Source organism: Engraulis encrasicolus, chromosome 16 (assembly GCF_034702125.1).
Source record: "Engraulis encrasicolus isolate BLACKSEA-1 chromosome 16, IST_EnEncr_1.0, whole genome shotgun sequence".
NCBI lineage: Eukaryota > Metazoa > Chordata > Actinopteri > Clupeiformes > Engraulidae > Engraulis > Engraulis encrasicolus.
The window spans coordinates 12139400-12203593 of NC_085872.1; the positions used below are offsets into that span (position 1 = coordinate 12139400).

The 64194-nt window shown below is 41.2% G+C and overlaps 3 protein-coding genes across 3 annotated transcripts in view; all 3 read left to right on the forward strand.

The window, feature by feature from the left end:
- The window catches only part of LOC134465151 (zona pellucida sperm-binding protein 4-like), a 5901-nt gene extending 868 nt beyond the window's left edge, over window positions 1-5033 (forward strand). The window contains exons 3-8 of the mRNA XM_063218648.1: window positions 34-131; window positions 209-369; window positions 490-682; window positions 979-1117; window positions 1207-1276; window positions 4703-5033. Coding sequence (XP_063074718.1) covers window positions 34-131; window positions 209-369; window positions 490-682; window positions 979-1117; window positions 1207-1276; window positions 4703-4896 — 855 coding nt within the window. The 3' untranslated portion in view covers window positions 4897-5033. The remainder of the gene's footprint in view (window positions 1-33; window positions 132-208; window positions 370-489; window positions 683-978; window positions 1118-1206; window positions 1277-4702) is intronic.
- Window positions 5034-33484: 28451 nt separating this feature from the next.
- Window positions 33485-38334, forward strand: LOC134466295 (zona pellucida sperm-binding protein 3-like). Its single transcript, XM_063220194.1, has 8 exons — window positions 33485-33930; window positions 34032-34150; window positions 34446-34549; window positions 36423-36606; window positions 37097-37208; window positions 37706-37794; window positions 37878-37984; window positions 38213-38334. The coding sequence occupies exons 1-8, from the start codon at window positions 33508-33510 to the stop codon at window positions 38278-38280; spliced, it is 1206 nt and encodes a 401-aa protein (XP_063076264.1). The 5' UTR covers window positions 33485-33507; the 3' UTR covers window positions 38281-38334.
- Window positions 38335-43487: 5153 nt separating this feature from the next.
- Window positions 43488-60350, forward strand: usp38 (ubiquitin specific peptidase 38). Its single transcript, XM_063218614.1, has 12 exons — window positions 43488-43630; window positions 46478-46699; window positions 46976-47471; window positions 48974-49109; window positions 50883-51012; window positions 51395-51496; window positions 52169-52327; window positions 52816-53009; window positions 53730-53823; window positions 54108-54214; window positions 55495-57025; window positions 57250-60350. Exons 2-12 carry the CDS (start codon window positions 46511-46513, stop codon window positions 57424-57426), a joined length of 3315 nt encoding a protein of 1104 aa, XP_063074684.1. The 5' UTR covers window positions 43488-43630; window positions 46478-46510; the 3' UTR covers window positions 57427-60350.
- The last annotated feature ends 3844 nt before the right edge of the window (window positions 60351-64194 follow it).

The window sequence follows — 64194 nt, forward strand, 5'->3', positions numbered from 1 at the left end:
ATTAATTCATTTTAAAAAATGATGTGCTTGCAGACAGGGGGCGGTTATTTGATCTATGAAAACAGGATGTCCTCTGGCTATTTAATAGACGAAGGACCCTTAGGCAGCATCACCAGAGACACTCGTTTTGAGTAAGTGTGCAAGACATACATATTTGTAAACTATTGTATCATTTCCCCCCCTAATGTCTGTAATCATGATCTTACAGGGTTGAAATCCAGTGTCGGTACAGTGGCGAAGAGGTGCAGGCAGTGGTTGTCAGATTGCTATCTCAGCCACCACCTGAGTCTCCAATTGTACCTGGACCTTTTGAGGTGGAAATGAGGATTGCAAGTGGCGAATGTACCACAAAGGGATGTAATAATCCAGGTGCAATTAATCCCGCATTTCTCATCAATATTATGTTGTTTAAGTGTTATAGAACCAGTTGACCTAAATAGCTCAATAGGTTCTAAAATACTTAAGCAACACATATTTCGTTCCCTACAGATGACGTGGCATACACATCATACTACGAGAGTGGTGACTACCCAGTCTATAGAGAGCTGAAGGAGAACGTCTACGTTGAAGTGCGCTTCCTGAATAGGAATGATCCAAACATTGTTCTGTCTTTGGGTCGCTGCTGGGCAACAACCACTCCTGATCCCGAAAGCGTGCCGCAGTGGGACATTCTGGTGAATGGGTAAGGATGCTTTGGGATAAGTTGAGCAGTGTTGCCAGATGTGTTTTATCCCATCCCGCCCAAAAGGTGCTCAAAAACTGCCAAGAGGCGTTACATTCCGCCCAATTTCAACAAATTGCATCGATTTCTATGGGTGTTTTTACCCGCAGACGGCCATCCCAAGCAGCCCAATTGGGCTTGTGGACGCCCAATCTGGCAACACTGCCGTTGAGATCCACCTGGTCCTCAGGAGCAGGCACGTAACCAAATGCTAAAGTCAACTGATCATCCTGTAACTCTCGCTCTCTCACCTGCAGCTGTCCATACACAGGAGATAGTCATTTGACCACCTTGATTCCATCCACAAATGTTGACTTCCCTAGCCACTACAGACGCTTCATGCTGAAAATGTTCACCTTTTTGGACCCACAATCATTCGTTCCAATGCAAGAAACGGTAACGTATGATTTCAGTGAGGAGGCATATTCATTCTAAAGGATATTTAAAAATGTGTGTCTTCATTCTGTATCTTTTGCCATTCCCAGGTGTTCCTCCACTGTGAGGTTTCTGTGTGCCAAGCTGGAAATGATTGTGAGCCAACATGCTCAGCTAATGGTAAGTATTTCTTTATGTAACCCGACCAAGTGCCACTAGGGGTACTTCACAGGACAAGGTATTTAATGATATGAATAAATAAAGGGAGGACGCTGATGCAAAAAATACATATTGTTTTATTAAATTGCTGTTGGGTCACCTCATGTGAAATCAGATGTGGGACCCAACCAACCCGGATTTTCATACAACTGGGTGTGCCTGTTTAGTGGCAATGGTAGAACCTCAGAGCTGAATTTGCATGAATATGGCATTAATATTAAGGGAGAAACGGACTGAGAAAGATTTAATTAAGAGGGTAGGACACTATCCATTCATCCTTTATTATGTTTGAAAGCTCTTTTCTGGCTCAACAAATAGTACAAACACCATGTAACAGAATTATTCGAGTATGAATTATGAGATATTAAAATATTAGAAGTTGAATGTCAAAAAAAGCTATATTTCAAAACAGTTGCAGCGCTGTTTGGACTGGAGGGATACTGAGACAAATGATGGCCATGCTCCTGGAAGAGTTCTTGGTAAAGGCTGCGGATGGAGTTCAACCTGAACAGTCTTCTTCTGTCACTTGGTAATAGGGTCAAGGGAGTCTTTCACTACGAGTACTTCAATCTTCGGTAGCACTCTACCCTCCTTTTCTTGAACGACTACAATTGAGGAAGCATAGGGGCTGCAACTGGGTATAGTTACACCCTCGTCCAGCAACTCTTGAATGTGAGCTTTAACGACAGCAAATGGTCATCCCCAGCAGACCTGGGACAGACCTCTTCTGTTGCTTGGTAATAGGGTCGAGGGAGTCTTTCACTACAAGTACTCCAGTCTTCGGTAGCACTCTACCCGGGACCTCCAGGTCCAGCTCCAGGTAGCCCAGGTATGGAATGGCCAGTCCATTAACCGCTTTGAGCAATCACATGGTCACATCACTTCTTTCCTTCGTGGCTGTAGGCATGGATGGAAAGACCTCTTTGTTACTGTAGTCGCCATCGAGCCACTATCACTGTGTAGTCCTTCCCCCAAAACGTGGTCTATGATGGGGCATTTTCCAATAAGCTGTGAAGTCGATGGAGCTGACTGTTCCACTGAGCCCAGCAAAAGCCCTCCCGCCCGGTGCTTGGCTCCCAGCGCTGGTGGGAACTAGTTTGCCTGTGGCCTGACACTACTGGCTACATCCCCATCCTGCCCCCCACTGGTCGATGCACTATGAGGCACTGGCCCTGGCTCAACTGCTGGAAGGCGCAACGGCATAGTTAGGCTATGTGCCCTGCGTTGTTACAACGCAGACGGATGGATGCTCCATCTGCCGTATAACGAGGTTGGGTCGCTGGCTGAATGGATGCTGAGCGGGACTAAGCTCAGTACGCGGTCCCCACTGACTCATCAAGCTGCCTCTGATGATTATGTAAGCCTTCTTTGAGTTCAGTGAGCTCGTATGTGGGTCCAACAGTGATGGCGTTAGTGTCTGCCTTATTGAAGTAACATGAGTATGTACAAGTTTCCTGCTGCCGGCGGTGATAAAACTGGTGGTAGAGCAAGTTAAAGGAGAAGTCCAGTTTTTTTAACATTAAGGCCATTTTCTGGGTGGTCTGCAATGTTTTAGAGTCCCCCTCACCGTTTATTTCATGTTTGCTGCAGTCTCTGTTATTTGGCTGATTTGGATTTGATCTCAACCAGCTTTAGAATGGCCGTCTATGAGCACCTGCAACTCTGTTCTTAAAATCACCTTAAACATTTGTTTTCGAAAGTCTACAGCTCACAAAGTGGTTAAGGGTGTTCACTAGCAGTCCCAAACAAGTTTCAAGGCGAAATATGGCTTCTGTCATTTTTTATTTGCCATTTTGTGAAAGAAAGTGAAAGTGAAAGTGAAACTTAATTTACAAATTGCTACATAAAACACACATAAAACACGACAGATGCCATATTTCGCTACAAAAATTCTTAAGGAACACCAGTGAATACTGCTGAACACTTGGTGAGTTGCATATTCTTGAAAACAAATGTTAAAGGTGATTTTAAGAACGGAGTTGCAGGTGCCCATAGACGGCCATTCTAAAGCTGGTTGAGATGAAATCCAAATCAGCCAAATAACAGAGACTGCAGCAAACATGAAATAAACGGCGAGGGGGACTCTAAAACATTCCAGACCACTCAGAAAATGGCCTTAATGTTCAAAAAAACTGGACTTCTCCTTTAAGAGATTTTGAATGACAGACATTGTCTTTTAAAATAGCAAATATTTTATGAGGGTCCTTTCTATCAGCTGATGGACTGAATTTTACTGCCCTCTTAGCTTCCCCACCCAACAAATCATACACAAACAAAGCACAAACTTTGTACATACACAAACAAAGCCTTTTCTAACGCAGGACCTGGAGAGACATACTTCTTCAATTCAGTCCTCTACTGAAATGATGTCCACTGATCTCTTGCCCGAAAACCTGGGACACTTGCGCTTCCGTGGCACACACACTAATCTGACCTGATGCAGTGGTTACAGACTCCCCTCCGTCCCGAGAGGATTGGCTACCTCGAAGTCGCTCATTGTCAGCCTGCAGCTGTTTCACCAAGTCTGTGAGGGCCTTCAACTGAGCCTCCTGCCTTTCAGGTTCTGACATGCTGGAGAGAGACCTGGAGTGCTTGAGTAGCCTACCATGGATGAAGTGCTTGAGTATGAGAGTTGGGGTGCTCGAGAGCGATGAGTAGTAAGGGCACCCTAAATGCAACCACTGTTTTTTTCCTACTCTACTATGGCTCATTCTAACCACCTTCAGAAGATAAGAGAAATATAAGGAAATACTGAGAAGAGAGAAAAAACTAAGAACAGAACCTCCAACCCTGCTCGCAGCACCAAAATGTAACCCCACCAAGGGCCACTAGGAGAACTTCACAGGTCAAGGTATTCAATGATATGAATGAATAAAAGGAAGCGGCTGATGTGCATTAAATTGCAGTTCAAGGAAGAGAAGGAAAATGGAGAGTTACTGTATTTACTGACACTTGACCGGAAAAAATAAAAGAAAACAACGTTTTTAAAAAAGGTAAAGCGGTGTTCTCTTCCATTTCACTGTAACCCCAAACTGTGGGACAGACAGCGTCAGAAACATCAGCGCATTTGTGCGATAAACTAATAAATAGTAAATAATAGCAGCAAAGATACTGCAGTCTACTTACTTAATAGTCTGTAACCACGTGGATGGAATGAGGTTGCCTCACTGCCAGCAGCTAAACTGTATAAGTGCTTCTCTCACAGTGTTTGCCGTGTGAGTGTGGTTTGAAAGAGCAAAGTATGTGATGGAGCTACTGAGTAACGTCATGTCAAGTGACAACTGCCAACCTATCAAGACCTACTTAACTTTTAGCACACTCATCACTCTTACAAATAGTGTATGGTCATAATAAGTACAACTCTAACCGATGTGTTTTGTTTTACAGCAGGGCCTCCTGCTGGCGGTAACACTGGCGGTGACTCGAGCCCAAGCTGGGGTGGAAGTGACTCGAGCCCAAGCTGGGGTGGAAGTGGGTCGAGCCCTAGCTGGGGGGGAAGTGGGCAGCAGAATCAGCAGAATCAGCAGAATCAAAGGCAAGGGACTACCGTTACATCTCAAGGGATTCACTACCGTCCATAAATCTCAGAACACAGTCAACTTCCTGAGCTCAAAGGCATCCATCAGAGAGCTGGCGACTGTGGTTTATTGAATTCCACTGTTTGGAAAGTGATCATAAAAATCTTGAATTCAATAAAAGCTTCACATTATGCAAAAAAATATCTCTTTTGGCTCTGTCACATAAATGTAAGGTGCATCAATGTTCCAGCAATAAAATAATAACACACTTACAGTCTTTGCCTATTGCTTGCACACAATTTGCAAAAATGGGCTCATAGAGTCAAAACTTTACACACAATTCCTTAAAACAAAACACTTTGAGATACACTATTCACCTAAATGTTCAAATGCAAATGCTGCCATCAAAACTACATTGCTATAAAAACCTAACAGTCTTTTGTCAAAACCTCACATTCTAGTCAAAAAAGGTTTTTTGTCAAAACCTCACAATTATAGTCAACATAGCAAACTTTATGGTCTGCTTGGTTGTATGTTGACGGTGATGCGACCATTTAACCAAGTATGATCACCAAATGCAGAAAAGATGGAGAGAAAAGACTGTAACCTTCTTTAAGTATGGACTCTGCCATTTGTTGGGGGGTATGGGGGTATTTCTCCATGAAATACTATACAGTATGTCACATAAGTGAGTACACCCCTCAAATTATATCTTTTCATTGGACAACATTAAAGAAATTTCACTTTGACACAGATTAGACCTGTTAACAACATATGACCTGTTAACAACATAGGCCTATATAACCGCTTAAATTTGTTGTTCACTCACAAAAAAACAGCCGTGTTGGCCCGAAACGTCTCGAAATGAAAAGCGAGGTCATCGTTGTGCGATTCAACCTTTTTTTACATTGAACTTTTACATTTTGAGTCCGCACCTGGCTGAAATAGATGGGTGTGTGAGATTTTAATGAAATTGAATGAAATGGAAAGTATCATGATCTGCTTCAGTAGTCACAGTGCATGTTGACATGCATGTTTCTTTAGGTGTAATTCAGATTTCCAATGTTGACGGCATTCATATTCCCAAACCATGTCAGCCCCACTACCATGCTTGACTAGCCAGATGATATATACAGCTCTGGCAAAAATTGAGAGACCACCTCGAAATTATCAGTTTTTTGAGTTTGCTATGGATAGGTACAGTGCCCTCCACAATTATTGGCACCCCTGGTTGAGAGGTGTTAAAAGCCTTAAAATAAATTCAGTGTTTATTGCAGAAGAATACTGTCACACTGAAAATTGTAGGAAAATGTAGCCTTCAACTCAAATGAATTGTAAGAAAATAAAAAAATCCCTGACTAAAAAATAATTATTTTTCATTAAATCACCTGTTCCACAATTATTGGCACCCTTAACAATTCCCAGGAAATAAATATAATTGAAGCATTTCTGTCATTTCTACAGTAGTTTACAAAGTTTACCAGAGTATGTAGGAACATTTAATTAGTAATTCATCACTTCCTGTTTCCCTGGGGTATAAACATGACGTGACACCGAGGCCATTTCTCTTATCCACTCTTAAACATGGGAAAGACAAAGGAACACAGCATACAAGTGAGGCAGATGTGCGTCGACCTTCACAGGTCAGGCAGAGGCTACAAGAAGATTGCCACTCAACTGCAGCTGCCCATATCCACTGTGAGAGGAATAATTAAGAAGTTCAAAACAACTGGAACAGTGGTAAACAAGCCTGGACGAGGACCCATGTTTATTTTGCCACCACGCACATTGAGGAGGATGGTAAGAGAAATCAAAAGATCTCCAAAGCTCACTGTTACAGAATTACAACAAATGGTAGCATCCTGGGGTCACAAAGTCTCCAAATCAACCATCAGGCGCTGTCTACACGCCAACAAGCTGTTTGGGAGGCATGCACGGAGACAACCTTTCCTCACTCACAATCATAAACGCAAGCGTCTGGAGTTCGCCAAGCGGTATTGGGGCTTCAACTGGGACCGTGTGCTTTGGTCAGATGAGACCAAGATTGAGCTTTTTGGCAACAAACACTCTAAGTGGGTCTGGCGTACCACGAAAGATGCGCATGCTGAAAAGCACCTCATACCCACTGTGAAGTATGGGGGTGGGTCAGTGATGCTGTGGGGCTGTTTCGCTTCCAAAGGCCCTGGGAACCTTGTTAGGGTGCATGGCATCATGAATGCTTTGAAATACCAGGACATTTAAAATCAAAATCTGTTGCCCTCTGCCCGAAAGCTGAAGCTGGGTCGTCACTGGGTCTTTCAGCAAGACAATGACCCTAAACATATGGCCAAATCTACACAGAAATGGTTCACCAGACACAAAATAAAGCTCCTCCCATGGCTCCTCCCAAGCTCCTCCCATCTCAGTCCCCTGACCTCAACCCCATTGAGAACCTGTGGGGTGAGCTGAAGAGGAGAGTACAGAGGAGAGGACCCAGGTCTCTGGATGATTTAGAGAGATTCTGCAAAGAGGAATGGCTGAAGATCCCTCTTTCTGTCTTTTCCCATCTTGTGAAACATTATAGGAGAAGATTAGGTGCTGTTTTGTTGGCAAAAGGGGGTTGTACAAAATATTAACACCAGGGGTGCTAATAATTGTGACACACATTATTTGATGTCAAATAATTATTTCTTTATGTGGGATTTTTTCCCCACTGAATAAATGCACTTGTATTGAAGGTTGGATTTTTCTCTTTTTTTCCATTAAGGTCCCATATTATTTAGAAAAAAAAAATAATAATTGGAAGCTAAAAAACACATCTTAACCAGGGGTGCCAATAATTATGGAGGGCACTGTATGTGTTTGAGTAAAACAAACATTGCTATTTCATTCTTTAAACTACCGACAACATTTCCTCCGAATTTCGATAGAAAATGTTGTCATTTAGATCATTTATTTGCAGAAAATCTCAAATGGTCAAAATAACACAAAATATGAATGTTTCCACATCTCAAAAAAGGCAAAGAAAACAAGATGATATGAACTTAAAAACAACATAGTAATGAATTGACTTAGGAAGTGTTCAGAAATCAATATTTGGTGGAATAAGCCCCATTTAGTCACAGTTTTGGTATGTGTCCATTAGTCCTTCACATTGTTCTTGGATGACTGTATTCCAGGCCTGGTGTAAGAATTCAAGTTGCTGAGCTAATGTTGATGGCTTGTGACCATCCAGCTTCCCCTTGATCACATTCCAGAGGTTTTCAAGGGGGTTCGGGCCTGGAGTTTGGGCTGGCCATGACAGGGTATTGATTTGGTGGTCCTCCATCCACAGCTTGATTGGCAAGCTGAGAGTCTGGAGTGTTGTTCTACTTTACAAAAACTATCCTCAGCTTCCAGGGGCATTGTCAGAATAGAAGGAATCATGTTTTGGCCCAAGGTAACTTTGTGTGGTGAATCAGAGACACGCCGTTTGCAAAGATGAAAATGACCGATTTCAGCCTTGCTGAAACACCCTCAGATTATCTCCTGTCCCTGGCCAAATTTCACATCTAATCCAGCACCTGGTCATCTAATGGTTAGCTAGAGACCTGGAGAGGTCTACGAACCACAGTATCTTGCACCTGCTGTGAAATTTGGCCAAGGATTGTGGACAAAAGGGGTCAGTTGTCCCGGGCCCAGGGAAAGGGGGGAGGCAGAATTTAGTCAACATTACATTGTTTGTACTCAAAGATCTCCTATGCACAGCCAGTTTCCAGGTGCTGGTGAAGAGCAGTCATCAGTAATCCAAGGAAAAAAGGGAAGAATCACTGCACACTGGTGGACTTAATATTGCTGCTTTTTTATTTTGTGCGTTTCGCGTAACGCGTTTCGCTTGCGCTTCTTCAGGTTCACTTTACATTGTTTGTATTGGTTGGGGGGCCCTTTCAAATGACTTTGTCCCGGCTCTGGTAAAAGCTGTCATCGGCCCCGACCATACTCCATATTCTACTTATTTGTACTGCTGTGCTATTTGTTGTTTGGTTTGAGAGTAGGATAGCAGCATTTTTGTAAAGATGTAAATTTAGCATACAAGCAATCAAAATACAAATGTGAATAAAGCTGCAATTTTGTAACTGGCATAATGGTGCTTAATTTTGAAAGCACGTGTTTCATGGGCTGTGACTAAATATTTGCATACATCCACTGTATGTTGTATTTTGAACAGATGTGTTTTCAAAACGGCACTCTGAGATTTTCCTTTTGAACAAAGTATCTACTAGACTAATGTTTGAGCTTCCCTAGCCCCAGGCCAGACTCTTGACATGATGTATAGGCTATTTATGTAGGCCTATGTGTATGTGTACTTTACAACAAAGAAACCTAACCCTTCTTTACATCTGCACTTGTTGTTCTGAATATTTCCTGTGCGCTTTGTATCTGCTGATGATGCTGGCTATGATTATGTCCTCGTTTGTTAGGCGCTTTGGTTATAAAGCGTTTGCCAAATGCAATGTAATGTAATGTGTCTTGTGTATAAAATGGTCTGTAGACAGCTGGAGTATGTGTGTTGATAAAGTAGCAAGTGTTTTGCAAAATTAGTATGAAAGTGGCAAGCTGTTCTTTTGTTTAAGGTACAGCAACACTGTGTTTAAGTTATTGTTCCAAAAACTTAACGATATGCTACTTTGGTTTAAGCATCGGCCTATAGTGTTAAAGCAGCAGGCAAAAACTGTAATAAGATTAGGGCAGTCATGGGTGAGCGGTTAGGGCGTCAGACTTGCATCCCCGAGGTTGCTGGTTCGACTCCCGACCCGCCAGGTTGGTGGGGGGAGTAATCAACCAGTGCTCTCCCCCATCGTCCTCCATGACTGAGGTACCCTGAGCATGGTACCGTCCCACCGCACTGCTCCCCATGGGGCGCCACTGAGGGCTGCCCCCTTGCACGGGTGAGGCATAAATGCAATTTCGTTGAGTGCAGTGTGCAGTGTTCACTTGTGTGTTGTGGAGTGCTGTGTCACAATGACAATGGGAGTTGGAGTTTCCCAATGGGCTTTCACTTTCACTTTAAGATACTGGGCAAGTGAATAAACTCTGAGGAGTTCATCTTTTGTTGACTCATCGTTCCAAAAATTCTATAAAAGACACCAACAACGAAATAATTTAAGCAATACCAAAAACACAACAGCACAATCATCAATGACTACTGACCTGTAGCATTGAATTGAGTCATGAGGTGTTCTGAGCAGACGTAGACTAAACACAAATCAGTTCAGCGGCCCTAGGTACGGGCAAACAGTTACTGGAACGGACAGGTTTTAACACTCTGGAATTTTACAGGTGGGTACATGGCCATAACTACCATTGAGGACACAGAGGTCATGTCCTCAATATTTTTTTCCAGAAATATCAAATTTATCTATGATGAAAATCGATGATCAACAATGATGAATTCAGTCTGCATATGCCACCCTCATTCAGCCTCAAGACGAAAATGAACTTTTTTGACGCAGAAGAGTTTGACGCATTCTAAATGTACAGTATGCAGTACAGCACGCAGTATTTGACCTTGGTAATTGAAAATGTCTCGTTACAACCCTGGGTGGGTATGCAGGCAGCTATTAGTAGCCTAATGACATGGGTAGGTGATTCAAAACAGTAATGTATAACAATATAAACTACAGTAAAATATTAGACTATCATGTACAATTTTTGTAATCAAAATGAGTTCAGTTACGTCGCAGTGTCATTTAACCAACTCTGAAGCCTTGCTGGGAAGTTTTCAGTCATCGTAATGTCGGAGGAGAAAAAGTTGACAAACGTGTATAAAATAGTTAACAATGGTGGCGAACTCAGGGCGAACTATGACATCTGAAGTAAATTTGGTTTGATAAAAGATGAAGACAACACTGGATGTGCAGGTTGCAAAGCATGCTACAAAATCCTCACATGTGATCATCAGCATAAGTGTGCCGTGCACAGATAGGGATGAGGTGGTGCTAAAGCACCTGCCCCTTTGCCCTACTGGACAAAAATGCCCTTTCGGAAAGCTCTTTTTTTCTTGGAAATGTTTAGTCACAGTGTGTAGGCCTACTGTAGTCCATGTTGACATGATTACCTACAAGTTCTTGACGATCAAAAGCATGTGACAACAATTTCCCGACACAATATACAGCCTAGCAGGGTTGCCAGATGGGGCTGATGATTTCCAGCCCAAAAAATGTTCAAAACCCGCCTGGAAGCACTAAATCCCGCCCAATTCTATTGATTTCTAGGGCCAAAAATTGGGCGAGTTTTCCTCCAAAATCTATTTTTACCCGCACACGGCCATCCTAAGCAGCCCACCCAATCTGGCAACACTGCAGCCTAGTAAGGCAGCCTGAAGTTCCACATGCCCTGCACCCGCCCTCAAGCACCTACCCCCAAAAATGTCTGTGCACGTCATACTGATCGTCAGAAACTTGTATTGGGTCTTCTGTCAGAAAGAATGAAATGCATGAGGATGACAGCCATAGGTGCTTCCTCCAGTTCAAACATTGAACTTTTTTTTTGCCCAAAGTTACAAACCTCCCAGATGGGAGGACAAGGCCTATTGGCTGTGTTTTGTGAGACGAGATTAGATTTTAAATTATATTCTTGAAACAGTAGTGAGAGTGACTGCATTTTTTTTTAATTGGCTCAGGGTTTAATAAACGTCATACCGTGAGCAGACACTGTGGATACACGGCAACTTTGGCCTGATCCACGTTATTTTTCATTCATAGGCTTCGGATAAGAAGTGGTCTACAGTATTATACACCTATTATAATGCCTTTTACATTTGTGTGATATTTGCCAGTCACGTGTGGATAAAGGTTGGAATGTTAATGTGACTGAGCAGGTACAGACATAGAGTGGTAGTAATACATGACAATAATCCACAACATAGGGTCAAAGCAACAAATTAATGGCTCAAAAAGGAGCACACTAAAGTCAAGAAGTGGCCTAGACAGTCTCCACACATTAATCCTATAGTAATCCAATAGAGGAATTGAAGCTCCCATTTGCCACACTACAATGATTTGAAACCATGAAATTATTTAGAAATGATCTGCAAAGAAAAGCCAGTCCTACGAGAGAATGGCCGTTTTTGCAACTTAAATGGACGACTATGACGTGTTGGAGTTATGTGTATATTAGTAGCCTAGTTGCGTGCGGAACTCAGCCAGGAGATTACGTAGTGCTTGATGTGCGCCCGAACCCACAGCTGTTAAAAAAAGAAGGGGCGTGTGCGTCCTGGCCATATGGGCTACTGACCACTGACACATTCTGTCACAGCTTGCACATGAATGGCCATTCATCCAATTGATGTAGTCTGTAATGTACTGTCATTGTTACACACTTAGTAGGAATCCCTCCAAATTGCATGTCAGCCATCTCATAGTCAAAACCTGAATGTGGATAGCATGTGCATTTGCACTTTTATATTCTGTTCCTCGGCAGACACCATGCGAAAAGAACGTACACATGGTTTTCATCTTACACTAGTTTGATGAATGAGGGCCAGTGACAGGGTTGCCAGATGAGGCTGATGATTTCCAGCCCCAAAAATGCTCAAAACCCTCCTGGAAGCACTAAATCCCGCCCAATTCTATTGATTTCTATGGCCAAAAATTGGGCTAAATGTAATGTTTGCCCCAGACGGCCATCCTAAGCAGCCCAATTGGGTGGGAAACTGCCCAATCTGGCAACATTGGCCAGTGAGTTGTGTTGATGCAAAACAGCTTGACTTTGGTTTAATTTGACTACAGGGTGAAAGACAGCTGAGGCGTTCATGAATTCACTGGGAAAAAAATAAATAAAAAGAGTCATGTTTTTTTACAGTTACAGTCAGCAGAAGGTATCTGTTACACAATTAATTGAAAATTTAATTTTGCACGTCTTTGACCCTACAGCACCTCACAGTCATAATGTAAACCAGTCTGATGTTCATTGGCAAACTATAATTGGGACTCTACGCATCATACCTCAGCTTGCAGGTGCATCACAGTGGGACAAACTTCACTTAGAAGTAGAGGCTGGAGCACACACAATAAAAACTTAAACACTAAGCTGCCGTGTGCTCCAGAGGGGGCAACCGCCATTCTGACATACCGCCATTCTGACATTGACATTCAATTGTCGGAATGGCGTTATCATTTTCTCCATGAAACGTCCCGCCATTCCGACACCAACACGACTTACGCAGATTGCAGCTTCACATGCGTGGAGAGCTCCGGACATGCCGCAGGTGTATGCTCGCTCCCCTAAAAGCAACTTGGTCTCGGTATGGCGGTATGAAAAAGTGTCGGAATGGCGGTATGTCTGAATGGCGGTGTTTGTCGGAATGGCGGTATGTCTGAATGGTGGTGTTTGTCGGAATGGCTTTATGTCGGAATGTAACCGTCCCTCTGTGGAACGCTCCCTAGCCCAAGCTGCCACACAAGGCAGATCGTCTTTGGGAAAGGTCATACTGATCTTCTGCCCAATACGGACAGGAATTGAGTGCCTCCACCCTCGTGAGATAGCAACGGCCTTGGCAGAATGCAGGCCTATTGACGACCTGTGGTCTGACATTAGAACAGCCAACGATCTCATTATACGGGTTTCACGCTGTTGGCCCAAGCCACCGGCAGGGCAATGACCCTGGCCATGGTAGGACTGAGAAATACATGGCTTAATCTCTCGTCTATGAACGACAAGGATAAAGGAGCAGTGTTGGATTATCCCCTCTCCGTGTTCAGCCTCTTCAGCTCGACTGTGATAGAAGCCATCAAGCAACAATTTGAGTTGCTTAACACATTGACTCCCAAGTCACGTAAAAATAAGTTTTTGCCTCCCATGCGTTGGCTCTCAAAACGAAAAATTACGTTTTTATGGGGTTTTTAATGGATTCTGAATCTACACATTCTAATGCACATTCTGTGTGATTTTCAAAATTATGTGATGAACAGAACTGACATAGATCATGAATACACCTACACACAGGGCCGGTTTTTAGCATAGGCCGGCTAGGCGGTCGCCTAGAGCGCCATGTGAAGAAGGAGCGCCGAAATGGCGCTCTCCTATGCGTAATTTTGCGATATGAAGTTTTTTTTTATGAAGTCGCAATCAACAAAGAGTGGCGAAAGCGCTCCTCACGGCAAAGCGCCCCTCAGCCAATAGTAATATCTCTTCCAACTGTCTCTGGGAAGTCTGTGAACCAATAAACAGACAGTTCTGAGAAAGGGGGCGGGACGAGTGACAGCCTTTAGTCAAAGAAAGTGGATGTAACCAAGAAGCGTCATTTTGTTTCCTTTCCGGTATCCACTTTATGTCGGGTGAACGCCCCTTTAGGAGACCTTCGGTTAGGAGACCTTCGGAGTCCTGAGGTTGAGAATCAATGAAGTCCCCTTAGCGCTGTAGATGGCGGTAGCGCACGTCTTGCGCAAACACCTCAAAAAGAGAAGAAGAAGTAGGGGACAACGCCCCCTTAGGAGACCCAACTTGAGCACACGCTTTTGCGTTGAGTGGGCGTGGTTTGCGATATCTTTGTTTGATTCAGTATTTTTGGTTTGGTCTATTTTGAATTTGGAGACTCACTCGAGAGACAGAGGGGGGCAATCGCAAAGTGCTGCTCTGCTGGATGGAGATTATTATGTTCTCATTAAACCACACATTGCATGATGCAGGAGTTTCAGAGGGTGTTTTGGAACTATGTGATTTAATCAGCAACCGTTTGTGATTATGGAAAGCCTAATAGTTATGAGGTTACTATTTGGAATTAGAGAGAAAAAGAGCTTTGTTTTTGATCAGAGAAATCGCTAGTTAGCATGCTAACATTAGCCAAGTATGCCAAGCAATGAAATCCAATAAAGTAGCTGTTAGTAGCCTACTCACTACTCACTAACACCCACCTGATATCATAATACTTGCTTAGGTTGACAAGCAATGTAAAGTAGGACTGGTGCAATGTTTAAAACAATTTTAGCTGCCATATCTCCTTCCATCCACATGAATTACCTGCTTGTTGTAAGCTTAAAAAAACATTAATTTCCAGACCAGAATGACATAGCCTACATTAATCATGTAACAGAACCATGCACAGCAGACAAGTGAGGCTATTTAGTATATTTTGTATATTATGAAATTCAATAGCGTGACAGCTCTTCTCCCTTTCTCTCACCCTGTCCCTCCAAACACATAGATAGCCCCCTTCTCATTCTCCTACTCACAAATGCACCACTATTTCCAGTCCAGAAATGAAATTGGTTTGGAAGACAGCACAAATGTGTAGCTTATTAAAATTGTTATGCTGCCATGCTTTGTGATGCTTTAGATAGTGTAGATCAATGCAGACCTCCTTGGTAGGCTTATTGTCTACACATGCATTTTACATGCAAATGTACTGTATCACTCTCCTGGCATTTCAATTTCACATTACAATTCAAACACATTGATAACCTCCCTCTCATCTGGGGTTGGGGGCCCCACCACCATCACATCCAACACACCACACAGTGAAGCTACTGTCATGCGACTCAATGTGTTGGTCGCCTGTCAAAAAGAACCACAAATCCATTTGATGAAAAACGGTTATTGTTCTTGATGCTATTTAGTTAAGCTTACTAAGGATATTAGTCTTGTGTTCTGTGAGGTATAAGAAAGATTTTTTTTCTTTCAAAGGTAGGGGGGGGGGCGCCAGAACTCAAACTCGCCTAGGGCACCAAATAAGCCAGAACCGGCCCTGCCTACACATTTAAAACTCCAACAAAGTCAGGATCTGGATATTTCATCATCTGTGCATTTTATTACACACAGTGTTTGAGTTTTATTATAGCGAATCAAACCACTTCCTGATCACGTCACGTCAGAAGTTACTTCCTAGAGAATCAAAACATGTCCTGTCAGTGCCTTGCTAGCTAGCTTATTCCTAAACATATGATGGGAGGATAAGGAGTTTTGCTGTCATCACGATAGGTGTAAAATGGAAGGTTGTAATGAAAAACAGCATGCTGGAAGTAACCTAATTTTGGGTGAGTACTTTGGCACGTCTACTTTTATCTACAGAACGAAAACTGCCAGTCAAGTGACATTAGCTAGCTAGCACTTCAGATGATGTGGCTCTGAACAATAGCCTGACCAAGTGATTTTTGCATCGAAATAGTTTTCTTGGAAGCTACTGGAGTTGTTCTTCGGACGTGAAAATGCATTTAGACCTTCAATTTAAACTCGGATAGTCAAAGAGCGCACCTGTGACAAAAAGCCTTTTTCTCCGTTCGAATGGGAGAAAAACGCTATTTCTACCTAAACCAATGCCCGCTTAGAGTTGAATAACTTCGGAATGGAATAGGCTAGGAACAAACCGTAAAAACATACAGACATGTGTCTGTAGTAGTAAAGACAAAATATTCGGTGGATGTTAAAAAAAATGACAAAAATTGATGAATTGGCTAGGAGTCTACAGCTAAAATTCTAAAAAACGTGGTATTCAATGTGTTAAGAAGTAGCAACCAGCCTTTAAAGTGGTAGTTCGCTATTTTAGACATTAAACCCTGTTTGTGTGACTTCTGGGGTGAGTACATCACAATTTTGACATTTGGTGCTGAACGGAGCATTTGGGTATTCAAGACTGCAGCCCCCCCACCTTTACATTGACTCCAATGAAGCACTCAAGCAATCGATCATAAAATGGCATTAAACTTTCGTTTGCAGAGACATGAAACTCACAGAGTGGTCAGAGGTGGGCAGCGATACGTTGGCTCGAAAATCACCGCGAAATACGCTTCCAGAGAAGATATATTCATTATTGTCCGTCTTCATTGATTGTATTGGTTTGACTAGTATTACTCCGCGCGACCGGAAATGGGGGTGCGTTTGTTTACGTTACAATCTATGGTTTGTATGCAAGCTGTAGTTTTTGTAGCCAGTCCCGCTCAAAGATAGCCGTTCTACCTCGCTCCTTGATGTCTACTTAAACAACACACTATCGCTACCTACTGGCTGGATGTCTACTGCTATTCAACGGCGTCTGGGGAAAAATAGGTCCGCCAAATGCTAAACAACAGTTAGAAGGCATATTTCGCTGCAATTTTCGGGTCAATTTATCGCTGTCTACCACTGACCACACGGTGAGTTTCATGTCTTCTCAAACAAATGTTAAATGCCATTTTATAATCGATTGCTTGAGTGCTCTATTGAAGTCAATGTAAAGGTGGGGGGGCTGCAGTCTTGGATACCCAAATGCTCCGTTCAGCACCAAATGTCAAAATTGTGATGAGAACATCTCTACTTCACCCCAGAAGTCACACAAACAGGGCTTAATGTCTAAAATAGCGAACTACCACTTTAAGGCTATGGATCCTTCTCTCCAGGCTCCGCAGCGTACAGTTTTGACGTACCATCGTCAGATCCCCTACACTGTACTCGCAGACCCTCAATGAGCTAGACCAGGGCTATTCAATTGGCGGCCAGCGGGCCAGATGCGGCCCGGAAGCGGCCCAGATCCGGCGGCCAGCCTCAATAGTGAAACGCCATAGGGGAGTTTCCAGAACAAATTAACATTTTAAACCCTCGCGGAAACTAGTTAGTTTGTCTCCCTTTCCAACAGTTAGTCTAGTCTCTAATAGTTTTGCAGTCTCAATATGCCAGTTTGTGGACTATGTCTACAACAAATAGCCTATTTTCAATTAGGCTGCGTCGTTGGAAGAGGTGCCATTGCGCAACATGCAATGCGCGGCACACACTTGCGTGCCAATGCTGCATTGTGCAAGGTGCCTGCGTTTGAGATGTGTCTGAAATAAGTTGAAAAACAATCTCCCACCTGCAGCAATGAGACTGAGGTAGCACTATAGGTCTGTGCTTCTTGTGGAAGAGTTGCCAAAAAAAATGAGCAACTATTTATGGAGCAGATAACGGATATATGACATTTGACAACACAGTTCATGCAAAACGGAGGCGAGGCGGCATCTACAGTAGAAGTTATGTTCTTAAAATAAATGAAATCTACTAAGTCTGACAAAACAACACGTCAGTGCTGATGAACATTGCACAATACGTCTGTACATTTGAACTGTGCACGTAGCCTTAATGTCCGTTTCCACCTGAAAGAAAGAGGTGTGTGACCGTCAAGTAGGAGGGGAGTGCAGACGAGACCATGGGGCATGGAGAGAGGGAGAAGACGTTTAAGTATTTTTATTAGCTGCATTGGAAGGTGTGGATGACAATTGCAGCATTGACTGGTTTTAAGGTGAAGGTGCAACGGGCGAGTTATGCTCTCTTTTGAGCCTCAACGCAATTAGTCAAAGCAGTTAGTTTTGATTCTTGTTCCATTCTAGGTCTGCGCTATCCGTATCCCTCAACGGTAGTTGCAGCGACAGGATTGTCAAACTCAATACAAGGAGTAGGCCTAAACGTGTCTGTTGTTTTGTATAGCCACACAGACCCGACGAAAATGAAAATGAAACATTAAATATTTATGTCACGTGCATTTTTGATCGCACTACCAGCCAGCCCGGTAGTTTGGAACAAAGAAGTGGATCAACGCTTAAGAGGGGGGAAATATTAGAGGCGCATCAGAACGCAGCTTCTTCGACTTCTCAACTCACTTCAATGCTCCTTCAACAACGTGTGTCTGGCAGTAGGCTAGTGTCCATATGGCTACAGAAATATGGTCACTCATGCACGTAACGTCCGTTCCAATTCAGGATGTGGTCACTAATGAATGATTTCAAGATCGCTTGCTGTTTATACAACCACAAACATCCCCTGTTTGATTTACAGAAACAATTAGTTTTCCATATTCACTTAGTTTTCCATATTCACACAGATATCTGTTTTATAGTTTGTGAGGTCAGATAACATTAGTCATTGATCTGTGCAATACTGCAATATATTGTGTCCAAAATATTGCAATACAGAATTGTGCTAATTGTATTGCACAGAGCATTTTTTGTTTTGTTTAACTTATTATTACCTTTATTTAAACAGGAAGATCCCATTGAGCAACCTCTTTTTCCAGGGAGTGTATAATAGTCACCCCTGCAGATTATTGTGCTGTAGTAAGTTTTGATATTGCATGGACAACAAATGATTCTTTTTTTGTGAATCTCTGCTCTGTGTGATGCTCAATGTTAGGATTAAAGCTAGCTTTTAAAAATCTAGAAAAAATAAAGCATTATAAGCTAGATTCATAGTTATTAATAACTGTTAATATAAAGCATCATGAAGCATTATGAGTGTAGTCATAATACGTTGTAAGCAACTATAATGTGCGTTATAATTGGTTATAAATGCGCTTATAATGTTGGCTTTAAGTAAAGTGTTACTTAAGTTACTTAAAGTAATTTTACCACCTAGGCCTAGTGACCGGCGGCGACCGCTGACATGTGCGGCCCACCTCCACCTCTTGGTTTCAAAATGTGGCCCACTTGAAAAACTAATTGAATAGCCCTGGGCTAGACCCTCTACGAGATCGGGCCACTGTGAATCTTTCCGGGACCCCCCACAGGCCACGGGCCCGGTTGTGGATAGGCGCTCGAAGACCTAGTTCAAGAAACCCTCTCCCCGAGGCAGACAGAAGGGACCCCAAAGGTCCATTGACCACGCAGGCAAGGATAATGCTGCGATCACACCGCCAGCGTTGAAAGAGCTAAAACACTGCTGACTCCTGCCTGGAAAGCACAGGTCAGGGGCGTTGAACGCCACAAAAGATTCAACCTGAAGCGTTCGACCAGGAATCTTGACCAACCGAAGCTCGTGTTTAGAAAAATGTGAACATTCCATTGGCTGCCGCCTGCTGCCGCCGAGCTCATTACATATTTTAATATGAAGTTCAACTTTTGACGACCTCGGATATTGACTCTTTTCACGCCCTTGACTCTAGAAACGCTTTTGCGGCTTTTAACCCTTCTGCCGCCTGCTCTCCCATGCAAAGTCGATTACTTCTGTAGCCAGGCCACGCCCTCCTAGTGACGCAACTCCTTCGCTGTTGCTTCTAGTCAGGCCAAGAGCAATGTAAATATCGTTTCTGATCTCCCGAAAAAATGGGAACTCCACCCACTTTGTCGGACACCAGTCAACCAGTAGCAAACCTAGGGAGGTGGGTCATCTATGCCATTTGGGAAACGTTAATTTGTATGGTCTTGGTCAGACCAAGTCTCGAAGAGATTTGAAAGTCGATGATAATCAGTTTGGGGAGTGCTGTTCGATAGCCGTGGCGTCAGCGGCGTCTGGTCTCCCCAGCTCGCCTCCGCCTTCATTATTAACTCTTATCTTGAACTTCTGATGGTGTTACTCGCACTGAGACATTTCTTGCCGTTCCTGCAGCGTCACCATGTGCTAGTCCGGATGGACAACACGGCAGTGGTTGCAATGCCTTCATCAATAACCAAGGCAGCTTACGCTCTAGACAGCTACACTCCCTTGCTATGAAGTTGCTGCTCTGGTCAGACCGGCGTTTCCTCTCGGTGAGAGCGACGCATGTGCCAGGCATTCTTAACGTGGGAGCAGATATGCTCTCCAGAGACGGCCCCTGTCCGACTGAGGGGAGATGCCATCCCTCGACAGTGGGTATGATATGGGATCGATTTGGCTTGGCCGAAGTAGACCTCTTTGCTTCGGAGGAGAACACCCACTGCTGGCTGTTCTTCTCCAAGAGTTCCTGTGAATCTGCCATGGGCACAGACGCCCTGATGTACCCCTGGCCAAGCGGGAAGTTCTATGCTTTTCCTCCTGTGGCCCTTCTGATGGCAGTTCTGCACAGAGCCCGTTCCGAACATCTATCCTTGCTGAGGGTGGCCCCTTGGTGGACTGGCCGACCATTGTTAACAGAGATCACTAGCTTGCTTTCAGACAAGCCCTGGGAGCTACCCCTCAGAAGTAGGGTTGCCAACTGTCAATGAAAAAAATATGGGAAACTCCATCGTGGCGGGGGGTCTGGGGGTCCTCCCCCCGTGTCCCGTTTCAGTTCAATATGGAACCCTTACTTTTATCTCTAAATACGGAACGATTCCGTATTTCAAGGGACGGTTGGCAACCCTACTCAGAAGGGATCTCCTCTATGGACACATGAGACATTGATATGTTGAACTGAACTTTCTTCAATGTGCATCACTGAACAGAAACACACGCGCTCGCGCACACATTCGTTCACTTGCACTGCCCCGCACGCACGTCACGTTTGCCCGTAGGCCTATCAGTGTTTGGGAGAGGAAGGAACAGAGATCAGCTGTGATTTAGCCTAGGCTACTGGCAGAAGCTGACTTCGAAATGTCGCTTAAAACCTGCTGTAAAGCAGAGTAAAGAACAAAAGTAGGCTATCGCTGTTTGGATTTGATGTCGTTATTCTCAACCTTTTAAAGTCAGGGCACCCCGAAGTTATAGCCTATTTATTTCTTTGAAATCATTATTTATTAGGCTACTGCATATAATTTCAGAATTAAATTGGCCAGGAACTATTTCACTGTAGCCTACCTTGTAGTAATTTTCATGAGCACTCAATGCAGATAGGCTACCTGCTCAGCACGGAGGGCGGATACTCTTTTCTTGTGCTATGCAAACCGCTTTGCGCAGATAGAATGGCGTCAGCAGCATTCAAAACGCAGACTGGTGCCCCATCAAAATCTCGTCATTATTTTACCACACTTCAGCTATAACTGGCGTTTTCAGATGGTCAGAGACATGGCCAAGTAACCAGAGCTTTCCTATTGAGAGTGTTGAGACCGCAAAATAAAAGCAGAATGAAAGTTCAAGACTGACAGCTGTTCGCACCGCCACCTTGACATTGGCAACTGATGAACATGACGTCGATTAATATTCATATCGTTACGAGTACAGCATCAATCTGCAAATTTGATGACCAGGGCGGGCAGCATTGCACCCGGTTGAGAAACTGCTTTTCTCAAGACAAGGATATTAGCTAAAATAGGCTCACCTTCTCTCAAGTTCACACCATTTGCACCTGCTGCGACAGGGGGCATCTTCACGTCCGTGACATTTTCTGAAATTGAGTGGGATTCATTTTACAAATAGCCTAGCTTTGCTATCATTTGGATATTTGAACCAACATCGACCCATGTTGATCTTTTGGGACACGTAGGCCTATATCAAAGACAAATATGGGTTCTATCACAATGATAGCCAACAAAATGAGATTTTTTTCATTTGACTTCGGCTATCACAGAATGCCACACGGAATGGGAATGGGAATGGGATGGGCCTAACCAATTATCCTACTGTGTAGCCTAGGCTGCAATTTTGACATTTGGGCTCACCTTTCTTGCTAGAAATCAGCTGTAGTTGCTTTCCTTCATTTTGTTTCCCTTGTCTTTCTTGCCTTTCTATTCTTTTTGTGAAAGCCTGGTGTTTTAGACGTCTTTCATTGCTAACCGGCTGCTGCGTTTAATGCATAATATTGAAGTGAGTGTTGATTCCGCAAAAGTCAGCGAGCGGGCGGACTAAACCAATGCGTGATAATGGGGGTGTCCGATATAGAATATAACCTATTTGCAGGCTATATATCCAATTCAACAGATGTATTTCCAGAGAACATTGGAATTGCAGACATTGCCAACATGTATTGACATTATTTTTAAATTAATGTTTTAGAAAAACGAAAGAAGAAATTTATTTTCCATTGGAGGGCCCCCGGTGGGCCCCCCTGGTGGTCTGGGCCCTAAGAATGAGTCAGGGTTTTCCCCCCCTGTTCTACGCCGCTGCACGGAGGGACCACCCATAGAGAGAGATGTCTCTCATCTCCCTTGGAAAACTGGGAACATGTGAGTGATTCTACGATTCGGCGGCGCTTTTAAGTCCATGGATTTTATTTGCCAATTCCACTAACTATTAACTGCATCCAATGATGTTTTGGACATTAGCACACATTTATCTTTCATATAATACAGAAAGTGTAGACATGTAGTCTAGTCGTGATTTCATGAACCCAGAAATGTTGAGTACCCTAAAGTTTTATTGCAGAAATGTCATCTATAGGTCAAATGAAGGGGATTTAGCTTGGTTGCCCGAAGTTGCACTTTGGGCAATTTGCATAATTGACATACATATATTGTTAAGCTAAGACTACTGGTGAATAGGCTGGAAAAAATAAATCATAGATATCACCATGCAACTTATTCAGTTGATTACTGACGATAAAAGAAGAAAAAAAAATGTATTGGATGTTTTTTGTATTTTGATGTTTAGATATGCAAATGAAGGCATGCATCATTAATTATGCACTAATTTGCATACACACGGAATCAGCTTTGCATGGTAAAACCAGACTCAAAATTATTTTTCTGTGGGTAATTTGTAAATTTCAGGGTTGAATTGGTGAAAATCTCTGAGGAACCTGGTCAAGAAGATGTTTTGAAATGGATAGATTATCGTGGATTCTGTTAAGGGTTTTACCTTTACGGAAGTCAGAAGCACCAGACTTTGCATGGTGTTTCTTAGGGTATGTGTTGTAATTCTAGCCTAGGAGCCCACTGAAAAAAACGTTCTAACATGTTATATGAGTGAGTCTGTGCGTACATGCTTGACAGCAAATGTGATATTGTGAACAATCTGAGTAGATTCATAGTTGGCCTGAATTAGAATGAGTATTTCCCACCCTGAAACTAGGGTGAGAATAGACTGCTGCAAATGCTCACTCAGCAGCATACTGAATGGGGAGGTGGCAGTGCAACAAGGTGTCCAGGGTAGCAGCTTCTCCATCCTCTAATTTCCATAACAGATATACTTTTATTTGCATGAGATAGAGTAAGGGACAAGACCTCTCCATGTGTGTGAATAACCGATAACATCACCAAATTCTACATCTTCACAGGTAGTGTTGCGCATATAGTGAGTGCATTTCTTCATTTTTAAGAATGGCATTATAAATTACTCAATGTATATTTTCAGTTGAAATTTATTTCTAAGTAGGTGTTCAGTAAGTAAACAGAGGTAAATTGATTTCTTTTTTCAGAATTTGCAAATAAGTCCTCACCTAGCCTACGTGTGTGGTTTTACCGTTACCTCAGTGATCATTGCGTTTCAATTGCTACTTCACAACTGACAGCTCATGGACAACATGAACCGTAGGTCTTTGCCACCCTTAACTATAGGAGAAATATCAATATAAAGCAACAATTCTCATATGGAATATACTATAAAGTATACACAGGAAGAAGGATGGCCAACCATTGCCGCCAGCCCCCCCAACAAAATGCCACAGGACCTTGTTAACCTTCAAGATTTATAGTGGTAACAGTAACATTACTCATTCCCACCATACCTTTTTGCATCATATTGTACTTGGCCTCAGAATGCTCTACATGTTTCAGTCATATGTAGTTGTACAATAGTACAGTAGCATACGGTACAGTGCAGCACATTACAGTAGAGTACAGTATGTTACAATAGAGTACAATACAGTTCAGTAAGAACAATACAGTACAGTAGAGTACAGTGTCATAGAGTACAGTATAGTAAAGTACAGTACAGTACAGTACAGTAGAGTACAGTATAGTGCAGTTAGAGTACAGTACAGCACAGTACAGTACAGTACAGTACAGTAGAGCACAGTACAGTAGAGTACAGTGCAGTACAGTACAGTACAGTACAGTAGAGTGCACTACACTAGAGAACAGTATAGTACAGTATGGTACACTAGAGTAGAGTATATTACAGTATAGTACAGTACAGTACAGTACCGTGCAGCAGAGTACATTGCAGTACAGTAGAGCATATTACAGTTCATCACACTACAGTACAGTACAGTACAGTATAGTCTTGATGACCACATAGCATGCACCATCTCCATATTCTGTTTTGACACTCTCCAGCCTCATTATCTTCTTGGTATTCATCCTTATGAACTATGAATGGTTTATTTTTGTTGTGTAGTAAGATAAGGTCCCCCCAACACTTTTTAAATGGTGTGGTGAGGGATGCAAATTATTGATTTGTGTCATCACAATTAATTGATAAACGATTAATTGATACTATTGTATGATGTTTGTATACGTATCTTTTTTTAATTTGTTCACTGTATGTAGGCCTACATGTAGGCTACAGCTGTTTAGCATGAAACACCTAATTCATCCATCTACGGTACATGTCAAAACTGTCTCTTGACCAGGGTCTTGAAAAGGTTTTCACTAACTCAACCCTGAAATATCCATATTTTATCAACAGCAAAATAATTTTGAGTCTGGTTTTACCATGCAAAGCTGATTTCATGTGTATGCAAATTAGTGCATAATTGACGATTCATGCCCTCATTTGCATATCTTAACATCAAAATACAAAAAACATCCAATACATTTTTTTCTTCTCTTATCATCAGTAATCAACTGAGAAAGTTTCAAGGTGATATCTACGATTTCATTTTTCAAGCCTATTCACCAGTAGTAGTCCTTACCATAACAATATATTTATGCTAATTATGCAAATTGCCCAAAGTGCAACTTCGGGCAACCAAGCTAAATCCCCTTCATTTGACCTATAGATGACATTTCTGCAATAAAACTTTAGGGTACTCAACATTTCTGGGTTCAGTATAGGGGCCTATGGGGATCACGACTGGACTAATGGCATTATTTCCCTCAACAAGAATTAATATTTGATACTGGTTTTGGGCGTTTTCATGCCGTCCTGTTTCCCAAATGTCAGATTCAGTATTCATATTAGCATGTAAAGAAACTTGTTTTGCCCAACACGTTTGCAAATGTTGATTCACAGTAATCATCACAATATGACAAAACTGTCAGAAAGACCACTGTGCTTTCCATTATACATGAAATTTGCCATTTTGTGTGTCCACGAAAACTGTGTTAACCGTGTCACGGTCTGAAACCCCCTCCATAAATCAGTAATGGTTTGGTCTTTTTTTTTCTTTTTTTTTATTGCAATGAAGAGGATGACAAAGACATGACATAACAATAAGGCACAGAAGGTCAAGTAAACATAGTACATATGACCAATTTTGATTAGGTTACATTAAACAAGTCTGATAAGAAACAAAAAATAATAAAATAGACAATAAACAAACAAACAAGAGGAATAAATTAAAGAATATTCAAAAGTTTGTCATTTTTCTTATTATTCACAAGTTTCAGAGAATTGAGAAGAGAAGACATTTCTAAAATAAACACCATAAAGAAGGGTTGCATTTTTTCCCACTTCTGTTTATGAATAAAAAACTTAGCATGCAAAAGGAAGAAATTCACTAAAAATTCAAAAGAAGGGTCACTTGAGTTTTCATAGTAAAAGAAAATATCTTTAAGGATGAAAACATACAGGTCTTGCTGTGAAAAAAGATAAAAACAAAGGTCTGCAAGAAAACGTTTCACTATGTTACAGTCAAAAAATAAATGTACAAGGGTTTCATCTTCATTATTACAAAAGAACAACTCGAACTTAAGTCTGTGTATTTGGAAATAAATACATTTGTGGGGTAAATCTTATGGAGAATTTTAAAATGAGTTTCCTTTATTTTATTCGTAATGCAATATTTGTGAGGTAGTAACCAAGCCTTCTTCCAAATGATGTCTTGAACTAAAGGATTCCAAAAAAAATTCCCTCTAGGAGTGATTCTGTCCCTTTGTTGAAGAGATTTACGTATATGTTTGTTGTCACATTTTTGATCAACTATGTTAATGCCGTTTAATATGATTTCTGAGGAGAGTGGAGTAAAATTAGGTAAATTATATGATAGGTGACTTTTAATTAGAAGTGCTAACCCTTGAGGGATTGCTTTTATAACTGTTTGAAATTGACGAAAGGGTATAGGAAAAAGAAACCGTGACAGAAACTGTTCATACGTCAAGAAAGTACCTGAATCATCAAATAGAGAGAAAATATCATAAATGCCATGTTCAAACCAGTTAGGGTAAAATAAAGTTTTGCTTCTAACAATGATATCTGAGTTGTTCCATATAAATACTTTATGGGGGGAGAAGTTATGAACAAAGCACATTCTCCAGGCAAGTAGGCATTGCTTATGGAAATTAGAAAGTTTAAGAGGTAGCTTAGAAGGGGAAAAGTTGCACTTAAGAATAAAAGAAAGACCACCTAATTTGTCGAATATGTGATTAGGGATAAAGAACCAGAGTGAGTTGGGTTGTAAAAGGCATCTCCGAATCCATCCAGTCCTGAAGGAGTTAATTGTGTTGGAGAAGTCTAAAACATCTAGACCTCCATTAGCTTTACAATCTGACATCACTTCCTTTTTTAACTTATGAGGTTTATTTCTCCAAATGAAATCCAGAAATAATTTGTTGACCTGCTTTATTGTTTTATCTTTCAGAAATAAGGAAAGAGAGGGATAAACAAAATGAGAAAGACCATCTGCTTTAGAAAGCAACACTCTACCATATATACTAAGATCTCGTTGTAACCAGGAATTAAATATGTTCTTGGCTTTTATTATTTTCCCTGCAAAATTTAATTCCTCTCTTATCTTGGTATCCTTAGTTATTTGTATACCTAAATATTTAACTGTTTGTTTTACTGGGATGTTATACAATACTGTATCATTGCAGACCTGTAGGGGTAATATTTCACATTTTGAAACATTCAACTTTAGGCCTGAGGCACCAGAAAACTGTTCCACAAGAGCCAGCGCATGAGGAAGTTGTCATTTATCTTGCAAAAACAATTTTGTGTCATCTGCCAGTTGTGATGTTTTAATTTCCCTTTCAAAAATGGTTAGGCCCTTTAAATCAGAATCATTAAGTATATTGACTCTATATAGCAGAAATAGAAATGGGGAAAGAGGACACCCTTGCCTTATACCACGCTCAACATTAAATCTTTGAGTAGTGCTGTGGTTAACTATTACAGAGCTGTTTATGTCATTATAAAGCGTCTGTATAATATTAATAAAGGGTTGGCCAAATCCAAATAGCTTGAGAGATTGAAAAATAAACTGATGTTCAATGGAGTCAAAGGCCTTGTAAAAGTCTAGCAGTAGCATGAGAGCTTCAGAGTGTACCTCATCTGAGTAATCTAAAAGATCAAGTACAAGTCTTATATTGTTTGTAATGTGGCGGTTTTTCATGAATCCAGATTGTGTCTCTGATATGATAGCATCAAGGCCAGTTTTGAACCTTTTTGCAAAGACCAGTGCTAAAATGTTATAGTCGATTGTTAACAGAGATATCGGGCGCCAATTTTCAACGGAATGCACATCTTTCCCTGGTTTAGGAATTAGAGAGATAACTCCTTGCTTCATAGTTGACGTCATATGTTTTTGTTCAATACATTCTGTGAACATATAGAATAATGGATTCTCAATGTATTCCCAAAAATGAACATAGAATTCTACAGATAAACCATCTATACCAGGGGCTTTACCTTTCTTCATTGAAAAGAGTGCTTTCCTTATCTCTGTTTTCGTTATGTCAGAGTCACAGAATGACATATAAGAGTCATCTATGGTTGTAATGTATCTCTCAATTTTTTTGATGAACACCTCTGCTGTACAGCCATTAAAATTGGAAGTGTATAATTCTTTATAGAAATTATAAACATGGTTTGAAATTCGAGTGGCATCATTACAGATTTTACCATTAATATTCAGACAGTTCAGCATTTTCCTTTGACCATTCCTTTTCTCCAAAGCAAAAAAGTAAGTAGAGTTTTTCTCGCCCTCTTCCAGCCATTTGGCTCTAGACCGCACAAAGGCACCTCTTGCTAGATTCAAATAAAGATCATCCAGTTGCAAACTGTTTTTTTTAATTTCTAACTTTTCTTCTTCTGTATTATCTTCTTTGGATAATAAATTTAAGCGTTGCAATAATTCAGTTTCTAACTGATTCCTACTGGCCTTAATTAGCTTACATCGTTTTGAGGCAATGAGTCTAGTTTTGTATTTAAAAAACTCCCATTTTTGTTTGTATCCATCATTGCATTCAGCAAATAGCTCTTTGATGAGTGCTTTAATACAGTCATTGAATTCCTCATCAGTTAATAAGGAGTTATTAAATTTCCAGTATCCTCTTATTGCTGGTTTGGTGTGTAGGTCACCAATCTTGAGAGTTATGAGTTTGTGATCTGTTAAAGGTGCAGCAGAATGGGTGGTATCTATAACTAAAGACAAAGCAGACTGAGACTAAAAAAAATCAATTCTTGATTTCAATGTCATAGTATTGTTGGACCAAGTGAAATCAACTAAATCTGGGTTAAAGAAACGCCAAGTATCAGTTAAAGATAGATCAGAAGTTAAGGACAATATTAAGTTATTTGAATAGGAACTTTGATTCAACTTGGGAGGAAATCTATCAATTGAACCGTCCATACATTTATTGTAATCTCCACCCAGAATTATTATTGAGTCTTTATATTTGTCATTGAGTGATTTAGTTTTACTGGAGATTTCAGCAAAAAGGATTTTGTTAAGTTGACTAGAATTATATCCATAGATATTACCGATAATAAAGGTTTTCTTGTCGTATTTGGCAACAATTAAAACCCATCTACCTTCTAAAGAATGCATCATTTCCAAAACCTCTCCTTTAAATCTGTGTAAGAGTATAGCAACACCTGCAGAGTGGCTGCTACCATGAGAATAGTAGGTCTTGTTCCCCCATTGTAATTTCCAAAATTTACCATCTTCTTCAAGTGAGTGTGTTTCTTGTAACAGAAAAAAATCTGCTTCACTTCTCTTGCAAAATAAAAAATAAAGCCTTTCTTTTCACATTTTCTCTTATTCCTCTAACATTTAAAGACACACAACACAAAGATTCAACCATGAAAACAAACTTAATAAACACTGATATGCAAGAACTTGCACAAAACTCACCTACAAAAGGAGGTGGATAACAACTTTAACATATTCTGATGCACAATAAGCATAATCAGATAGCCTAATAAACTTAGGCCCTATTGAAATCTGACTGACTGCTTATTTTGAAGTTAGGCTTATTGGAAAAACAAAGGATTTTTGTATGTTTTGGTATGGGCTAATATCAGCAAAAGAGAGAGGAAAAAAATACCCCGGATGTTACTAATACTGGGAAATATAGGCCTATCCTATAAATTAGAGTAGGTCTAATCTACCATACAACTTAAAAAGGCAGGATTAAATTGAGAGTCTATCATCTCTGAAGATAAATAAAAGCAAAGGAGGATTTGGCAAGTTTACAATTATTTTGGATAGCTAGAAATGGATCGGCCTATGCCAATCAATCCACAGTGACCTCTGTGTAGTCATATCTTTTACCGTCGATGAGAGCATGAGAGTCTTTGAAGGATGCCTTCTTGCCTTGGCTTCTTGCCTCCTGGACTAAAGGCCACAACTTCTCTCGTGCCGCTCTATCTTCTGGTGGGACAGGCTCCGTGATTGACAGTTCATTATGCTGAAGAAACTTGCACTTCTTCGAAGCTTGCCAGATCGCGTCTCTCACTCTTCTGAATGAGAAGCGGATGATAATTGAGCTGCACTTCGCATCCGTTGGTGGCGGCCCGAGGCGATGTACCACATCCACACCCGCGTTGAGGTCGTCAGCAGGAAGACCGGTTGCCACTTGCTGTAGAACCTCGATGACTCTCCTTCTGACATCTTCTCCAGCTTGTTCTTTCAAACCATGGAGTTTCAGAAAGGATCTCCAGCCGTAGCGTTGCGTTTCGATCAAAGCTTTTTTCAAAGCGGTGTTGTCTTTTTGCAGCATGTGCACTACATTCTGCAGACGGGAAAGCTCCTTTTTGTTTTCACCAACCTCGGCAACGAGCTGCTTCACTGTAGTGGATAATTTGTCCAGTTCTTTTGAAGTAGCCTGGGTTGTTTTTTCAATCACTGACACCTTCTGGAAGGTAGCATCATGCTTGAGGGACAATTTGCTTATCGCAGCTAAAATGTCCTCGTTAACACTGTGTGATTCTTCTCTTTTAGATTTTTTGGACACCGGCTTCACTGGGGTATCCGGCAAGGGAATTAGTGCAATGTCTTCAGTTATTTTTGAGTCGGGGTCGTCAAGGAATATCATGTCTTCTTCTTGCTCACCCGCATGGTTAGCCTTGTCTGCTGCCATCTTCGGTATCTTCTTTATTTTTTTACTCTTCAATTTCTTTCCCATAAAGTTCAGTTATTAGAAATAGTGTAACACGAAATAAAACAAATGGCTTGCATCAATATTTTAGTTGTTATAAAGTTGTTATAACCACTTCCCTTGACGAGCTCAAACGAACACGCCTTCCTCCACTGACGCCATCTTGGCTCCTCAGTAATGGTTTGGTCTTAGGCCATACAAATAACATTACGTGATGTCATAACCTCTTTGGCAGGATATGGGAAGACTTTTTGGTAAGTTTTGAGCTCCATCCCTCCATAATTTAATCCATTATTTTCATGTTCTCATAGCGGGAAAATTGCCTGTCAACTGTGTTATCAACATATTCATAAGAATCTGAATTAGAAATCACATGTAGAAAAACACAGCTAAAGCATACAAATACATGAATTGATTAAGGTGTTGTGGTGGAACTTCTGAGGTCCTCAGTTAGCACAACACCATAAAAATGGCTGAAATTTCAAGCCGTGTTACCGTCAATGGTGTTACAATTAGCTATGACAGTTGAGGAGGAGTATGTTTTTGCCAATTTATCTCCATATTGACAGACAAACAAACTAAATAATTTGTGTTCTAGGGAGATGGGTTTGTCTGCTCTGTTTTTTCTCCTAAAAAAGTGCCGACTTGTTCCCCTGCACTGTTGACCGTAACACAGTTGAGTAACACGGTTGACTGTTTTGAAAGTGTTTTTGTGCTATTGATCCCTTATGTGTTGGAAAAATCCTATGAACAGACACTAGATATTATCTCTGGAGAAGGAAGTCGTGTGTAAGGAGGGTGACTAAATTCCAATCAGACGTTACAGGGATTTACAATGAAAAATATGTCAGTCTGTATCACAGTGAATCATAAAATCCTATTTATGAAGCTCAACAATCACATTTTCTATATCAGTTGCATAGATTAATGACAACATTACTGTTAAGGGACATATGCACTTTCAAACGTATGTTGTTTCAACTCTGTAGTATTTTTATATATGTTTGAAATGACATAGTATTTGTCCATAACACTGTTGACAAAATAATCAAGCAAATGTTCGCTTTCATTAGAGTATTTATCAAATGATTTAAGATTAAGCTTGGCAATTTGATTGTTTGGAAACTTAAATATATACACTATGTAAACATCTAGGTCATTTAGTAGAAAAAAATACTGATAATTGACATTTTGCTTTTGCCAAAAGCGCAGTCGAATCGTAGAATCGCTCATAGACATGTCCTAATGTTATGAAAACGCCCAACACAATGTTGAACGTTTGTATTGATTACATCATAGTCAACACAAAACCCTCAACACTCACTCACAACATAAAACTCCCCCTTCAAAATCTCTTACACACATAACACATAAATACTGCTAACATACAGTACAAATATAGCCTAAACACAAAAACATAAATCTTACTTATCCTAGTCCTCTAGCACGTAGAGAGAGAGGGATCATGAAAAAGGTCAATACGTTTGTTTGCTGACCTATGGGAATCGTGCCCAGCTTCGATCAAAAAATCTAAGATAAGCAACCAGTAAGGGATTTTTAAAAAAAAAAATTATTTAACCTTTATTTAACCAGGAAAAATAAACCCGTTGAGATTAAGAACCTCTTTTACAAGGGTGTCCTGGCCAAGTGGCGGCTCAAGTTACAAAATTAAAATTACACAGTTGCATTAAAATAACAAATCAAGTAAAATAACACGTCAATTGAAACAGTTACAGACAATAGACTCTGTGATCTCATCTTGGAATTAAAATCGTTCAATGGAATCAGATCTGTTAGTTTCAAATCCTTTTGTAGATTGTTCCATGAGGTAGGGGCTGAAAACACAAATGCCCTCTTCCCCAGTTCTGTGCGGAAGCAAGGGACAGAGAGTAACAAATGGCCTTTAGAGCGCAGACCATAAGACTCAATATTCCTCACTTTGATTAGGCTGCAGATGTAAGGTGGCAGTAGTCCAAGTATTGCCTTGTAAATGAATGTATACCAGTGAGTGAGTCTGTGAATAAAGTCTGTGAAAACTTCAGATTAACCTGAGTTAGTAGAGCCAAAAGACACCAATGACACCGGCATGATTTCACAACTAACATTGCAAATGACAATGTCACAACACTCATGTCAAAGCGGTCACCGTGTCCTTAAAACCAGTACATGTTTTGGATCAGAGTAAATTACTCAACAAATGCAGTCTTTGGTCAGACAATCTTTTTAACAATACAATGTCTCACAATTAGCAAATATTTGTATAATATGCAGAACTGCATGCATGCAGATATTGATCTGTTATGTTATTAGACATGTCACTACTGCATCACTTACGACAGCACCTCAGTTCAGTGGAAGAAAAGGAAAAAAAGAAAATCCCTCAAAATGTGCCCAAAATGGAGGTGCAGTGGGGTAACTTATTGAAATGTGCCATAATCATAGCAAGGGACACTTTGCTACAGAGTCATCACAACTGGAAAACAGCTGATAGGCAATATCAGAAGTTGGCACCCATATGGTAGACAGGACATGTCACCTTGGTTTCATTGAATCAATACATGACTGCCACCTACCATTACCCTTGACCCCAAAAGGGTGGAGTTTGTCGATCTTTCTGGGCTATAAAGCTGAGTCACCTAAAAAATCAAAATCTGGACGTCACGACTCCCTTTGATTAGGCAGCATCATGGGACTTCAGTTGGTGGCTGTTGGGCTGCTGGTGCTCACAGCACTAGCCAGTCTATCTGAAGCACAACACCAGCAGCATGGAGACCAGAATATCCCCTGGGGAAAGCCCGGCCAAACAGATCAAACCGAACAGACTAAGCAAGGAAAACAACTACAATGGCGGTTCCCAGCTTTGATAATAGTAGACCCTCCGCCCGGTGTAACTGTAGACATTGTTATCCCTCCACCACCTGATAGCATTAACGTTCGCTGTGAGGAACAAAAAGTGCTTGTGGAAGTAGACATGGACTTTTTCGGCACTGGCCGGATGATCAACCCTGAGCTCCTGAGTCTTGGAGGCTGTCCAGTTTCTATGGTGGACAATAATGCAAAGATGTTGTTTCTTGAGTCTGATCTGCATGGTTGTGGCAGTATGTCTCACGTAAGTTTGAGGAATTGTTAAGCACAAACTTTAACAGCAGGTATATTTTCTTTTGCACTATACTACATGACAAAATGTATTAAGATTTTCTCTATCCACAGACAACAGACGACGAGCTCATCTACGCCTTAACTCTCCTTTACTCACCACCGACAGAGGGAGGCACTGGCATTGTTCGTGAGAGTCCTGCAGTAGTTGGAATTGAATGCCATTACCCTAGGTAAGGACTTATCATGATGAATGTTTGGCCTTAATTATTATAGGACCGTGTGAGAGTAGACAGGAAATGACTGCGAGAGAGAGATGGGGCAGGGTCTGGAAATGACCCCGGCCGGACTCAAACCGGGGTCCCCGTGGGCAATGTAAGCCCAAATGTGGGGGGCTTAGCGCACTGTGCCACAGCGCCCCCCATGATGAATGTATAATGCATTTAGCAATTAGTGCTGTCTACCAATTTGATGATATTTGCTTTCTGTACAACTGTGTGAAATAATATACTTTTTCTTGAATTGTAGAATCCACCAGACTATGGTTGGCCCCTTGATTCCTTTATGGACGCCGTATTCTGCCAAAAGGGCCAGAGAAGAATACTTCCTTTTCTTCATGTTCTTGATGATGGGTGAGCAATATATAAGGTTATTCAAAATAAACCAATGCATTGCACAAATTCTTCAATTTAAAGCAAAAGATAACTGCTGCCAAGTGGCCATCACCCGTGGTGTAGGAGCATCAATGTGTTAAAGGAATTCCTTCCATACCTAAATGCTATCACAATTCACTAATTTTATCAATGGCTAAGTTTACATGATGTTTTTAATTCCGAATTATTAATTCGGAATTAAATAGTACGGAATTAAAATTAGTTTGCATCGTGTATACATGGCACTTTCACTTAGGCCTAGAAAAAATAATGTTTTGGTTCCGGTTGCCGACCGACCCTATCATTTTTTGTGCGACCCAAAACATTTTTTTTGAGTTTTTGGAATCCTCAAAAAAATATCAATGTTGTGTGGACGGTTGTTCATATAGACAAGACACAACACGTTTCTTCATTCCCATAACTCGCCATCTCTCACTTTCTACCTGCCTGCAAGTTACTGAATTTGCATCGCATGACTATCCACATAGGAGCAACACACACGCGCGGCCCGGCTTGATATTAGAAAACACCAAATGCCATTGCAGAGTTGCGCACCTACTCGGTCACGTTGTAGGCTAATTATTATGCTACAACATGCTAGTTGGTTGTCGTTGTAGCTCGTACGTTTTAAACAAATTGCCTCACAGCGTTCTTGCAGACTAATAGCCTACGATGTAGGTGTAACGGAGGCTAACCAGCACAGAGTTGGCGTGGAACGTTGGTAAACCTCCCTCCGATAGCCTCATACAGTCTCGTGCCGTTGGGCCGAGAGACTAGTCTCTTGGCCCAGCGGTATCGTACTGTGTCTCCCATTGCCGAACCGTTGTAGTTGACGAGGATGCAGGTTCGATCCCCGAGGGGGGTGAACAGGTGCAAGATGACCTCTGTCACATAGGCTAGGGAACCTGGCGAAAATGCCTGTCAAATGATAAGTCAATCGCCTTACCTCACCCGACACTGACACAGCCTGACCACCCGCCTCGAAATGCAACACACAGAAAGTATGAGTATCCACGATTTTTGAATGTATTGGGGGCGGACATTAAAAAAATGGGAAAAAAATAATAATTTCTTAGGCCTTACTAATTCACTTACAAATTCAGAATAAATGTCTGGGGAAAAGATAGCATTTCAATTGGACAGAGGGCACGCGTGCTGAGCGAGCCAAATAAGGGTAATGTGGAGTAACTTTGTTGCGCTACATCAGTTCATGGTGCATTTTTACATCAAAATATGGAAGCCACAACATTTGTAGTCACTTGGGCTCTTTAAATTAAGCAAAAACTTTCATGTAAGAAATCGACTGCAAGTCCAACATTTTTTTCCCTGGAAGTGTGTGTTGCTGGGTCTTGCGTCGAATTAAGTTTAATTCCGAATCAACTTAATTCTGGTTCGGTAAGTGCTAACATGATGTTTTTAAAGTGGAATTAAGCTTTATTCTGAATTAAAGTGACATGTAAACGTAGAGAATGTTAGTCATTGCCTAAAGTCATTTAGGTTAGTGAAAACTCAAATGAAAAGTCAAGAACCTTGGACACATTTGATTGAGTACTGGTCATTCTGAAAGCAAACCAATAACTAAATCAGCTCAACTAAATCAATAACCAAACACAAAACACTGGCAGCACCTGTAGCAATCTTTCAAAAGGCCACTGGTCTCTTTCTCTTGACTGTAAAACATTTCTGTATGAACAAACATTTAAAAGATAATTATAATTATATACAGTGCACGTGCCAACATGTTTTCTTTTTACAATTACTAATTTAATTTTAATTTTAATGTTAATGCCTAATCTGACTTGATGGTGCTGGATGACTATTTGTGCACTGAATCTTACTCTAATCTTTACAGATGACTTGGTAACTGTGAGAGAAACAACTGACTTCAAACTTGGTGAGATGATCTACATTCAGGCTACTGTCCTGCAATTCTACCACGTGCCTCTCCGTGTCTATGTGGACAACTGTGTTGCTAAACCATATAATGAGGAGGGAAGCGACTCGTCTGTCAGCTATGCATTCATTGACAATCATGGGTAAGGAAGCTTACTGGATTTGTCCATTTTATTTTTCTATTTTATTAATTAATCACTTTATTGTTAGCAGTTCATCACTGTTACTTGTCCTGTCTAGCATTTTAATGTCAGTCTGTAAATGTCAGTCCTGTTTATGTCTATGTCCTGGCATGGTATAGAGAGAAACGTTATTTCATTTAATTTTCCTTGAAATGACAATAAAAGCTGACTTGACTTGACTTATTTTTTTAATCCTATACCATATTCATGTCTTATCATATCTTTTTGTTGTATTTTATTATTTCATGGCAGGATTACGTTTCAACGGTCTTCATCAGATTCTCTAACTGTAGGTACTAGGTAGAGAATCTGATGAAGACCGTTGAGGTCGAAACGTAATCCTGCCATGAAAAAATAAAATACAACAAAAAGAATTCTAAGTGTCTTCTCTCTGATATGTCCTGTATCTGAGTTTTACTCAGATGATGATATGACTAAATGTTTTCCGCAGATGTATGAAAGATGCACAGGTCACAGGGTCCTCGTCTCGATTCTTGAAGCGCAACAGAGATGACACAATAAGCATCATGCTAGAAGCTTTCAGATTTGCTGATAGTGATCAGGTATTATTTGAAGGAGTGTAAAATATATGGTAACACTTTACAATAACGTCCTATTCACAGCTTTATAAACACTTTATTAACATTTAATAACAATTAACATTTAACAAAGCATTTACAAATGTTTGTAAATGAGTAATAACCAAACTATGACTGCACAGTGGAGTGGGAATCAACTTCTACTGTGTGAGTTTTATGCGGTTTCATGCCCTCTGGTCTTTGGAGGAGAAACCTCCAGGACCGCTGCGACTGCGCTGTGTCTGCTGTTATAGCATAGTATTTCTTGCCCATTTATAAACATTTGTAAACATTTTGTTGATAATTAGTTAATTATTTATTAAGTGTTTATAAAGCTGTGAATAGGACGTTATTGTAAAGTGTTACCCAATATATAACTGTTGCCATGCACAATGTGCTCTCAAACCCAATTATTTACTCAAATATTTCAGGAACCCAACTCCCCTACCAACTCTTAATGAGCTTTTTTTTTTTTTTTGCAGATTTCTATTACATGCACACTTAAAGCCACCCCAGTTTCAAGGCCACCGGATTCTGCTCACAAGGCTTGTTCCTACCTTCCAGGATCAGGGTAAGTCTGATTATAAACCCATGAGCTGATGGTCTGTGTCTATGTACTCAGGGGTTAACATTAAATTAAATCTCTATTTTCAGATGGGCTATTTTGGAAGGATCTGATTCACAGTGCCGCTGCTGTGATTCAACATGTAGTGGTGATGAGGGTGGTTCTGACGATGGTAAACAACAAGGTCCAGTTTCAGGTATATATATATATATACACGTATATGTCTCTCTCTCTCTCTCTCTCTCTCTCTCTCTCTCTCTCTCTCTCTCTCTCTCTCTCTCTCTCTCTCTCTCTCTCTCTCTCTCTTTCTGAGTGTGCGCTAATGTTTCTGGTTTATTGTTGTGCTTGAATCTGTGGATGTGAAAGACAGTGCAGTGTATGGAATTTGTAACTTTTTTCAATTTTGTCTGCTGTCTTTCTTTAGAACCTGGTGACATGTGGTCTGAGGCCACGATTGGACCCATCAGAGTTAACAAGAAGAGAAGAAATTAAGAAGAATCATGGTGTCTATTCATCATTGCTAAAATTAGCAATAAACTTTTGAAAGCACTTATGTTTGAAATATTTATTATCTTATTTACTGTGTTTCTTTCATTGTTTTTCTCCAGGAGTCAACTGAAATTCCATATAAACAATAAAAAAATAATACATAGGGTTGAATAGGGGCACGGTGGGTGGTCAAAATTACGCATTTCCCCTCCTGAAGGCTATAACCATGTAAAAACAACACTGTTTTTTTTCATCCCCATTAAAATGTCTCCAAAATTCCTGCTCTTGGTCATGAACATGATGTCAGAAAGGATTTTTAAAATGTTTTCAAAGTGCATACAAACTCATGTTCAAGCCTTAAAAACACCTTTGTACTCCATGTCAACCTCGATTGATACATTCTAAGGTTGTTGAACAGGAGATTCTTGAGAAATTGCATGAGGCATCTCGTGGTCTACATAAAAAGCACAGCAATAGTACAACTGTTTTGAACAATATTTCGATAAGCACAAGTTATTTCCAAAATGTGCAGAGAGTAAGCTTAATACAACATCTATGGTTACAACACAAAAGTAAGGTTAATCATATGACGTCAATTACATTTTTTTTTCTCTTTTTGTGAAATTACAGTGGTGCAAAAGTGAGTACAACCCAGACTGATGCTCAAGTTTGTCTATTAAAAAACTTCTCATTTATTTTAGAATGAGTTCAGATCAGGTGTTACGTTCACCTTTTCAGCATTCCTTATCAGCAATGGCCATAGCTGTGTGTTTATGGCAGGGGTGGGGAACCTTGAGGGCCGTTTCATCCACCCCCCGGATGTTATGCAGCTTCACATGAAATATGACATATTTTGTGAAGGAAACTTAGAAAATACATTTCCAATACAATTAAGTTATATTCAGGGGACCTACAGACGGTGGGGTCTGTTTTCAAGGTGGCTGCTTTCAATATAGGCCTATAGTGCAGAGGGAATTTGAGGTGTATTCGAATAAAAACGGTTCCCACCCCTGGTTTAGGGCTATTGTCATGTTTGGAAAAAAAAACACTACCCACAATGAAGGGCATGGGGTGATGGTGACATATTCCAGGGTTGATAGTATTCAGGCTCCATGCCTGATTTCAGGCTTGACAGAGTTTGCAAAAATAAAAACATTGATAATAATTAACCATTAGGTTATTCTTATCTCAGAAATTGTTACAGTTTCAGGGTTTTCTTCTACTATCAGGCTTGAATAATGGTCATACACAGGCTATTAAATGTTTGAATAATGTGTCAAAATAGGCCTACGTTACGTCACTATGCAGTATCTTGTCGTCGTCGTTAGAGCAGGGTAAAAAGTTCAGGCTCAGGATTTTTTTTCACTGTCACCCCTGCATATTCACTATTCATGGAGCAATACTACGTGTTCATGATTCAATCAATAAGAACAGCTTTCAAAAACCAGCAGCAGTCATGCAGCCCCACATAAGTGCTCTATCCACCACGATTCACTATAGGCACGCATTTTCTTCATATTCTTCATCTTTCCAGCATCATACAGTTTTGCCTGAACGGGAGATATCCTACTATATAGTCTGCATCGTCTGCCATTTTGAATTTTCCGATGGAACAAATTGCTAGATCAATAAAATACATGCAGAAATGCGCTGACAGACTAGCCTGATAGACCAGACTAAATGTGAGATTGGATGTGTAATTTAGTCTGGCACCAATGAATGATACATCCGATTTGATTGTTAATGAGAACAACCCGTTGTCTTTCAAACCGTGTCTGTGCCTATAGGCCAACGCTCTGACCAATCAGCGCAACTGACAATTACTGGGTACAGGTCTTTTCGTCGAATGAATTCTTGAGAGGGGACCATTCGTATGAAACGTTGGACAATTCGTATAAGGCAGGAGGTCTTTCGTCGAGGACGTTCCGTCTACCGCAAAAGCCTACGAAACGTCCTTAAATTTGAACTAAAGATCCTTAGGTTTGAACTAAGCGTCCCTTCAGTGAATCAGCTGTTTTAACGCTCATTTTAACGCTCATTGTTGACTTAAAACTGTAAATCGGCTGTTTCTAATGCCAGCTCATTTTAACGGTTTTTGTCAAACATGTAGGCCTAAATCAGCTGTTTTTAATGCTCATTTTGGTCAGTTTTAATGTTTTTAAATGTGCTTAATATATAAAATGTACTTACTTACTCATTTTAACTGGTCATTTTTTTCTGGATTTTGTAGGCCTACTTAGGTTAAGTAGAAATAAATATGCAACTTAAATAAAAATAAAAATGCAGACTTTTACTTTTATTCCGTTACATTTATTGACAATTATCTGTTAGCCTACTTTCTACTCCTTTGGCCTACATTTCTGGAACAATATTTGAGTGAATTAACTTTTTAGATGCGAAGCACCAGCAACAAGAGACAGCTGTCTGCCGACACTTTGATGTTTCTGATTAACGCTCATTGTTGATTTAAAAATGTAAATCAGCTGTTTTAATGCCAGCTCATTTTAACAGTTTTTGTCAATTTAAACATGTAAATCAGCTGTTTTTACTGTTTATTTTGGTCAGTTTTACTGTTTTAGCCTAAATGTGCTTCATAAATAAAATTTACTTAGCCTATAGTCTAGACCTACTCATTTTAACTGGTAGTTTTTTTCTGGAATTTGTACTTACTTAAAACATTTCGTCCATATTGTAGCTGTGCAACCGACTGTAGTGTTAAGTTATGAGATGGGCGCCAGTTAGACAGCAATAAAACTGCCGTTACCTTTCCAAAAATGAATACAAATCAGTGACCAACACATTAGAAATAACTCAGATCAACACAACGAATATCTTTTCTTATTTTTAGTAGTGCACTTTTGCAAAACCCTTGTTTGCAGACTTGTGCGCTCGCTTGGTCTCAATTTGGAACAGCTCACATCAATGTCTGGCTTTAGCATTCTTGCGAATGCTGATCTTCTCGGCGCACACTTCATGGTTTCCTCTCTCTTGCTCTCTCGGCTTGTTGCTTCCTGACAGTCTCACCCGCCATTTGAAATTGACCCCATTTTATAGACAGCACATATAGTGCACAGGGGGTAGGCCTAACGCTGCTATCTCACTCCGGAGGAGGCAGAGGCACTCCGTTACGATATAGTATATTTATAAAATAGGCTATAAAATAGGCCTAATGATAAAAAAAGCAGCCTGAACTAAAATGAAAAATTAATTAAAAAAAATAGAGACGCACACACTTTCTACATGGTTCGATTTTTGTTTTCATTGCATTGTGGTGGTAGGCACACAAGTTTGATAAAATATAAAAATAATAGGCTAATAAAATAGGCAGACTAAACTAAACGTCTGCCCAGTTACACGAAAGGTCTGCATGGGTTGAACGTAACGTCCTTAGGTCTTCTACTGCGAAAAAGTCCCCTTAAAAAGGAATGAATGAATCTTCCTGAACACATTTCAACGAAAAACTGGAGTCTAATTCTTCCAAAACTGATTGCAAAGCTGAGTCAAACGAGAGCTGCTCAATCATTAACCACCACTGCTGGCTTCGTAGTCACTCCCTCAAGACCCTGCCCGCTTTGATTTAAAAAAAATCTCTGCGTTGTGATTGGTTTGCCAGATTCAGGGCATTCTGGCAGCATCGGGCCATTGATTTGAGGCTAGACCAGTCGCAGGCAAAAAACAAAAAATGGCCGGTCTATGTTCCGGTCTATTTTGATGTCATCAGTTTTACAAGGATTGATCTTGGGGTCATGACTTCAGCATATGGAGTCCCATCCTTCATTTTTGGTCAAAAATAGGCCTTGAAAACTTTTGGTGTTTTTTGTGTGTGGCTGAGCTATGGGAGAGGCTTCTGTGGTAGATGACATCCATTCCACACATGCCATTTGTCACCATGTGCAACATATTGAGTCATGGGAAATGATCACCCCAAGTTGAGTTTCTACCTTCTTAGATAACAGCAGTGTACTTGCATAACAACTTTCTTGGACCATTCTCAGCAAAAGATGCACCTGCCGAGGTGGGAAAGACTTAAAACACCTTGGCAGGTGCATCTTTGTGAGACAGTTGCAGATCCATCTGTCCTAAAGATTGGTGGGGAAAAAAAGTGAAAGTGAAAGCCCGACTGGGAAACTCCAACTCCCATTGTCATTGTGATACAGCACTCCAGAGCAAACAAGTGCACACTGTACACAACGAAATTGCATTCATGCCTCACCTGTGCAACGGGGTAGCCCCCAATGGCACCCGAAAGGGTGCAGTGAGGTGGGATGACCATGCAGGGTACCTCAGTCATGGAAGACGATTGGGGAGAGTGCTGGTTAGTTACTCTCTCCACCAACCTGGCAGGCATGTCAGGAGATGAACCAGCAACCGTTCGGATAAAGTCTGACGCCTTAACCGCTTACCCATTGACTGCCCTAACATATAGCCTAGCCTACTTAACCTCAATTGCCCTCTAAGTGTAACTGCACGTTTTTGATGGCACAAATAGTGATCCATCCATCCATCTCACATGTTAAATTGATCTTGATTATTGCTTTGACTCTGCATACTTTTTGCCTGCTCCGTTGAAGTTATTCAATATGTGGATTCCAATATGCGGCTTTCCGTCCTCCCTTGCTCACTTGCCTGCTTTTGACCTCATGATGACGTCTCTGACGAGCGTCGACAGACAATTCATTTAATATCCTGCAAAAGCTAGTGATTGAAGAACAGTCCCTCAAAAATTGTTGTGGCTAGGCTGACAGCAGGGAAACATTATTTTCTCTCCATGGAGGCGGGGCGCCAACAAAATGTGAGGCCATAGCACAAGGAGGACAGAAGTCCACATATTGGAATGCACTCACTGGGCCTGTCTCAAAACCTAGTGCAGTGCACTTACAAGTGTATCAGCCTAATAAGTCACACCCAGTGATTGGATACTCTTTATTAGTCACACCCAGTGATTGGATATTCCGTAGAGTTCACCAAAGAGTATCCAATCACTGGACGTGCACTGCACTAGGTTTTGAGAAAGGCCCAACCAGCTACATAGAATATCTTCCGGCATGTGTGAAAACTAATAATAGTACAAAATGCATTTCGGGTGTAATGTAAACACACGTGATTGCTTAAATTGTTTGACATTTTAATCCGGCAGTGAAACAACGTCCTGTGGTCATGTGATGGGGTCAATGGACCCCATTCATGACGTCACGTTTCCCTAGCCGATGGCTTCATGGAATCAGCTGATTTTACTCCTTGCGCTGTAATTTCGATTAACCAAAACAATAGTTTTCAAATTCAAAGTGTTGCTCCAGACTTAATGACGAAAATCAAATGCAACATTTAAATGTAGCAAACATGAGGAACGTTGGTAAGTGTGTGTCGTCCGTTGCCATGCGTAATTGAAAGCTATCTACTTTTTTTTTGCTAAGTCAGTGACAGCCATGGCCTGCTTATCTTTCGTATTTAGTCATTCAGCTTTCTACATGTTGACTTGAGCATAGGTGTGCCTCATTAAGCCAGTGATATGGAATGCAACGATATTGAGTTTAAACAATGTCTGTTGATGCACTATGTTTGAATATTGTGTAGTTTAGAGAGCGAGCAGCATTGTTTGTTTTCAATCTCACTGTTGAGGGCTATGGTCCTTCTGGCGTTAGCAGAGTAGTTAATGCTATCCAGCAATCACATTTGAAAGCGTAACAACTACCAAAAACGCTACAAAATAGCATACAGTGAATGTCCGTCACCTTGCGGTCTGGGGCGTTAAACACACGTCAGTGGTGTTAAACAATTATCTGTTTGTGCTTGCTTCTAAAGGGAGGTTGTTGATCCGTCACAGAAAGCACTTGTGTTGGCAATTTATAATGATGTGTGTACCATTCATAGATGTATGTATAAAAGACTATCTATGGTGTGTACATTCGACATTCCATCATTTTTTGTACAGTTTTACCTTTGTACCGTACTTTCATTATCCGAGTCGCGTATATTACTTTAAGTTCTAAGCAAGCAATCGATATCGAATCGTGTGGGGGTACCATGCGAGTCATATGCTAGCTTTGAGGTATAATTTGCCTGGCCAAACTCAGAGAATGACTGTAACAAAGGGATGAAGGGAAACCCTAAAGGGGTATGCCACTATTTTGGGGCTTACTACAGTTAAAATCGTTGGCTGGGGTTTAAAGATGGTAAAGTGTCTTATTTTTCATGTTAAGCATTGTCTTGCTTTAAGACAAGTTAAAAGAGGAAATATGTCGCTAAGCTAGTGAGTCAATGGATCCGTGTTTATAAACCCTGGCCAACGATTTTAACTGTATTAAGCCCCAAAATAGTGGCATACCCCTTTAACTCGACGTGAGGTGAAAAATGACCTGAAATGGTGGGATGATTAAATATTAAATTGATATAAAGATATGTGGCTGTTACCCATATATATGTTGATGCTTCGTTGATCAATCATTGTTTGAAAAAATGTGAAATCATGTCGCTTTATGTGGTTATAAGCTCCATGCCTTTGGTATTCACTTGTGCGTCAACTTTTTTTCTGAAATTGATTTAGATGGGCTTACTTGTGTTAAGTAAAAACAGCAGTACTAACATTTAGTTAAGTACTTGCTAAATAGTAGTAACTTTTCTATGCATGTGGCCTAAATACAACGCCTTGTAGCTCTACCCATGCTCTGCCGACAAAGATTTCAATTCAACTTGTGCCCTTTTTTAGTGCCAATAGAACCCCAGAACTGCATTTGCATGAATCTGACACCAGTAGAGAAACAGACTAAGAAAGTTGTATTAAAGGGACACTGTGCAGAAAATGGTCAAAAAAGGTACTGCAACTATGCTGCTCATTGAAACTGGGTTGACTATCACCAAATTTTATATTTACATGAAAGTTTACTCAGTAATAAACAAATATTTTCTAGTATGGTCCAAGTAGAGTAATTTTTGCAGCTAAAAATGGCTATTTTTGGAAATTCAAAATGGCGGACCATGGAGAAGATCCCTCTTTTCATGTATGAAAAGTGCAATTTTTCCAGTCATAATGAATACTTAGAATTTGATGGTGGTGGTAAGTATTCATGAAAAGGGTAACATTAGTGAATGGGCAGCATGAATTCTGGAAATAAACAACTAAAAATCTCACACAGTGTCCCTTTAAGTTATTTAAATCAAATTTAGTTTCATGAGTCTATAAATTCATCCATGATTATTTCGTCAATCCTTCACACATAGATGGTTTTGCTGTTGTTTGAAAGCTCTTTTCTGTTTCCACAAATTACACGAACAGCATGGAGAACAACTGGGTGTGATTATAAAAAAATGAATACCTCCCCTCATTTGCCAAGCCCTCGCCATCTCTCTTCCCATTAGCTTCCTTTCCACCTCTCGAACTGTCCTGTCAAATAAAGTCGTAAAAGACCCCCCAAAAAATCAATACACTAAAAAGCTATATTTTAAAATTGGTCACCCTCCCACCCCCTCAAAGTTAGGCTATAATATCATTAACATCTTCAGAGTATGTGTGTGGTCTTTGGTTATTGAGTCATTGCAGAGTACTTGCTTAAACGTTGAAATGAGTTATAAAGTATTAATAGAGTAGTGTTGTAGAAGAGTGTCACACCTGACCTGAGTACCTCAACTCCATCCAAAATGCTAATACTAATGCGAATGCTAATTAGTGCCCATGATAGGTGGGGTGCTCCTTTTATAATACTCTATTACTGCTTTATTACAATTATTACAACAATTATTACATTTTACCTCATAACCAAACACCATATTTTCAGGTTTTGTTCAAAACATTGCAGGCTAGGTTTAGACAAGATATGGATCATTTTAAATGTAGGATTTTTGATATGCCATTTTTAATGTTTATTATCTCATAATTCATGCTCGGAAGATTTTTGTATTCCATAATGTTTGTCTAAGTTGTAGAGACAGAAAACTGCTTTCAAACCACATTGTCCACATTCAACCACAAAACCAACATTGTGTGACTGAAATTGACTGGCATAATCAAATGGTGAATGTAAAGTGTCCTACCCTCTTAAAGATTTTCTTCCCCTGTTTTTTTCACTCAAATTGATGAAAATGCAGTTCTGGGCTTTTTCCTTTCCACTAAAAGGGCACACCAAGTTGAATTTAAATCTGTGTCAGTTGGGCCCCAAAGCGCCTGATTTCACGTGAAATTCACGTTTTCACTTCCCGGCTGCAGCTGTTCTCTAGAGGGCCTGTCATCACCGTTGCCATGGATAAGATCCTGGAAGCACTAGTAACCTCCTCACACCCCCTGCCAGTGAAGAGGGCCATAGTGCACAAGGTGGTGGAAGCAGCCGAGAAGGAGGTGACCGAGGAGCAGTGTCAAGCCCTGTATGCTCTCACCACACGCCTCATCCTGCTGGGCAAAGATGCCTTTGAAAGACAAACTGGACAGCAGGTTTGTGTCCCAATCATCAATCTGGAAGTGAAGTAATTCTGCTATGATGCTGGCAGGCTGGACAGTTGTGGTGTGGTTCTAATATGTCTGGTATAGTGAAGTGCTGTGTGATGACACCGGAAATATTTTCTGTGTTTTGTCCCATAATTGCTATCCTTGATTATGGGGAATATGAATTGTTTTGTTGGATGAGCTCAAAATGAAATGGTAGTGACTGATATTACTTTTACATAAATAATTTAATTCTGATTTCTACTGTATTTGTCCTTTTCACAGGTGCAGGAATCGTATGCGCGGTACCATCGCGACGAATTTGCCCGGTTCGTCAGCAAGGATTTTGTACTAGGCCTCCTCCAACAGGGCTATGGCTCCGTGGACCGCCGCAGCCCGGCGCTCATTGACTTCCTGCACAGCTGCTTGCGTCTCCTCATGAGCTGCCCCGCCATGCTCGAGGTCGCCGCCGCCCTGCAGAACGAAGTCCTGCGAATGGTCTGCGAGCGCCCCGCGCCTGCGCTCTGTGCTCGCCTAGCGGTTCTGCTGACTGACTTCCCCCAGTGTGTGCCTCGTGACAAGGGACACGGGCTCCTCTTCTGTCAGCAGCTGGTGCGGACCATGGGCTACTTCCAGTGCACGGCCAGCAAAGAGAGTGAACTGAGGGAGTATGTGACGCAGGTGAACCGCGTCAGTGCCCTCCTTCAGGGCATCTGGAAGGCCGAGCCTGCTGCCCTCTTGCCCTCCCTGCAGGAGGTTTTTGCCATCATCTCGTCCACAGGTAAGGGAAGAGTACTTTTATTTATTTATTTTTCAGATTTTTTTTTGTCTTTTACGACTTTATTGAAGACAGGACAGTTTGAGAAGTGGACAGCAAGCGAATGGGGTGAGAAATGGGGAGGGGTCGGCAAATGACCCGGGCCGGGAATCGAAACGGGTTCGGCCGCATGGCAGACGAGTGCCCTACCGGTTGGCCACCGCAAGGCCAGGTAAGAGTACTTATTACTCATGGCCGCAATTTATGGTGTGAATGGATGGTGAGGAGGGGACATGCCCATGCCGCTTCTGAGATGTTCTTTTTTTTCCACCACAGTATGACAAATGCAATGCAAATATGTTAACCCTAGACAATTTGTCCCCACCACTTTCCAAACCAAACCTACACTGTTGCTTATACATGAGTTCTAATTTTTTGTTTTCTCCTGACTGTGCGAAACTAGCTCCGCACAACTCAACCTCTGATTGTTGGAAACCGCTGTCGGTCAAAAAATTACCTCACGTCGTTTGCTGCCAGTGTCTTGCCCCTCCTCACAACACCATGTTGATAAACAAAAAAATCCCATCTATACTCAACAAAAATGCTACACAAAAAAGTTTCTTTAATCAATGAAATGCAACATTCTATTTCAAAGTCGTCACCACAGTCTTAATGTGTTGTTGCCCTTTTGTAAACATTGATGGATGCTTAGTAAGTGAAGAATTCTTGCACACCTCCTTGGTCAGGTGCGTAGGAGTGGAACCCCTAGGTCACCAACGTTAAAGAAAGCTCCCGTACACTGTTCACATTTGCATTCGTTGCATTAAACCATGCAAATGTGAACAGTGTGCGGGAGCTTTCTTTGCTTTAAACATTGATGGATAAAAACTTAATGGAGAAAAACAAATGTGTGTAGTTTGTAAGATCTCGATTGTTCATAAATTTGATTAGTTAATAACTCTTGCAAATTGGTTCTTGCGTGAGGACGGAGGTATTGCATATCTCTGGTCCTGTACCAACACAATAGTATTCATAGAACTACTGTACTTGAATGGTACATATGAAGAGTTTCGTTGCAAAATGACGTATCCACCATTTTTGACTTGTATTTTATTATTGGAAATGACTGTTCAGAAGTCCTATCATCACCCATGTGTGAATTCTTGCCTTTCAAATATTTTGAGAGCATAGTAAAGAAGAAGGATCACCGCACACTGGTGGACTTAGTTTTGCTGTTTTTTTTATTTAGGTGAACGACGCGTTTCGCATTGCGCTTCGTCAGGTTCACTTCAGTGTGCGGTGATCCTTCTTCTTTACTATGGATTACTGATGACTGCACTTCACCAGCACCTGGAGTTTCAGATTTTGAGAGCATACTTTTAAAGCCTATATAAAATGTATTTCCCAATGCAATGGAATGCCCAATGAAAAAAATGTCATCAATTTCCCAAAATGCTTCAATTTGGATAAACGCCATTTTGTAACGAAACTCTTGATTGTCTGTCTGTCCGTCTGCTGTGCTGCAGATCCAGCATTTGAGCCATCCATTTCGCTGGCCAGCCTGGTGCAGCACATCCCCCTTCAGATGATCACCGTGCTCATCAAGAGCCTCACCACTGACCCAAATGTCAAGGACGCTAGCATGACCAAGGCCCTCGGCAGGTGTGTGTGTGTGTGTGCGCGCGTGGGTGCGTGCATGCGTGTGTGCCCGCGCATGCGTGCGTGTGTGTGTTTCCATGATGCGTGTCAACAACTCAACATTTTTGCCATAATATCAACAATGTGTAACATACACCAGTCTACAAAGTCTGTGTTTTGCGCCTGTAAATTATGAATGATAGCTTTACACCGCATTCCACTTTATTATGCAAATGACATTTTTCGCTGTTTCCCCAAATAATCAATACAAATGACAGTCGTCATAATTTTCAAGTCATCAGCCATTAGAGTACAATTTAAAAGTTTTTGAATGAACCTTCCAATGATAATGGTATTTTTTAAAATAATAAAAAACTTTAAATGCTCTGTTCCACATTATTACGCAAAATAGTTTTGTAGTGTTGTAATCCAAATTTCTTTCTTTTTTTCCCTTTTACATCAAAACAGTTGGAATTTGGTACCTTCTAAATTACATTTCAATGTTCAATACTTGGTGATAAGCTCTTTGTCTTTCTAACTGGAATGCTGTGATTAACATTGAAGTCAATGGCAGGGCATTGCATGGGAGTTATGGAAGCCCAGATATCCTTGATGCTTTGCTCTCAGCTGTTTTTGTTTGTTTAGTCTGGTGACCCACACTTCACTCTTCAATATACCCGTAGATTTCCATGCCACGTTTAGGTGCTTTGGAGGTGATGACATTCTAACGCACCAGACATAAAACGCCATTGAAAATGAATGGGATGCTATGTCTGGTGAGTTTGAATGTCATCACCTCCAAAGCACCTACACGTGGCATGGAAATCTACAGGTATATTGAAGAGTGAAGTGTGGGTCACCAGACCAAACAAACAATAACAGCTGAGAGCAAAGCATCAAGGATATCTGGGCTTCCATAATTTCCATGCAATGCCCTGCCATTGACTTCAATGTTAAACGCAGCATTCCAGTTACAGCTTATGACCAAGTTTTGAACATCGAAATGTAATTTAGAAGGTACCAAATGCCAACTGTTTTGATGTAAATGGGAAAAAAAGAAAGAAATTTGTATTACAACGCTACAAAACTGTTTTGCGTAATAATTTGGAACAGAGCATTTTGGGCATTTTAAGTTTTTTATTATTTAAAAAAATACTGTTATCATTGGAAGGTTAATTCAAAAACTTTTGAATTGTACTCTAATGGCTGATTACTTGAAAATTATGACGACTGTCATTTCTATTGACTATTTGGGAAAAGGGAAAAAAATGTCATTTGCGTAATAATGTGAAATGCGGTGTACATCCGGGGTGGTGTACCTATGTCTCGAGGGCCGTTTGCGGCCTTTGAGGCCGTTTTATCTGCCCCCTGACATAATTTCAATGTTATGCAGCTTTATATGAAACATGACATATTTTGTACAGGAATCTTGGAAATTATATTTGTTATATTTATAAGTTATATTGAGTGGACCTAGAGAAGGTGGGGTCTGTTTTTATGGTGTTTGCCTTCAATATAGGCCTAAAGTGCAGGGGGAAATCCTGGTTTGTCGTCATAGTACGGCCCTTGGAGAAATTTGAAGTGGCCCTTCGAATGAAAAAGGTTCCCCTCCCCTGCTCTACATGAACAGAACGGGATTGCTGGCCATTTCTTTGGGTAAACCCCAGAGGTTACAGGGTTTGCACCTTCAGCCAATGCTCTCACTGACTAGTCTGTTGTCGTGACTGACTTTCTCTGTCTACTCTGTTCATTGTGGTGGTTGTACTGGACCTGAGTCTGTCTTTTTTTCTGTCGTAGGATGATTGACTGGTTGTCCTGGCCTCTTGCCAACCATGTGGACACCTGGGTTATCGCTCTGTTAAAGGGACTGGCCGCAGTGCAGAAGTTCACCATCCTCATTGATGTGACTTTGCTCAAAATTGAACTGGTGTGTGCTTTTGGGTGTGCTTTAGCGTTTGCCTCTACATATTTTGTATTGATTGTTTTGAAATGATAGTACAAATGCATTATAAAATCATGAACAATGTGTTATACTGTGTTGTACGCTGGGGCAGCCATGGCCTAGTGGTTAGGGAGATAAGATAAGAGGGTTGCGGATAAGAGATAAGATAAGAGGGTTGCAGGTTCGAATCCTACCCTTCCACTCCCTATCTCACTACATGGCTGAGGTGCCATTGAGCAAGGCACCTAACCCCATACTAGGACTGTAACCAATACCCTGTACTTACAATATCTGTAAGTCGCTTTGGATACAACCGTCAGCTAAGAGTAATGTAATGTAATGTAATGTTAATCATCTTTCTCATTAGGTCTTCAGTCGTCTGTGGTATCCAATCGTGCGCCAAGGAGCATTAGTGGTGTTGTCACACATGTTGTTGAGTTTCCAGCACTCCCCAGAGGCCTTCCACCATGTGAGTCAGGACAACTGAGCCACTCTTCTTTTCATTTTTTAAAAATGTATTTTTGTGGGGCTTTTTGGCCTTTATTATTGCAGGACAGTGTATGAGTCGACAGGAAATGATTGGGAGAGAGAAATGGGGCAGGGTCGGGAAATGACCCCGGTCGGACTCGAACCGGGGTCCCCGTGGGCAATGTAAGCCCAAATGTTGGCGGGCTTAGCACGCTGCACCACAGCGCCACCCGGAGCCACTCTTCTTTTCTTTGTCTCTCTTGTCTATTTACCGACCTTGTACTATACAAATTTTGCAATGTTGCTACGTATGCTGCAAATTCTGAGTGTCATCAACCTATTGGACCTTTAGTCATTTTAGCAGCGATATGAATTGAGAATTCAGGTTTTTAATCAACACACATGAGATTAGACTTTGATTTCATGTTGATGGTTTTCCAAATATTAAAAGGGAAGTCACTTGCGCTCTAACCTTCTTGGTGCGTCCAGTTCAGGACGGTATACAATGTAGAGTAAACTGGTCCACTTCGGAAAGACTAGGCCAGGGATGACTGGAGCACTCAGGTACTTTTTAGTATTTTATTGTGGTGAAAACATAATGACTGACGTTTCGACGGTTTTCCAAATATGTTGATGTCTGATGGGTTTCCTGTGCTCTTGTCCAATCCCCTAGGTGGTCCCTCATGCTGTGCAGTTGGTTAAGAGTGTGCGAAGTGATGGCCTACCGACTAGCAACGCCTTCCTCTTGCAGTTCACAGAGCTCATCCATTGCATGATGTATCAGTATTCTGGCTTTCCAGACCTCTACGATAGCATCCTGGAGGCCATCAATGTAAGTCAGCTGTATTGGTGTGCATCTATAATGACTTGGGGGTTTGGCGTGTGTTAAGGAAATGATTTAAAACAAATGAATTGGACAACGAGAATTAGATCAGGTTTACAATTGACTTTCGCAAAAGGAGAGGGTGAAAAGCCTGGAAAGCATGTTCCTCGGTCAAAGATGCAACAGTTAGACGTGCACCAAGAAATTCTCCTTTTTGAACTCTGATATGTCACCCATAATGTTGTGTGCATTGCAAAAATTTGAGCTAAACTGTGCTCTTACCCTGCTATCTGAACCTTCACACTTCCTTACGGGTGCTATGTAATGTGCAACTAAGAAGATTGGCCAACTGGCTGGTCCCCTTGAGCCATGAAACTTTCCACATTAAAATGACACGTGTTTCAGTTATTTTGTCCAACCCCTGTATTCATTTCATTATTTTTTTAAGAGAATGGCAAGAAATAACATTTTGAACCTACTTCTTGTTCTTTGCTCAGGACCTGCCTATGCCTAGTGAGGAGAAAATTAAGCTCATCCTAAACCAAAGTGCCTGGACATCGCAGTCCAACCTGTTTGCCCCTGGCCTGATGCATCTGCCTGGGAAATCGGAGACGGGCAAAACTGGTCTGGTGAATTTGGGCAACACCTGCTACATGAACAGTGTCATTCAGACCCTGTTCATGGCCACAGAGTAAGTGGAGTTGTGGCATTTTAAAAATGTGTACTGTGTAATGATGGTTAAGGTGCATTGAACATTTCTAGAAAATGGGATCTATATTTAAGGAGCTAATTACACGGTGTTCCAGAACGACAAACCAAGTTTGGAATTCAACAGACTATGTTGTGTCATGTTCCCCACTGATTGAAAAAGGAATAACCTAAGGGTAGCCATATAATGAGTGTGATGACGTTCAGTGAGGCAGTCCCTGTCAAACTCATAAGGGGTCTTACACACCAAGGCGGTAAAGCGTCGCGGAACGGCCGCGTTTCTTACCGGCGTCGGTGAAAATACATTGAAACCTATCTGTCCTTACACACCAACCGGCGGTAGTCGGGCGTCAGCGGCGCGGGAGCCGGCTCCGCGCCGCGCTGCATTTGGAAAATAGAACTCCAGCGTATTTTTCACGCTGGCAACCGGCGGTGTCTCATTCAAATGAATGGCAAAGTAGCACGCTAGCTTTAGCTGTGGGGAGGGTTTTGAACAGGACTGGCCGCGCACGCCGACGCTGTCAGTGTGCAAGGCAGAGAAAAGCACGCCGGCCAAAACTAAGCAGAAAGACCGCGTCCGTCCTGCGACCGTTCCGTTCCGCCTTGGTATGGCTATGGCCCTAATGGTTTGGTTTGGCTATGGCCCTAATGGTACTAATCTATTACGTGTCCATTTGTGTCTTCCGTCATGTGTTGTGCCCAGTTTCAGACGGCATGTGTTATCTCTGCCACTGAACGGCAGCAATACTCTGATGAAGAAACTGCAGCTCCTTTTTGCCTTTCTGGCCCACACACAGGTGAGAAAACACACATCTAAAGGATGCTGCCTCTTTTTCATCATGCATTTTATTTTATTTTTGCTTTGGACACTGTATTTATTGTATGTTAAATACACAGTCCAGTTAAAATGATAGATTTAGAAGTGCATATACGGTAAGGACACTTCATGAAAGACCATTTATGTATATTCTGTATATTAACCACATAATTGGAATACGGGACATCTGAGCTGCCATCTGAAGAATTGTTTGAAAGAAACCCAATACTTAATCAGGAATTCATGTGTATGCTATCTTCACAGAGAGCAGCTTACGCACCCAGGAATTTCTTTGAGGCCTCGCGGCCTCCTTGGTTCACAGTTGGCTCTCAGCAGGATTGCTCTGAGTACCTGCGCTTCCTGTTAGACCGGTAACCATGGAACTATTGCCACACACACACACACACACACACACACACACACACACACACACACACACACACACACACACACACACACACACACACACACACACACTTCAGCTTGCCACATAGCAGGTTTTAATCAAAGTGTGACATTGGGCTTCAGAGTATCAACAAAAAAGTCACAATAATCACATTAACCATTAATACAGTACTATAGGGTTATAAGAGTAATAGCTCACATATTACTCTGCTGAAATATATTGCCTCTTTCAGAGATGTAAAAGATAAAAAAAGCTGTCAAGATATAAAAGATGTCAAAAATGTTCAAGATGATTGCCAGTCTTCTCAATAATAAATTTCTCAAAGACAGGCCAAATTCTGTTTCAATAATTGTACCACAAATAAAACTTCACAGGCCGCTCTGGGATTCTTGAGTCAGTTGTTGAAAATGCACAATATGTTAATGCATAGGTATGCTGTATATAAGTGTAGATGCAGATCTGTGCTATTCTACCTATTCAACCAACTTCACGAACGCTAAGATCTGTGGCGTGAGCACGCCGGCCGGTTCACGATTAGGTGCAGGAACGGCACCGGCATAGTTCGCAGTCGGCCTGAACACTCGTTCTGTAACTTTTTGGTAAAAAAAAAATCTGATGGAGTTAACAAAATAATCTATTTCAATCATAAAATGAAGTGTCTATCACTAGTGTAGTGACACCCCGCACCATGTAAAACAATTAAACAAATAATTTAGATATGAAATCATATTTGTACAAATCTCTTCTTGTTTTTCATTTAAGCTCACTTTGTAACAATGCTTAAATACAGTGTAAGCACAAAGATGAGTTTCATCTCTCGGACATGTTTAGTCCCTCATCTCAAGAATCCCTGACTTAGTTAAACAGTATTTGCTACAATAAGAAAGTTAAACATTATTACAATATTTTCATTATTTCCTTTAAATCTTGCACAAACAAATGTCAATTAAACATCAGCTATGGTGATGACTAGTTGCCTTCCTTATTTCAAGAACGCAGAGTATGCGCGCACATCACAGTAGTGCAGGTGCTGGACAAAATAAAATAACTGAAGTGAAGGATGAATGTCCGCAACACTGTAAATGCTCCCAGATTTTTTAATGGCACGACGTTTCGGACCTCAAGTGAGAAGGACTGAGGTCTGAAACGTTGTGCCATTAAAATAATCTTGGAGCATTAACAGTGTTGCGGACATCCATCCTCCCCTTCTGCCTTTCTTATTTCTCCTATGGTTCCTCAACACAGGTTGCACGAGGAGGAGAAGGCGTTGAGAGCCCTGACGGAGGCCAAACCGAGCCCCAGTGAGTTCAGTACGTCGTCTGATGAATCCGCATGCTCCAGGCAAGCCCCAGCTGCTGCTGACCACGCCGGCCCTGCCAGCGCTTCGTCTGGTGGGGAGGAGCAACAACAGACCCTGGTGGAGCGCATGTTTGGCGGCAGGCTGTCGGCAGGCATTCGCTGCTTGCGATGCCACAGCCTGTCGGAGAAGGAGGAGCCCTTCACCGATCTCTCCTTGGCCTTCTGCCCCCCTCAGGTACAGCAGCACGGCCCGCTTCTGCAGGGTGCTGCCTTCAACGGTGGCAGCGAGAGTCCGGTTGTAGAAAACGGTCGTGTCACACGAGGCGTCGGGCCTGACGCGGAATCGGGGCAAAGCGCCTCACCAGCGGCGCCCCCCTCAGCGCAGGTGGACAGTAGTAACAGGCCGCCGGTCACGCTGCCGGAGCTGGTGGATTACCTGCTGGCCCCGGAGATCCTGGAGGAGGACAACTGCTACTTTTGCGAGCGCTGCGGCTCGCTGCAGCCTGCCGAGCGAGTGGTGCGCGTCGTGGCGGCGCCCGAGTACCTCATTGTCACGTTGCTGCGCTTCTCCTACGACGCGGCGCGACAGCTGCGCCGCAAGATCCTGGACGACGTGCGGATCCCCCTGCACATGTCTCTGCCCGTACACCACCGGACACTGAAGCCTGAACCTCCATCCTCCCACCAGCAGGAGGCAGCAGCAACAACAGCAGCAGCAGCAGCAGCAGCAGCAGCAGCAGCAGCAGGCTCCTTTGTGCCACCCAGCAGCACACACTTGCCGGACATTGGAGAGAACCAGGCTAAGAAACTCAAACAGTGCCAGGTGGGAGAGGACGGTGACGAGGCAGGGGATGGCAGCAGCGGGGCGGGGAATGGGAATGGGAATGGGAGTGTGAATGGTGATGGACCAGTAATGGACAGTCCAGGAGGTGAGGTTGAAAATGGGACCGAGCAGCAGCAGCAGCAGCAGACTGTTTCATATGTGCTAACCTCAGTCGTGATGCATTCTGGGATGTCGTCCGAGAGTGGCCACTACTATACTTATGGGAGGAATATGAGCGCCGTTGATTATGAGGATGGCTCTACTACTACTACTACTACTACTACTACTCCTCCTCCAGCAGTGTTACCCAGCTCCACCACACCATCCAATGGGGAACGGGAAGGCGTAGGTACCGTGAGCCAATCGGTGAAGGCCTCAGGAGGCACCGCTGAGGTGGAAGCGTCGTCACACGACCCGTCTTCCAGGGACTGGTTTCTGTTCAATGATAGCAGAGTGACGTTCACGACCTTTCATTCGGTGCAGAATGTAACCACCCGTTTCTCAAAGGACACGGCCTACGTGCTTATCTACCGCAGACAGGGATCTGGAGGAGTTTGCAAGGGTGAGACGAACGGCCTGAAACTTGGGGTGGAGCCCCCTCTCCAGAAAGAGCTCATGGATGCCATCACCAAAGATAACAAGCTATTCCTGCAGGTTAGTGTCCACCAAAGATCTAAATGTTCTCAAGATCTAGTAGCTCAAGTAGCTTACATAAATACACATAATGCCCACATGGACATTTAAAGAAACATATAGCACAGGTAATAGTCAGGGAGTGCAAGTGAAAATGTCACTGACTGTGACTTTTGTCTTAATAATATTAATTAACATGTAAAAAGCATGTCATCTCAGTATACGTGTATGTTGGTCCTCCGCAGGAACAGGAGCTGAACGCACGCGCCCGGGCCTTGCAGGCAGCCTCGGCCTCTTGCTCATTTCGGCCCAACGGCTCCGATGACAATGACCCTCCTGGCAGCTGTGGCCCATCTGGAGGGGGCGGGGGAGGAGGAGGAGGAGGAGGCGGCTTCAACACTGTCAGCAGACTGGTATTCTGAGAGGCAAAAGTGGATGTGCTCTCTCCGACCCAGTCGGCACCTCTGAGTCCACCCATGAAACTGCTTGTTTTCCCCCACGTTTGCTCCACCTGCTGTATGTAGTGGCTAATTAATATGACTGGCAGTGATTGGCACTGCACGATCGGTGGGTGGAGCATTTGGTGGGGAAAACGTGCAGTTCCATGGGCGGGCCAGAGGTGCCGACTGGGTCTATAGCTGGGAAACACTGGACTTGCTGGCATACTTTCTTTTTCTGGTTGGACAGTTTGTTAAATAACCCTTGACCTCAAAACTTCTGTGTCATATGATGGATTTTTCATGATGGACACCCTCACTCGCTCTCACCCCCTCTGGTTTGCATGCCTACCCTCCGACTGTTTCAGGAAAATTATAGGTTTTAAGTTGGCATCAAAGGGATTGCCTTTTTACAATGCAATAAATTATTGTATTGGGATAAAATGCGACTGAATCTCCTCCAAATCATGAAAGGTTCTTCTAACACACACACACAAACACACACACACACACACACACACACACACACACACACACACACACACAAACACACACACACACACACACACACTTTTTCATTTTAAATGGTTTAAGTGCTTTTATTACATGTAGGCCACTGTGTGAATGGATGAGGTATTATGCTGTAGTATTTTCATTTTATCAATTAAGATTTTTTTAAAACTTGGTTAACAAAGAATTATGAATATAGATAAGGATGGCCAATTACCATATCACCACATGCCCCTGAATGGTGATACCAAAATGCTTGGAATATGTGATTAGATTAGGCTAGACTTTTCAGACTGTAAAACAAGGCTGATTGTTTTCCCACCCTAATTGTTTAACCCTAAAACAAACAATTGCATGCTAAATGTTCACATTTCTTTCTTTATTTCTTTTAAACAATTAAATATGTACAGTAGTGTACAAAAGTTGGGTACTCCTTTGGAAATTGATAACAGATTTTAAAGCAGCAGCAACAACATCTTGACATTATGTTGTACCGTTGGTAAAAGGACACATTTGCGCCGTGGAACCATTTTTAAAGGTGCACCAAACATTAATTAAAAAAAAAAAAGATTTTGTCTTTTACAACTTTATTTGACAGAACAGTGTAAGAGGTGGACAGGAAGCGAATTGGGAGAGAGATGGGGAGGGGTCTGCAAAGGACCCGGGCCAGGAATTGAACCTGGGTCAGCCGCATGGCAGGCGAGTGCCCTACCGGTTGGCCACCGCAGGGCCATGCCAAACAATTTGATGTGCATATGATATCATGTGTGGGTACTCCCTGTCCCCAAGGGCTTGCACTTCACTCTATCCCAAAGCCTCAAGTATGTTGTTTCTGTTCTTTGTGTAGACAACCTGCTTTAGATCAATTCCTACATTTTTAATTATGGTAAATTTTCAAAATTGAGTTGACCATGCCATGACATTGTATTTGTTCCTTTGCACAAATGGTGAACAGTGAATTGAGAACAGCGCTTACTATTAAGGTACTGTCCTGCTGGAAACCCCAACCTACTCATAGCCTCAGCTGTGTGACTGAGTTTTGAGTATTGAGGCCCTCTACTTCAATAACCTTTATGTAGCTAAGCTAGCTACTCAAACCTTCTGCCCAAATTAATGGTAATCCAGTGTGGGTTGTTTTTTTTTGTTTGTTTTTTTTTGCACACCACCTATTGTTCTGCTCAAATAACGTCTTCAGTTCAGTCTGTATAATCTGAAAACAGCGTGATTTCCCAAAATGCGTCTCGATGTGCTTTTTGCTAAGCTCATACAATTATTTTGTGATGAACACCCAGGAAGGCCTTTTTATGCACCACCCTTTCAATGACCGAAGTATGCTGAAGAACAATGTACAGCTGCATCAGTAGATGGATGCTGTTGTAATTCTATTGAGATGTTCTGTAGTTTGTTTTCACAAGCACACACTCCCTTTGTTTTCTGACTGTGGACAAACCATGTCCAGACCGTCAAGTTAACATTTTTGTACCGTTGTGCTGATTCATAATAATGGATTCAAGTGGAGAGTTGTTCAGAGCCCCGAATATAGCTAGACTGGCTCTCACGCAGACCCTTCGTGCTTCGTGCATATTCATTAAACTTTGTGAGCTCGAGGGCGGGGTATATACAACTCTGTGGTTGAAGTAGTAGATTTTTTTAAAAAGCCACATGAATTCTCCTATCAGGTTCGAGCTGTTTTGAACACACCCACGCCTTTCCAGAGCTAAGCGATTGTCAATGTTCCAGATGGTTGGTAACAACCATCGCGTGAGAACCAGCTTAGAATATTGCCACTTTGAAGACAAAACGAGAAGCACAGGCAGCCATTACAGTACCCTATGATGAATTAAGTTTTTCATTCTTGTATCTATCAGTTTGAGAGGATCTGAAGATCTTACAGTGTGATCAACACTGTAGCTATAAATCTATACACAATTTCGAAAAATCATAGTGTGCCCAAACTTTTCCACCTCCACTCTTTTTTTTTTAGATTATTCTTTTTTTTAATTTTTTTTATTGTATTGTAATAGAACTACACAAAATCAACTTTAAGAAGTTTGGTCTGGAATACACTCACATATCTACATCTCTGTAGGAAAACTAATTTGGTTACTGTGAGATTTTCTTACGAAACTGAAGCAGTTTATTATGATGAGATCTCACAGGGATGTGAAAACTTTTGCATACTACTGTATCTACTTATTTACACATTTCTTTCAGAGGAGTTTTTTGTATGTTCTCTGGTTTTCTGTCTTTTTGCCCCAAATCTAACATGTACATGTGTAAGGTGATTTTAAAGATTAAACAAGATGGCTTAAAAGGAAAAAAAAAGTTTTTTTTGCTGTACAGCGTTCATGTTGATTAAAAAAAAATATATGTAGAAATAAAGGTTTGTGGCAGCACTATTTTATTGTATTTCAGGTTTGTGTTTGTGTATGTTCACATTTGTTGTATTCAAACAGGAAAATTGTAATAATGTATGGGTGTACATATATACACGAACAAAGAATGAAAAATCAGCACACTGCTGCTCACCGATTAATTCTGTCTGAGATCGAAACGTTGTGTTGAATAAATTGGTGAGCAGCAACAGTGTGTGGCTTTTTCCTTATTTTACGCGTATTTGTTTGATTCATCCAGCACCTGTTTTACTGGATGTGCACGCATCCCTCACACTGCTTTTGCTCATATACACATTTATTTTGTGACATGGGTCGTCTGCTCTGTTGTAATCCACATGTTGGTTACCACTGCAGACATCAAAGATAACAGCCAATTTCTACTTCAGTCGTAATGCTCACACTACCCTGGACATGCCAGTACCTGAGAATTTTTTTCCGAGATCCGTCATGATGGGACGTCTGAACAGTCATTTCCAACAATAAAATGCAAAAGTCAACTAATGGTGCTTATGTCATTTTGCAACGAACCTCCCAGATCAATGTATCTCAATTATTCATCAGAGACTTCTGGACTTCCTGCTTCGCCATTTTGGAAGAACACATCAGTACTGTCATTAGAGATTCTCAGTTCCTGATAACACACATTGTTTTGCCTCATTCAGTGAATTGCTCCTTAATTCTTCAGATGCCACTTTTAGGTATGATTTTGACACACCGGTCGTAAATTAACCTGAATCAGCTATTGAATCTCGGCAACCACAAAGGCCACAGACAAAAAGTTGATATCAAATGAAAGCTGACCCTTATGGGATGTCTGTAGAAGTCAGCATGAAAATACCTGTTACAGCATGGGATAAAAGAGCTCTCCACCTAATGGTGCTACCACGCACATGATATCTTAAGAGCCGAAACGCGTCTGCTTGTGGACATGGTGGTAATTTATAAATAAATAATGAGATTAGCTTGTGAGTGCAGATTTTTCTTCTTTAAGTTGATACCTTTTATCGCGCACCCAAAGTCATTCATTTTTTCCCAGAAGTTGAGTGCGTCCTCTGACAAACTTGTAGTTCTTTATAAAGTTAACATTATCTAGAAAACAGGATATAAATGCAAAACCTCTACCAATCAGTACACCCATGTAGGGGAAAGAACTGCAAAGTAGCAGGCATGCATTGTGAAATGGGACAACACTGCACAGGTTTTTAAGCATTTAATGACCAGGTTGAAATGTAGAATTCTAAGGCTTAACCTTTAATCCATTTGACTTTTGTATCTCACTGTGTACAGCCAATTATTATATGCATTTGACATATCAGAGTCTTCAATACCCTCAAATGCAAATTTTGTTTATATATTTAGAATGGGAAACTACACAACAATACCAGTGTTACAGTTTTTCTCAATTGGTTTTGTACATTTCTCACAACAGAATAATAACTCTCAAAAGTTTTTGTTCAATTGTGACTTCCTGGTGTTACCTGTGCACATGATAAAATCAGTTTCTCATTGTTTTCAGCATATGAGTGATTCTACGATTCGCCTGCGCTTTTGGCAAAAGCAAAATGTCAATTATCAGGGTTTTTTTTTTCAACTAAATGACCTAGATGTTTACATAGTGTATATATTTAAGTTTCCAAACAAACAAATTGTCAAGCTTAATCTTAAATAATTTGATAAATACTCTAATGAAAGCGAACATTTGCTTGATTATTTTATCAACAGTGTTATGGACAAATACTATGTCATTTCAAACATATATAAATATACTACAGAGTTGAAACAACATACGTTTGAAAGTGCTTATGTCCTTTAGCAATAATGTTGTCATTAATCTGTGCAACTGATATAGAAAATGTGATTGTTGAGCTTCATAAGTAGGATTTTATGATTCACTGTGATACAGACTGACACATTTTTCATTATAAATCCCTGTAACGTCTGATTTGAATTTAGTCACCCTCCTTACACAATACTTCCTTCTCCAGAGATAATCCCTAGTGTCTGTTCATAGGATTTTTCCAACATATAAGGGATCAATAGCACAAAAGCACTTTCAAAACAGTCAACCGTGTTACTCAACTGTGTTACGGTCAACAGTGCAGGGGAACAAGTCGGCACTTTTTTAGGAGAAAAAACAGAGCAGACAAACCCATCTCCCTAGAACACAAATTATTTAGTTTGTTTGTCTGTCAATATGGAGATAAATTGGCAAAAACATACTCCTCCTCAACTGTCATAGCTAATTGTAACACCATTGACGGCAACACGGCTTGAAATTTCAGCCATTTTTATGGTGTTGTGCTAACTGAGGACCTCAGAAGTTCAGCCACAACACCTTAATCAATTCATGTGTTTGTATGCTTTATCTGTGTTTTTCTACATGTGATTTCTAATTCAGATTCTTATGAATATGTTGATAACACAGTTGACAGGCAATTTTCCTGCTATGAGAACATGAAAAAGAATGGATTAAATTATGGAAGGATGGAGCTCAAAATTTACCAAAAAGTCTTCCCATATCCTGCCAAAGAGGTTATGACATCACATGATGTTATTCATATGGCCTAAGACCAAACCATTACTGATTTATGGAGGGGGTTTCAGACCGTGACACGGTTAACACAGTTTTCGTGGACACAAACAAAATGGCAAATTTCATGTATAATGGAAAGGACAGTGGTCTTTCTGACAGTTTTGTCATATTGTGATGATTACTGTGAATCAACATTTGCAATCGTCTTGAGCAAAACAAGCTTCTTTACACGCTAATATGAAGACTGAATCTGACATTTGGAAAACAGGACGGCATGAAAACGCCCAAAACCAGTATTAAACATTCATTCTTGCTGAGGGAAATAATGCCATGTCTACACTTTCTGTATTATATGAAAGATAAATGTGTGCTAATGTCCAAAACATCATTGGATGCAGTTAATAGGAATTGGCAAATAAAGTCCATGGACTTAAAAGCGCAGCCGAATCGTAGAATCTCTCATATAGCAAACGCTTTTGTCCACCATGCAATGGTTGTGTACAATTTTCAGCTTTTTCGTACAATATCAATTGCTTTTGTCATATCACTCAAAAAGCATTGTTACTGAATACATTAAACTATCTCACCCCCAAAACATTTAGGCCCTAGGTCATAGTACAAGTCTTGGCATGCAAAATGATTTACCAAGCTGTCATTATGTGTTAAGCACTGTATATTTTCCATTGTAGTTTTGTCTATAAATGTGATCTGAGTTGGTAAATTGCTCACAGGTAAATATTGACTCTCTCTAATCAAAAGCAGTAGAAGGGAAAGAGAAAACAGGCATGCAATACAACAATAGGCACTGTACTGCATTACATTACTCTATGCCTTGCGTGCCCTTTATCATTACGCTCCATGCAAAATTACAATATTTCCCTTGAATTTCACAAGACAGTAAGTGCACTTTATATAGTATCAGTGTATTATTTCACATTTATTTTGCTTTACAGTTCTTTATTTTTTTCACATGGGCCTGCAAGACAAGTAAAAGGGAGCGGTAGAGGGCGCACTTTGACACCTCAACCAGAGTTGGCTATTTTTTTTTATTTTGCAATGAGAAAGCCTCTCAATAAATAGGTCATACTCTAAATGTATATCCAGTACAATCTTATCTGATCAATGTAATATAAAGCTGAATTTACAAAATTTCCCAACCAGTCGAAACAACATTTGGCTTCAGAAAAGATTCTCAAGAGTGTACTAATCAATTGACAACATGACAAATCGATTTGACAAGCTTGTCCATACACTATGACACAATGACTAGCCATTCTGCTGGCACTGACACGTTCATTGACACAAAAACTTGGT

Coding starts and splice junctions, on each gene's coding strand:
- LOC134466295 (XM_063220194.1), top strand. CDS start 33,508: ATGGGACTTCAGTTGGTGGCTGTTGGGCTGCTGGTGCTCACAGCACTA. Junction 33,931..34,031: donor GTTGTGGCAGTATGTCTCAC/GTAAGTTTGAGG, acceptor CTCTATCCACAG/ACAACAGACGACGAGCTCAT. Junction 37,985..38,212: donor ACAACAAGGTCCAGTTTCAG/GTATATATATAT, acceptor GTCTTTCTTTAG/AACCTGGTGACATGTGGTCT.
- usp38 (XM_063218614.1), top strand. CDS start 46,511: ATGGATAAGATCCTGGAAGCACTAGTAACCTCCTCACACCCCCTGCCA. Junction 47,472..48,973: donor TGCCATCATCTCGTCCACAG/GTAAGGGAAGAG, acceptor GCTGTGCTGCAG/ATCCAGCATTTGAGCCATCC. Junction 53,010..53,729: donor ACCCTGTTCATGGCCACAGA/GTAAGTGGAGTT, acceptor TGTTGTGCCCAG/TTTCAGACGGCATGTGTTAT.